General features: G+C 45.0%; 2 protein-coding genes and 1 long non-coding RNA gene across 3 annotated transcripts; 2 read left to right on the top strand and 1 right to left on the bottom strand.

Annotated features, from left to right (window-relative positions):
• The first annotated feature begins 14294 nt into the window (after positions 1–14294).
• DLX5 (distal-less homeobox 5) lies at positions 14295–18926 on the top strand. The gene is made up of 3 exons (XM_012647622.1): positions 14295–15122; positions 16960–17144; positions 18242–18926. Exons 1-3 carry the CDS (start codon positions 14768–14770, stop codon positions 18569–18571), a joined length of 870 nt encoding a protein of 289 aa, XP_012503076.1. The 5' UTR covers positions 14295–14767; the 3' UTR covers positions 18572–18926.
• Positions 18927–25462: 6536 nt separating this feature from the next.
• On the top strand, positions 25463–69752 carry LOC105813071. Its single transcript, XR_001137642.1, has 3 exons — positions 25463–25598; positions 27147–27269; positions 69348–69752. It is a non-coding gene; the product is annotated as an uncharacterized LOC105813071 (long non-coding RNA).
• On the bottom strand, positions 29383–33899 carry DLX6 (distal-less homeobox 6). Its single transcript, XM_012647653.1, has 3 exons — positions 33067–33899; positions 31600–31793; positions 29383–29736 (listed from the first exon to the last, which is right to left on the bottom strand). The coding sequence occupies exons 1-3, from the start codon at positions 33485–33487 to the stop codon at positions 29485–29487; spliced, it is 867 nt and encodes a 288-aa protein (XP_012503107.1). The 5' UTR covers positions 33488–33899; the 3' UTR covers positions 29383–29484.
• Positions 69753–70939: the final 1187 nt, after the last annotated feature.

Here is a 70939-nt window from a genome sequence, read left to right as displayed (position 1 = left end):
TAATTTGTTATGGCAGCAATAGAAAACTAATAGACCAGGTAAAGGTAAATAAGGAGAAGTCAATAAGATACAGATTACGGTGAGGCAGAGGCACACAAAACTCTCATCACTTCATTCATTAATAGCTCTAAATGGTGATGTGTGCCCTGATGAATGGGAGAAATGGCAAATGAAACGGCTCTGGAATATAGCGCAATTTCCCAGAGAAGAGAAGCCTGTGGGAAAACTTAAATATTCATAAAAGAGTCTTGGGAACCTAAGGGAAAGAAAAAAGAGATACTTAAAGACAGAGGTCCATTTAGGTAAATTTCACCTATTTTGCAATTTTTCTTAAGGTTGGGCATGGGAATTAAAAAGCACTACTCGGCCGGGCGCGGTGGCTCACGCCTGTAATCCTAGCTCTCTGGGAGGCCGAGGCGGGTGGATTGTTTGAGCTCAGGAGTTCGAAACCAGCCTGAGCAAGAGCAAGACCCCGTCTCTACTAAAAATAGAAAGAAATTAATTGGACAACTAAGAATATATAGAAAAAATTAGCCGGGCATGGTGGCGCATGCCTGTAGTCCCAGCTACTCTGGAGGCTGAGGCAGGAGGATCGCTTGAGCCCAGGAGTTTGAGGTTGCTGTGAGCCAGGCTGACGCCACGGCACTCACTCTAGCCCGGGCAACAAAAGCGAGATTCTGTCTCAAAAAAAAAGAAGCACTACTCTATAGCCTCTGCTCTTATGGTAAGTTTTGGGGGTTTTTTTGCTTTTTTAGTTTTGTTTTTTGCTTTCTGTTTGCCAATTGTGATTATTTCCTAGTAGAAAAGAAATAAAAAGGAGAAAGACTCATTTACTAAGTTTATATTTCATAGATTATAATAATTATAAATAATATAAAAGCATAAAAATCAGGAATAGATTCATTTATAATTGCATCTTGAAGTGTAATATTTTGTTATCAGATAAAAAAACATGTCCTGCTTGTATAATCTAAGAAAGTTACTTAATTTCTCTAAGTCACAGTTTATTCATTTTTAAACCCAGGTATTCCTTCCGACAGAGAGCTATACCAGGTTATTTCTTGAAGTCCTTTGCAGATCTAAAATCTATGATTCAGGGACTGCTTACTTTTCCCAACACATTTATAGGTATCCTTATTGCAGACCATCATACTTTGAGGTTAGGGAACAATCAAGTCAGAATTGCAATCTAATATAATCAAAACCTGTCTAGCTGCCTGCACCATAGACATCAAGGATAGCAAAGAGGGTTTATCTGAAGCATTATCTCGTATCAGTTGATCGAGGCTAACTTGACTACTATAGTAAGAAGGATTCTGAGGCCAATTCCAGGCTAAGTAAACCTTGTGCTTTAATCTTGCAATTCAAGTGAGATGACCATCAGAGGTGTAGGAAGGCAGGGTATAGCTATGTGAACCACCTATTGACCAACTCTGCAATGTGAATTAAGGATGAGTAGGAACATAAAGATCTACCATTGACATTGCTTGCTATATCCTGGAGGAGACATTTGAACTGATCCTTGAAATGGGTAAACAAAGTTTTGATAGAGAAGAAGGAAAAGGGAAGATTTTGGGGAGGTGAACAGGGATTTGTTAAAAATCACAAACTGGCTCTCTTAAAGTCCATCCCAACTTATTTCTAGTTGCCTCCATGTACAGCAAGCTTCTCTGCAACTAAGATTCTGCAATGCAGAATAAATGGCCTTGTATCCAACCTAGAAAGAAGAAGTGAAGGAGAGGCCATTTTCATACCCCTTTGGCTTTTACTGCTAGTGATAGGGTATGGGAAATATGAATTTTTGTGGTTTCCCCCCAATTGCATTCTAGTGTTTTTTCTCCAGCATCTTTGGCTGAGAGGCAGTTGCAGCAGCAGTGATGGCAGCAACTTCTGATCCCTGGGTCATTGTTATAGCAGTGGGTTTTGAACTGAATCTTTCTGGTAGTGTTAGGTCTATCTTGATGTTCTTTGGTCCTTGGTTCCCAGTTGTCAAGAGTGACTACTGGTACCGAGTTGAGCTGATGACAGAGTGATCACAAATACAAAGCAATCCCACACAGTTTATTAGAGAAAAAAAGAAACTACACAAAGTGAAAATACGTTTCAGAGAGCTGATGGGTCAGTCTCCACAAGTAGAGAAAGATGTTGAGGATTCTCAGGTGGTTTCCTTTTATTGGCCTGGTCCAGGGGCGGGCTTACAGGAGGTGTGGGATAGTATGAAATGATTATCAGGTGTTCTGCATTTTCCTGCAGTCCCTTCCCTTGATTGGTCCCTGGCTTCTCCGCCCATAAGAACCACCCTCCTGGCCTACACCCACCACCTGCAGATTTCATCCCTACCTAACATTAGCACCCTCCCTGGTGTTATAAGTGACATCCCCAGAGGCTCAGTGTAGACTATCCCTCCAGCCCTTCTGACATTTTGTAAGCACCTAGTCTCCTGTATTTAATAGCCTGATGCCTAAAACATGTAGAATGGCTTCTGCTTCCCACACTGAACCCTGGATATAGGGAGGGGATAAATAGTCAAAGATGTAGAGGTGGAAAAGTGTTTGGTCTGATCAGGGAACAAGGAGGAAGTCAACTTGACTGAAGAAATGAGATTGTTTTAGGAGCTCAAAGGAGATGGATATACTAGATTGTTAGGGTTAGAGCAGATTCTGGAAGGCTTTTGTGCCACGACATGAAGCTCAGACTTCATAGGGCACAGCTATCATTGGTGAGGTGGCCAGAGTGGAGCATGAAGAGACTGAAGGTAGGAAGACCAACTAGAAGCTGTTGCAATAGCAGGGCATTAGTTGACCTGCGAATGAGCTGGTCAGGCTGGGAGTGACGAGGAAAGAGTAAATTCCAAAGTATAAGGAAAGAATAAAAGTTGTGCCTAAGACATAAAAGATGCAATATTCCTGACTTCAAAAGCTCATTTGATTAAAAATACTAGTTTGTCACAAAATAGATATGGCTATAAATAGGCCCATATAAAGGAACATATGTATAATTCCAGGTGTTAAGACTTCATTCAATTAAAGTGAAAATTTGCATTCCTCTCATTTGGTTATTTCCTTTTGCAGCTAGGAAGGGAAAATTGGGTAAAACAATATTAGTCCAAGTTAGACAAACAGGTTCTGATCCATCCATGGGCTCCATTCGCTGACACGGCTCTCTTTTACTGCTGAATCATTGCAGAGAATGTCAAAGGGAAAATAAGAAGCTCTGAGACTGGAATATTGCCCTATCCAAGCAGTGTAAACCTAGCAGAAGGGCCAAGAGTGAAGAAATGTCCCCTGAGAAGTCCCACTCTCAAGCCACCAAAGTTTCTGCCACAGTTCCCAGGCCAGTCAAGACCTCTAAAGTTACAGGAAGTGTTCTTTTTCATTGAGGCCCCAGCACTGAGCCAAGAGTTTTCCATATGCCATCTCATCTTACCCTCAATATCTTTACAATACATATTTACTTCATAATTGCACAAAGAAGAAAACTGAGGCTCAAAAGTTTACAAAATTTTGACCAAGTCATGCAACTAATTTATTTCATCTCCTTAAGATTGGAAATCAGGGCGAATTACAGAATTTAGAAGGAGACACTCAGTACACCCTCTCCACCCAGATAGCACTGAGCCTCCCAAGTCTGAGATGTCATTAGTAAGGCATTTTTTGTGAGATCTTTTAGAAAAAGCATGAAGAAAATACCAAGGCTTTTCAATGATCAAGCTTTCTATAGTCCTAAAGTTGTTTCTATAACATCCTTTGATCATATCATTTTCTAATGAGTGAGTAAAAGTTAAGTGATTTTTTCTCAGACCAAATCAATTCCATTTTGTTAAGATGGAGCCTTTAAATAATTCCAGATAATACTTATCTTCCCAAACTCTCACAAAACATAGAAGAATGGATTCTCATTACTTGCCATGATAAACATGTAAATGGAAAGTAGGAAAAGTGGAATTCTCAAATTAAGTGGAATTTCCTCGCATCTCTGGCCTTTTAAGACAGTAATTAGTTAGTATAAATCATTATACCCAACTTTATTAGGCTTAAAAAAGCCAAAGAAGTTAAGAAAAGTTCAGCCACTGCCCGGTCCTGTAATGCTGTCTAAATCACTCCCTTTATTATCCTACTTGGTAAAAAAAAGAATAGTAAGTTTCACTGGATCCCAGGAGCATTGGGCAGACTAATTAATAGCTATAAAATGCTTTCAAATGCAGAATGCTATATCTGTATGTGCTAACTTTTTTTCAGTAATCATGTTAATACCCTATTCATTTCACTGGTAATTGTATAGCGCCATCATAATGTAATGATGTGCGCCATACAAAAGTCAGGTGAGATGATCTAATGATGTCAAGATGAAATGCTGTCAGTGTAAGTCTATAAAGATAGTATAACACTGTCAAAAATGAAAGGAAATTATGGCATTGTAAGTTCTACTACCATTAAAAGATGTTAGAAGGAAAGGGTTCCACAATCTGGGGCAATGTCTGTTATGACAGATCTGCTCAAGCAACTTAAAAGACAAACTGGCATTCTTCATCTAATTTTCTTTATCCAAAGAGTTTTTATTAAAATTTTCTGTTAATTTCCTACATGAACGTCTTCAAGCCCAGAATAGGACTATGCTTCTCAAAAGCAATTTGTGTTTGAAACATTCATTGTTCTTTGGGTCTATGGTCCAACGTTAATTGCACCAGAGTCATTTCTCTTGCAAGGGCAGGGAGTACATTTAAAAAGTTTTGTGAAAGGTAATAGTCCTAAAGTTCCACTCTTTGAAGAAATCTTGGCAGTAACAGAGATCTTTGTTATACATGGCATACCTCACAGCAGAAATGAAATAACATTTGTCCTCTAGATACCGGATTTTGAAAAGCTTTAGGAAGGTCCAAGCTGAAAAGAAAATAAAACCTTTCCATATACTTTTGTGCATTTGGAAGCCTCCAGTATCAATTCTCTGAAGTTTTCTATTATGTGGGGGATTCAGATTTAGTGATCTAAAAAACATAGAACCGCAATTCTGCCAAAGCTATTAAAAAGATAACAATCAAAATGAAGTAAGGAATATAGAGGAAAAATATAGGAAAAGTTAAACAAGGAATTGAACTTTGTTGTACTCAGGGACTCCTCCGGCTCAGGCGGTACCTTTGTGTAGGTTAGAAATAGATGCACCTCTGTCAGGGCAGATGCGGTCCCCCTCCTGGGCACATGGCTGGGCAAGTACGATGCAGGCTGGATTTCGGCTCCCATTTCCCCTTCATCACAGCACACTTATGCAGTGCACAGCCTGCATGACCACAGGTGGTGGCCCTGACCATTCCTAACCTGCTGGGTATAAGCCGTGTAGGTCAACTCTAAGGCACCTAGAAAATCTCTGCTTTGCCAGGCTACTGGACAGGACTTTCAAGGTGGCCTCCAGAAGGAGTTTGGGGAGTGAGTGTTAGAAATATACCACAAAACCAAGGTTTGGCCAGGACCATTCCAGATTAATCCTATTGTCCTAGTATAGTTTTTTACGATCCCTTTTCACTTTTAAAAATGTCCTGGTTTGGGCCTTGGGCCAGGCGAGGTGGCTCACACCTGTAATCCCAGCACTGTGGGAAGCAGAGGTGGGAGGATTGCTTGAACTCAGGAGTTCAAGACCAGCCTAAGCAAGAGTGAGACCCCGTGTCTACTAAAAATAGAAAAATTAGCCAAGGTTGCTGTGAGCTAGGCTGATGCCATGGCACTCTACCCAGGGCGACAGAGTGAGACTGTCTATAAATAAGTACACAAACTCTTAAAAAAAAGTCCCAGTTTGGATGATAAATTATATGGTCATCGTACACATAACTTTGATAAGAAACAGTGTGAAAATGTTGTCAGAATAGTCTATAAACAGATGTGTGAGATACATATGTGAATGAAAAGAGGAAGGAAAAGAAACAATGTAGGCAAATGGTGGGACAAGACCTCCTGCTCAATTCTATGTGTGTTTGTCATCAGTTCCAGAAGCAATTGCTCATTGACATTTAACATCAGTTATGAAATTAAGCTTTATGTTAGAGCAACGTCCCCCTGAATTTTCCTTGCTCCAATACTAAAGACCCTCTACTCCAGAGACACAGAATATCTCAACTCAATTTCCTAAGATGTGTGTGCTAATATCCAATAATAAGATTCTAAAGAAAAATGAGACTCAATAAAGGGAAAGAAAACTGTTGGTGTAAACAAACCATTAAAACTAAAACAGACACAATTTACTGTATGTGTCTTTAGGACTAAGAATACAAAGAAAAGGAAAGTAGCAACAGAAATGTTATTCTGGTATTAAAGCCTCAATTCTTTGCTTTTATTTTCCACAGGATATAGGATTTCTGGTTTTAGAGACTTCCCATGAAATAAATGTATTAGCCACAGGATCATAATTAAGTTTCTTAACCTCTCTGTCTTATGTTCCTCAATATAAAACAGGAGAAAGATGGCACTTCCTTACAGGCTGTTACAAAAATTAAATTAAATAATACACACAAAACATTTAACACATAGAAACTGCCTAATTAATGTAGCCATTTTTTATATTAAAAGAGTAGCAAGTTTGCTTCAGTCTATGACCAACTCTTTTTGTGTGTGTATACATAGAGCATTCTAACCATGGGAAATTTTGACTACTCTTAGGTAACAACACAGTTTTATATAGTGTATGTCAAATAGAAGTTAGGAAATCAGGTCTCTCCATGCCTTACTTGTTTGTCAAGAATATTATGAGAGTGAACATTAAATTATATGAGAACCCTCTGGGGTTTAAAAAAAGTTTAACACTCTAAGCAAATGCAAGGTATTATTATTGAAAATGGATTCTTTGGGTCTCAGTGTATTAATCTGTCAAATAGGTATTCAAGGAATAACCTTTATGCAAAACAAACATAATGGAAGGTGGATATCCATTCCCAAAGAGCTAACCAAATACAAAACCCCTACCTCCCTCTGGCCCAACCAACTGGAGAGCAGGTAAGGTGGCCATTTGTCTTTCATGGACACAAGAGAGCTGAGCCAGGCATCTTCCTTTTTCAGGAGCACACTGACCTACAGGGACTGGAGCAGAAGGTTTGGCAAGCCCAATGTTTAGCCTCCATGCCCGTGGAGAAAGTAAGAATTGCAAGGATGGCAACAGGGAGGAAAGACAGACTCAGTCAGACAAGGGGAGATGGCAGCCCCACCTTGAGCCAGCAATTCCATGCCTGGATATTTCTAGGTATGGTGTGGGCCAGAGGGGACACACTCTTGGCAATGTTCACATCAGTCCTCAAAGGCAGGTACTTTACTCCCAACAGCAGTGGCTGGCAGGCAGTGCCACCACATCACTGCTCAAACCCACCAATAAAGGGTGAAGTAGGAATGCCAATATGGAATATGAGCAAGTTCAAGTTAAATGAAAGACAAATATATAAAAGTTGAGGACCACCCATAACAGCCTCACACAGCTACTTCTCAAGGCTACTGTGAAAGTAGAAGTGAATTATATGTGAAATCCCTTTGGGAAAACTCATTTAAAGGTCTATAAAATTTGCAAAAGGCATGCCAAATGTTCACCATAAGACTGTGAAGAGGAATGGAGCCCAATAACATTAGAAACATTTAGAGAACATTTTTCCTAAACTGTAATATTTAGGGCCAGGTTGTATTTTAATGACCCTAGTAAAAGAAAGTCACAAAGAAGTGAACAATCATTAGCACCTACTGTTCCATTCATTCCAACTTCTCTGAGAAGTGTTCGCCAAAAGACAATCCTTGGGTGGACTGGTGATTTTTCCTAAATATCATCCCAGTGATTATTCTAATTCAGGGAGAGCAGGGGAGTTCTCTTTCTCTCTTTTTGCTTTCTATTCTTCTGCCTATTTCTCTTCTAATCTCTCCTATTCTTATAGGTAAGTAATAATTACTTTTACTAAAAATTTTAATTATTAGATACTTTCCTTTCTATTAAAAGTATTATCGCTGAAGCAAAGATGATCTCCTCTTTGGTTCATCTATTTTTCTCAATGCTAAAAAATTCTCCCTATCTTCTCCAAGTTTGTTATGCAGTTTAATTGCCAGTGACCTAGCACAATTACTCTACAATATGACCCTAAATGTTTCTGAAAGTGTAGATGGCAAGTGTAAAAAAAGCTGTAAAGCAGTACACCCTTGAAGCAGTTAGAGACTCAACAAAGAAGGCAATGAAAAGATGTAGGGAAAGAAGGTGCATCCAATAATACATTCTTAATTTCTTCATGTATGAATACACCTACTCTTGCCTGTATCTGTTATTTGTTTATTTGATTTCTTGATTTCCACCTTCACTATTTTTTTTTCAGGAAAGTATTTAACACAATGTCTTTTTATATTCTGTTGCTAGTGAAGTCCAGAGTATCATAAGAAGAATCTTTCCCTTCTATAGCTCCAAGGATTCCTGGAACTTGTAAAAAAAATTTCAGACATCCCTAAACCTCATTTTAGACTAACAGTAGCACATGCAGACACATAGTAGGTTGCCTGCAAAGTAAGGTTTGTTGAAAAGTTTTAACAGCAACCAAAGTTGATTTCCTAGGTAACCAACTGAAATGCATACATCAATTGATTGGGAGGGCTGTGAGAATGCAGAAACCATTGGGCACATGCAGTTACATGCCCTAAATTACAAACCAGGATGTAGCAATAAATTATATGAATGTATATATTTATTATACTTTGCTACACGCACCATCCAAGAGCCTGCTGTGTTGAAAGAGTGAAATAAAACTGAAGACTTAATGTTAAAAAAGTATTTAATAAAATTTTGCTTAACTGTCCATGAGCTATATAAGTTGAGTATTACTAAGATTCTGGCTGCAAGTAATTGATCTTTTCTGCCCACAATTTTAAAAAGTGACTCCATTGCTGTCTCAGCTACACTTCACTTGGAAAGCTATTGACTTTTCCTTTCTGTTGCCTTAATTTTCTTCTGCAAGAGCACAGAGGGATTCAAGTCCAGGTGGGCACTGTGCCTTTGACTGATTGTGCTGTGTAACACAGCAGGGAAACCTCTTATCTCAGGCTGGCGTTGCCTGTTTAAGAATTTTTTTTCTTTATAAAAGGTATAAGGTAGTAAATACAGCTGTAGAAAAGGTTTTGTATTTTCTTGCCATTTGTTTTAATCTATTAAAATGATATAATTAAGGCAGAGTGCAAAAATGCCTATAAAATTGTGCTATCTGCCTTTGTGCATATATGTTGTAGGCCAAGTTTTACCCAGTTCACAATGTTTGAATAACCTGAATGGATTTCACTTTAGAATTGGTTTTCTACATCTTTGCACGCGGTGTTGTCAGATCATAAAATACAGTGGCTTAGGATCAATGAACTTTAAAATTCTAAATTGATCTTGGAATTAGGATGTTATTTAAGATGTCTTAAGCTTCACTTGTGATATTTCCTTGCCAGAGCTGGATCATTGCTCTGAATTCCTGTCTGCCAATTACTTTTCTTTTAACTCCACAAGGGGTATTTTTTTAATTGGAATATTTATATATCTTTAAGAAGAATAAAGGTTTTGTAAATAGGATCACAGCCAAACCTTCCTTTCAAGAAGATGAAATCTGAGTTTAGGATGGAGAATATGCCTCAATTTCAATTTGCAAAGACATATAATAATATAATCCCATTTACTTCCTACTTAGATGAACTTGAAGTGTTTTCAGCTGTGGTATATTAAATTCGCCTCATAGAGAATAGATTTGAGTGGATACTTAAGGCCTTTTCCTAGCTAGTTATGTTTAAGTTAAATGAATAAACATATTTTAATGTCTTAATTACAAAAACAAAACGTGTAGAAATCTATGATCTGCCCTATCATTTGGAAATAAACTGAAAAATCCTATTAGGTTGGAATTAAGTGGAAAATAGTTTTCCCCTCTGGGGATTTTTAATTTATTCAGAATATTTATATAATTGCCTACTAGTGAATCCTTTGAGATTACTTTGTTGGAGAAGCTCCTTAACTCCAAACACATTTTTCTGGAGGGCAAGGGGATATTATAATTAATTTCAGCATGGAAGGAAGTCTTCTTATTATTATTTATTCTTTCCATCACCTCCTCACGCCCGTTTCTCATCTTCTTCTTCCCTGGATGAGCTCATTTTCAATTCACATGGACTTTGAAGCATTTTGGATTAGGCCTAGTTAGTTCAGCCTCATAAGGGGATGGGAAGAACTTTGAACGTAGATGGGAAATTAAACAGTTTAGCTATCTGAGAAGATGAACCACCTCTGAATGTCAATTCCAAGTCAGGGTGCCGGGCTCTCTGTTGGGAGACAAAGGCCATTCAGCTACACTGCCAAAAACCAATGACTGACAACTTGTTATAGTTGTGAAAGCCTTCACTACTTTTGCAATCATCTTTCCTGTTTTTTTTTTTATCTCACCTGAATTCATGGAAATATGTCTTTTCTATACAAACATCATATTGAATATTTCAGGGCTGTTACCTTAAGTTATTAAATGGCTTTAGTGCCCTAGCTCAAAGATAACTGCAGCTCCATTGTAAATAAAATGATTACCTTCACAAAATGTATGATTTAACCAGCTTTGTTTGGGATAAAAAGTGCTTTATGGACCATGATCAATAAAGACATAATAATAGTGAACTGTCCTAAGAGCATTTTTCACTGGACAGATTTTTAAAAAGTAATGGATAAAGCATTGCAAATAAAAAGAAAAATAAACCTCAGTCCAAGAACAGGACTTTTGTAAGACTGGTATTCTACTGACAGAAATTCTAAAGTCAAAAAGCATTGTTTATATCAGGTGTTCATTGAGTACAAGCATCATATTATGGGGTCTTTTATTTACCAGAATTATGTGCATCCAATTGGTGTGTACAATGTATGTTTTAAATAAATGAAATTTTTCATACTGAAAAGATCTTAAGTTCATAAATTAAATATTTTCAAGTACATTGAATTGTCTGAACTTCAAGCCCAAAGGAAATGGATTCTACTTATGGCATGCCTAGGAGTAAATAGATTTCCAGATAGGCTAAAAGGGGAAAACTGGGTTAATGCTGCTATCAAAATTATCTGTCTTCCCTTCCATCACAGTCTCCCAACACACACAGTGGCACTATCTTTCCAGTTTATAGCAGGTAATGACCAGAAGTCTCCAGAGCACCTCATCTAGCCAGAGGAGGGCCTGCTTCCTCAGAACTGTCTAGGGAAGAAGGGGTTACTATCGATGTCTTCTGGTAGCCCCAGGTGGGGAGACTGAACAGAGCGTTACACCCAAGAATCCAGAGGGGATGGGGGAGGTGGCCCCAGGCTGAGACCCAGAAAACGGAGAGCTGATGGAAAGGGAGAGGAATAGTATGAATGTGCAAGGAGCAAAGGAAAGGAAGGAAAGGGCATGAGAGTGGAAAGATCTATTGGAAGTAGAGAGAATGAAAGCCACCTGGTAGTGGACTGGAACAGGGAGGACCAGCCGGCATTGTCCGCCGGTGACTGAGCTTGGGAAGTTTGCCGTTTGCGCGCTGTTCCTTGAGGACACTGGGTGGCGCTCGGGGTAAAGACTTGCACTTCTGCTTAGGGTTTCCCCCAACCCACACTCCCTCCTCAACCCCTTTGCAGATTTCGGCTACTATAAGATGAAATTACTCACATTCTTCCTGCGTGTCTCAGTGGGGAGGGCACTGCTAAAAGAGTTTGATGCCGTAGGGCCACTTCACGTCTGGGTCTGTCGGTGGGTTTTGAGAGGCAACAGCAACCCGCCCGCTGGCCTTAGGAGAAAGCTCGAGGCCTTGGTGTCAGAACTACCTCACAGCACCAGCAAAAGTTGTAGCCCCGGAGCACCGATGCCCGGCGCGTGTGCGCCCTGAGCATGGGTCGGAAGCCGCAGCCAGGCCCGCAGCGGAGCCGGCAGTGCACAGATTCACAATGACTACATTGTGAAATGAAATGAAACTGTACTGTGCACAGACCCCGGCTGCTTTTAACTCAGCGCTCCCGCTCCCTCTCCGCTGCCTTTAAGGAAAGGGTGTGGGAGGGGAGTGGGGTCAACCCAGAAAAGCTGAACAAAGTCAAGAAAGTTTGAGGCTCTGGACCTCCGGAGACACACCAAGATTTGGCCTCACCCAGAAGCAGATTTTGCACTAGTGGCTCAAGTCTGTGTGAGGGCCAATGTCATAACGCTTTAGAAATTGAAACAAAGAAGTTACATTCTTCAGTCCCGCCCCACTTCTTTCTGTCTTTTATAAAATGTGGGAGACTATGTCTTTTTTGACCTCGGGGCGTATGTGTGGGGTGGAGGAATGAAATTTAGCAAGGTCTAGAGCTAACTTAACATTTTAACATTATGTTCAACCGGATCCCGAACTTCTAAATATTACCCAAATTCAGAAGCTTCCAGTCCCATCCTGGTTGGAATCTACCTTCTCAGCAAGGAGTAAAGGGTATCGCTAGCCCTGTTTAGCATAACCGCATTGACTTTATTTCCCTCCATGTTGAAACTCTTAAATCTGTATTAAACCAAAAGGGTCGGGCATGGGGGACCAGAGGAAGGGCGGCCTGGCTCCCTGACCCCTTGCCATTGCTGGGAGGCGCTTTGCACTGTCCCTGGCTTTGATTTGAGGAAACAATTCGTGTAATTAAATGGCAGGACAGATGTCATGTGACTCGATGGGTGCCGAGAACTTCTCCTGAGCAGAAACCCGGACCACAACCCCATGGGGTCAGCAGTGTTTCCCTGCCGCTTCGCAGCTCCTCACAGCCTAAATCTAGACGGTGAACAGCCGCGCGGAAATGGACGGCGCGCGGGTCAGGGCCGGCGGGCAGCTGCGGCTGTTTACCCCGGAGTCTACCTCAGCGGAGAAGTTCAGGACAGCGCAGGCCGCAGGCACGCGACTCGGGCCAGGGAGAGAAGGATGGTCTGGGACGCCAGCTTCGCTGTGCGCGCCCAGCGCTGAAGTCTCCCCCAAAGGAAGGGCGACAATAGCTGTGGTTTTATGGCGCCCAGACGGCAGAGGCAGAGAGTTGGTGCACGTGCGGCTATGTCGCTTGGAGTTCCGGAGCGGGCTGGCATTACGTTCCAGACACCCCAGATCTCCCTGCCAGCCTGTTTGGGCCAAGGAGCTTCACAGCCAATATAAGGCTAAACTAACACTAGAGACAACTAACGCAGACGCTTTCTTCTTCTGTCGGGGGAAGAAAGGGAGGGAGGCCAGATAGTCCCACCGTGGATATTCGATGGAGCTCCCAGGTTCTCAGTCTTGGACTCCCCCCCCCCCAGGAGAAGATGCTGGAAATCCCCAAATCAGGATCCAGCTCCCAGATTCACCTATTTGAGGAAAGAGGAAATGGGGAGCGGGAGAGACTCATGTTAAATTTCTAAGCTCCTAGCTGGATCACCAGTAGCACATCATGAAAAAGCAAACTTTAGACTGCGTATACCGAGAGTATGATTCTTGACTCCTATCTCCCTCTTCATGTGAGCTAAGATGTTTACAGGCAGGAAATAAAGAGGAGAGGATACAGGAACCCGGGCCTGGGGAATGGAGGGGCTGGGCCTTGGGTGCCACATCCATGCAGTCAGGAGGGGGAAATCAATGGGCATCTTCCGCCTTCCCAGAAAGGCTTTGATCCTCGTCTCCTTTTTCATCTAGGTGTTCCCATTTGTCCCTGGAGGCATGACAGATCATAGGAGGATCAGTTCACTTTTGCAGGAGTTTTTGGCCACTGAACACACTTAAAGACCCTATTCCAATGGCTCCAAACAGATGAGCATATTAAACAAGTAGGAGTGCTGGCTCTTCAGGGAAGCCAGCAATGATGATTTAGGTGTAATTCAGTTATTTGTGCTTAAGACAGTGATTTTTTAAAGTCGTCGTAAGGACTTTAGGAGCAGGAATTCTCTCTACCATTAACAGCTGAATGGGCAGTGTGCATTCTTGGGCATCCCTAGCCAACCCGTGTCTGAGAGATATCTTCTGCAAAGGAAGTTGTCTTTTTTTCCAAATCACAAATTTTCAACACATGTAAATTATAAGTGCTTCCCAACACTCCACTAAAAAAATACTGTTCTCTGTTCCTTCTTGCCTTCACCCTACATCCCTCCCGAGTCCCCATGTCATTATCAGTGTTCAATTCTACAGGCGCCCTTGGTGCAGCCCATGGGGGCGGAGAGATGGGGAGCAAGGAAAAACAGTCACCGACCTCATCCCCAAACATGCATTTTTGAAGCTGCTGATTAGAACACATTGTCTCCAGACATCACAGAGCTGGGTGCTTGGGCTTCCGCGTCCTCTTTGGCATTCACTAAAAACAGATTGACTGAGACCCTCCTCCCCCTACAAGCAAAAACACACGTACACACGCGCGCACACACACACATACATACACACTCCCCCCCACTCCATTCCCCCTCCCCCCCTTTTTAAGCAATGCTTTGTTGTGCTAAAACTAGTTGGACGAGTTAGGGTGTTGCTGCTGCTCCCGAGGCCCTGGCCAATGGAACCCGATCCACCCCGCTGTGCGTAAGCGCGCAATTAAGGATTTAACCAAGGCTGTGCTGCGCCTCAGCCAGCAGTCAGCCGGCCCGAGACAGAGACTCCACGACTCCCAGCCTCCTCCTCGCCGCGGCCACCGCCTCCTTCTCTCCTCCTCCTCCTCTTCCTCCTCCTCCCTCGCTCCCACAGCCATGTCTGCTTAGACCAGAGCAGCCCCACAGCCAACTCAGGCAGCTGCCGCCGCCACAGCAGCAAGCACAACCCGCTGCCGCCGCCGCCAGTGAGCGATGACAGGAGTGTTTGACAGAAGGGTCCCCAGCATCCGATCCGGCGACTTCCAAGCTCCGTTCCAGACGTCCGCAGCCATGCACCATCCGTCTCAGGAATCTCCAACTTTGCCTGAGTCGTCAGCCACCGATTCCGACTACTACAGTCCCACGGGGGGTGCCCCGCACGGCTACTGCTCTCCTACCTCGGCTTCCTATGGCAAAGCGCTCAACCCCTACCAGTATCAGTACCACGGCGTGAACGGCTCCGCCGGGAGCTACCCAGCCAAAGCTTACGCCGACTACAGCTACGCCAGCTCCTACCACCAGTACGGCGGCGCCTACAACCGCGTCCCGAGCGCCACCAGCCAGCCAGGTACTCGGGCGAGGGGCGGGAGGCATATGCAAGGGGGACCAGGACTCCAGGGTGCGAGGTGGAGTGGTAGATTGGGACCACGCCGTCCACTGCAGTGGGGGCGCACCTGGCAGAAGGGAGTAGGGGCCCGGATCCTGCAACCAAGAGAGGTTCTCGGGCCAGAATTTTAGAGATTCTTAGGGGAAGAACCCTGCGGGGGTTCGAACTAGCGTCTCTTTCCTCAGGCACTTTCTAGAGCCCCTCAGTCGCTGGATTCCCAGCTTTCCTGGCCTGGAAGCCAGCTAGGCTGCAAAGAGGGTAGGTGTGGAGAGAAGAATGAATCAAGCGGCCCCAGTGGCGTTTGCGTAATAAAGGAGGTTAGCTGTTGGACATTTTGGTAAGCGTGCTGGGTTGGTGCGAGTGGGAGTGGAAGCCTGCCTCAAAGACTCAGTCGAGATTAGTCTGGGAGCCGCCACGACCTAGCCTGGTGCCGGTGCCAGAGGCGCGCCAGGTAGGGATGGGGGCTTGGGGAGCTGTAGCCCGCCAGAGAAGAGCGCTCCGAGAGCTTTGCGGTTTATCCAAGGCATTTCCAAAAACAAAAAGCCATTTAAAGTTGGAGGAGGGTTGTTGAGGGGTCACGTTGTGGGAGGGATTTTTTTCTCCTCTCTCCATAGGTGCCTAAAATTTATCTTTCTCCTTCTCCCCACCTCCTCCTTTTTAGTTATCTTGAAACTTAGAGAGCTTAAGAGGGTTAGTGAGCTTTGGCGGTATAAGAGAGGCATGAGGTCTCCATGGAGAGGTTTTACTGGTTAGGTCTGATCTCTTCCCACCAGCACATTAATAATCCTGCTAATATTAGCATCCCCTCCTCTGGCAGACCACAGCACTCATCCTCCACCCTTCCTCTCCGAGGAGCTTCACACACACACACACACAATATGTGGCACTTTGGGGGGAAGGGGACTTGTGGCCCCAGGGCACGTTTGTAAAACAAGCGTTTAGAAAGTCTCCACCCCATCCACCCACCCCGTACTCAAGACAGTGAGAAATTCGTCCTGATTTGCCGCCCCTTTCCTACGAAAACACCCCACCACCACCGATTCCTTTTCAATGTGTGACTCTTGCTGAACTTTAAAAGAGAGCCCAGGGGTTAGATGTATTCGTTTCTTTCACTGTCTGTGCATTTCGTGCATAAGTGAAAGATTTTTTTTTTTTTTTTTGGCCAAGAACATATTAAGTCTATTTGCAAAAGAAACCAGACACATCTGTGCCCTCGCAGATCTGCAGTGAGATTATGGGGGCTGCATAATCGGCTCTCTGTCTGCGGTGGCCCCGACCGCTTGCTGCTGAAGTGAAGGAGCATAGTTTGCTTGTGGGTCTTTGAACTTTGGAGACCTCGGTTAGCGTCTTCCCTGCCCATGCGTCTGGTCTCTGCGGGCGCCCGAACAGACGCCGACAGAAGCGGGGTCACGGCCTGCCCACCACCCCGGAATCCCTGGAAGGGGGTGGTTGTTCTCGTCCCAGAAACTCGGGGGAGTGCAGGGTGGGCATAAAAACAAGTCTAGGGTAAGTAGGAACCACTGCAAGGGCTGAATCCCGGAAGCCGAAAAGGAAACTGTGCTGTACAGAGCGCTTTGCACAAACGTACCTGAATGAACAGAGTAGGAATTCAGAGACCAGCCCGCTTTTCCATGATTTGGGGGAGGGGAATATTTCTCTGGGTCTTGAAAAGCAAAGGTGATAATATGGAGGAGTGAAGACAGCATGATAAAAAACTCAAGGACTATATTTGAAGTCGTTCTGCAAAAGGGCCATTGTCTGGGGACAAGCTCTAACCGAGTCTGTTTTGATTATTTAGAGAAAGAAGTGGCCGAGCCCGAGGTGAGGATGGTGAATGGCAAACCAAAGAAAGTTCGTAAACCCAGGACTATTTATTCCAGCTTTCAGCTGGCCGCATTACAGAGAAGGTTTCAGAAGACTCAGTACCTCGCCCTGCCTGAACGCGCCGAGCTGGCCGCCTCGCTGGGACTGACACAAACACAGGTAAATCCGGCCGCGGCCGTGCACGGGACCCGCCTAGGCTGCAAGCCTGGCTGGGCCGCGCAGTGTGGTCCCGACACGTTGGAGCCGATTCGTTAATACCCAGGAGAAACTAACAGACAGAAAGACACCAGCCCCTGCGCCTTCCATGAGTCAGGCGTTGTGTGGCCGTCATGGGACGGCGGAGATGGGATTGATCGTTGGTCTGGAGATGTCCCCGCATCGGCCTCCGGGGGCGGGATGCCAATATCTTAGGTTGGAAACAAGGACGGGGTGGGGGGCATTTCTATGATGGTTTCGCCCCCAAGCTTATCTGGTTCTCTTCACAATGCGGAGCCTCCCTGGGGTGAACTGGGCCTGGTGGCCTCGCGGTGGTCTCAGGCCAGCAAAGGCTGAGAACGTCGCCTCAGGCGGGAGAAACTGAAGGGTCCAGCTCTGGGCCTGCGGGAGTTTCAGGCCTCAGCAGCCTGAGGGTCGCGAGGTGGGGGGCGCTGTTGTACGGGCAATCCTCCCGGATTGTCCGGTTCCCTTTACTCCTCTAACCCAGCTGGGGCCTATGGTAGCATAAAGAATGTCGAGTAGCCGTCCGCAGCTGCAGGCGGATTCTGGCCTGACAGTGCTGAGGAAGAAGTGAGCCGAGTCGGGCGGGAGGTTGAGGATCGCTCCCTCCACACGTGCGAGGGTAGCGAGCCCCCCCCCCCCGCCCCTTCCCCTCCAGGCTCCGGCCATTGTTTTGGAAACCATCGTCGCGCCGCGTTCCGAGCCCGGCGCAAGCCTACACGTGCGCGCACGCCGCCGGGGACACTCGGGCGCACACCCGCCGCGCTCGCGCCCCCTCCCCCAGCCCGAACAAAAGACAAAAGCCTCGGGGTCGTGCCCTTGCAGTGGCCGGTGCGCGCTGAGACTGGCAGGGCGCCCGCTGAGGCCAGTGCTCCACCGTTTGCCTCAGGCCCAGCTTCTTGGCCGTAGGCCCCAAGCGGCGGGGAGACTCCAGGGCCAGGCCGCCTGGGGGCCCGAAGATGCCTCCAGGAGCCGCCCTGGGGAAGGCGCGGGCGACTTCTGAGTGCCCCGGTAACGTGTGCCTTTGTTCCCCCACCCAGGTGAAAATCTGGTTTCAGAACAAAAGATCCAAGATCAAGAAGATCATGAAAAACGGGGAGATGCCCCCGGAGCACAGTCCCAGCTCCAGCGACCCAATGGCGTGTAACTCGCCGCAGTCTCCCGCGGTGTGGGAGCCCCAGGGCTCGTCCCGCTCGCTCAGCCACCACCCTCATGCCCACCCTCCGGCCTCCAACCAGTCCCCCGCTTCCAGCTACCTGGAGAACTCCGCTTCCTGGTATCCAAGCGCAGCCAGCTCAATCAATTCCCACCTGCCACCGCCCGGCTCCTTACAGCACCCGCTGGCGCTGGCCTCCGGGACACTTTATTAGATGGGCAGCTCTCTCTTGCTCTCTTCTTTGGGACTACTGTGTTTTGCTGTTTTAGAATATCATAAAGAAAGGAATTCATATGGGGAAGTTTGGAAAACGGAAACAGAAAAGATTCATGTGTAAAGCTTTTTTTGCATGTAAGTTATTGCATTTCAAAGGACCCTCTCCTCCCCTCCCCCTTTTTTACAGACGAACTTTTTTTGCGCAACTGTGGACACTATCAATGGTGCCTTGAAATCTATGACCTCAACTTTTCAAAAGACTTTTTTCAATGTTATTTTAACCATGTAAATAAGTGTAGATAGAGGAATTAAACTGTATATTCTGGATAAATAAAATTATTTCGACCATGAAAGCACAATGTTTCTGAAAAGTAATAGTTTCCCCCCCTGAAAACTGGCTAGTGAAGTTCTATGAAGGCAATTAAATGAAGAAGCTCTTCAGAGGTCTAACGAGGCAAAAGAAAACAGAAGTCGGGAGCTACATGCATGCAGACTGTATATGTGTCTATGTTGGATGCTGTACTTTATGTCTATATACGTATGTGGCATGCTTATAGTACTGCCATATCATATGTATATTTAGGTGGTTTTTGGCCTAGCCACAAAAAAAACCTTTAGATAAGTTTAAGTTTAAACTCAAATTGTTTCAGGTAGAAAGTAATACTGGAATCAAAAGACATACCTCCCACCATGTATGTGAATGAGAAGGCAACAGAAATCCCTCGGTAACTTCTCTAAATTCTTAGCTAAAAGCAATTATGGAGAACTGCCCCCCCCACCTCACTCTCTATGTAGTGCTAGAGCAATTAGACAAATTACCCTTCAAAGGGAGCTTCCAGAGATGAGAAAACGAAAAGAAACAAAAGGAAAAAAATCTCTCCCTCCTCACTCCTATTACATTTTTTTAAAAAATCTGAAATGTTTGGGGCATGGCAAATAGCAGAGCCTTGAACTCCTTGAGAGTATGATTATACATTCGTCTGAGCTCTTTTAGAGAGATGAAAACATCCTAGAGATTGAGAACAATGATGGATCTAAATCAGTAGGCCAAGCAGGACATGTTGGGGGGGGGGTGGCACGGAATTCTTTCTCCCTTCAAGAGAGGGAATTGCCAAGAGAGGGAACTTCAGGGTGGGGGAAAGGAAGGAATGAAAGCATTGTGTTGCTGTGTTGATTTCATTTTGCATAAGATAATATTCTTAATTTAAATGTTTTTCTTTTATCCTCTTTACTACTGTATAGTTTTTTCAGGAAGGCGCTTCCTCTGCTTTGTTTTTACAGAAACAGTGGCAAAGCAAGTTCCAAATGATACAAAAATCGAATCTGTTTTTTGGGGGAAGAATTCCTCCTTCTTGAAACCTTCTTTGGGGCAGAGAAGGACTTGCAGTCACAGTGCCCTCTGTCCCTTCCTTCTCCTTGCACTCCTGAATGTGATTATCAATGGTGTGACCAGAGCTACAGCCTGGTTTAAAGCTGTGCCCCTAGGCCTGAATTGTAGGCGTCTTTTCTGGTTGTCTGTCCTTTGGTCCACCTGACTCTATTTTCTTAGGATACCAAGGGAAATCTTGTGTTGGAAATTACGAGATGTGTGTGAAATATTTTACAGCCAGGAAGTCAGCAGCAGTAAATGTGGCAAAAAAGCCTTCTTGAGGGGGGGCGATTAGAGCATAAAAAATTATATCCTGTCATCTGAGGATTTCTGAGAAGGCTCTTCCAGGGTTGGGAGACTAAACCTGAAAAGGAACGCTGTGCGCCCTGAGGGGAATTTACCTGTGTGTGTGTGTGTGTCTCCCTCTCTCTCTCTCTTTCTCCCTCTCTGCCCTCCCTTCTTCTCTTGCCTTCCCTCCCTGAGGCCCCTCCTCTTCTCTCTGCACCTATCTTATATCGCCTCGATTTTTTCCTTCTCTTCCTCCCTCCTTCCTTTCTTTCCAGGAGGGATACCAGGCACGCCAGTTTGGAACGCCTTGGGCCTTAGAGGATTCAATGGTTTGAACGATCTTTAGACCTACCCTGCCTGGCCCCAGGGCAGAACACTTCGGTGATCTGGGCTGTGGACGCCTCCTGCTCCCCCACCGCGCAGTTTTCCCCTCTGCCCATTCCGCTCCAGCTGTCCTTTCTCCGAAGAAGCGCTGGCTAGGGACTGGGGCGGAGGGGGGCCAAATGGTGCCCCAATTTGTTCTCTGCGTTAGCAGAGAATAGGGGGATTGTGAAAGAAATGGAGGTATCTACTTCCTGCTTTACTCTCTTTCTAGAAGGGATTTCGAGAGTTTCCATTATATAGAAAGACGGCATTTTATTTCTAGCAACACCGGCTGGGAGAAACCCGCGTCCGCGGTTTGCAAACGCCTGGCTTTCCCTGCGCCGCCGCGTCTCCTTGCCCAGGGGTGCGTGTTTGGGAAGAGGGGGTGCAACCACTGTACGCCTCTAACATTTCCCACCGACTGGCCGCCTGAGAGTGGCAAGAATGAGCTTGGAACATGTTTTTTCCATTTCTGCACATGAAGAGAGCAGATATTTTTTCAGCTGCCCCCGTCATCTCCCCACCCCCATTGCGGGTGGGAAAAAAAGGGGGATCCCTTCATAACCCCCAATCAGCAGGCGCGGCCGAGCTGAGCGAAGAGCGGATTCTGACTCTTCCAGAGAAAGACGAGGGAAGCTCTTTTTTAATGACCACTCCCCCACCCCTAGCTTTGACGCTGCCTGTTGTTAAGGACACTAAAACCTCATTGCGAGGTGGCCAGGCCCGATGCCGCGCGGACACACACTTGGTTTCGAGATTCCTTTCCTTGTGCTAACCTCACTTCTTCCACTCGCAATGGTCTCTTCTCTCGCGCGGTTTTTTTTTTTTTTTTAACTTGATCTGGGAGCCATGGACAAAAATATTCTGGTAAACCAGTCTGCAGCGGGCTTTCCCTGGCACCATGGGGATTCTCCCCGGGGAATTTAACTCCCTGCTGTCCCGCGCCCAAGGATGTAAAAATAACAGATCCTCAGCAAAGTCTAAAAATATCTATGTAATGTTTCTCTCCCTCACCCTCCCTTCTACCTTTCCTCTTCTTCTCCATTGTTGATTCCTACATCTAAACGTCTACTCCCGGACCGGCCGACCCCACTCTCCGGGACTTCGCACTGGCCGTCCCTTCTGCCTGCCCCTTCCGGTGCCTAGCTTTCAGTCTAGTGCTCCCAAGATGAATCAAGCCCATCTCAAGATATTTTTCCCCCCGTGGGTCTCTTCACACACACACAAATCCCGAAATACTCCAACCCCTCACGCCCATCTTCAGAGCTCCTCACAAAGTCCAGGAGGCCTGGGGCATGCGGGCAGGGCCAGCGCCATTCTCAGTGCCCTGCCCACCTCCTAGGCCCTCCTGTAAGAGATCAGTTAAATTGGCCTTTGTTTGAGGCTCTGGTTGGGCTAGGCGGATTTCTGCCCCTTGCTTCCCCCACCCCCTTTTTCCTGGCGGCCACCTCCATGTGGGACAAGGGGCGGCCTGGGGATCCGAGCGAAGCCGCATTCCTGTGGGTGCCAGGCGGCTCCAGGGCTGAGCCACAGGGCCTGAGACACACACACAGAGGAACCCGCAGACCTCGCTGCCCTTGATCTCGCTCTCTCGCTTGCTCTCTCTCCCTCCCGTCGGGGCACCCACCCGGGAGCCTGTCCACCCACACTCGGATCCACCCAGAACTCGGCCCCGGGTAGCAGCGCGATGACCCACACAAAGACACACGCGCACACAGCCCCTCCCGGTGACACAGGCCAGGCCAGGATCTCCCCGCCCATGCCAGTCTTCTCTCTCCCGCCCCTTATCCCACAATCCCAGACGCGCCGGCTGGCCTCCTCTGGCTCCTTTGATCCCACCGGACGCCCCACGGCTCGCGGCGTCCTGGCCGCGCCGTCCTGGGAGTCACCCACAGCGCGCCAAAGCCAGACCGCTCTCACCTCCTCCCAGCTCGCCCTATAGCTCACTCGGGCCTTGACACCGCTCAGTCTCCTTAGCCCCAGCCTGAAGCATACGGGATGCCTGCTGGAACACTGCCCTCTCCTCCCCACCGCCCCTCCTCAGCGCGCTTCCTTGTATTCGGGGAGAGGGACCTTTAGGGCTACCCACCCACCCCATCCCCTCCCCATCCCTGCAACCCCTTGGATCGCGCGCCTCCCACTGGCCACTGGGATCTTGCCAACCGTGAGTTCTCCAGCCCTCCCCGGAGGCACACCCTGAGGGCAGACGCCCTTGGGCACCTCTGGGAAGCGCGCCACGCCGGCGGATCCGCCTGCGGTCACCCCTCTCCTCCACCCTTTAGCACCCCCACGCACAGTAGCTGGGTGGAGGCTCCAGCGGCTTCGGAGCTTGGGGAGGGGGCGCTGCGGCTTGCTCTTGCCGATTCGCGTTTCCAGGTTGCCCGCGGTATTTGCACATAGTACTTAGTTTTTTCAACCCTGGCCCAGTCACAGCGAACTCTGGGCCTCAAAAATAGCCCAGATAGCGGTGGCACATGTGGGATTTGTTAAATATTTTTTATGCAGCCCAGTCTCTTTCCCCCACCCTCAGCGTTTTCTTTTGCATCTGACAGGCTTTAGATTCCTCAGTGGTGCAGGGCAAAAAGTACACATTGTATCTACTGCCAGTGTGTGTGTGTGTGTGTGTGTGTGTGTGTGTGTGTGTGTGTGTGTGTTGGGTGGCGAGAGGAGGGGAAGAGGGGGAGAGCCTTCCCTTTCAATCATCCAGAGCTGCCGGCAGTAATGTAATAACCTGTTTTATAGGTCGAGCTCTAACCGTGAAGATAGGAACTGGGGGAATTTACATGAATGTCTCTTTAAAGGAGATGAGAGTCCTGTTTTGCAGCAATTAAATGTTTCTGCTCTTTTGTTCGCTTGAACTTATTTACTTCTGATTTATGGGGATCTGAAGGAGTCACTTTGCCAAAAGCGTATGTATTATTGAGTCTGTTCCACATCCTAAACCAAGATTTATATAAAACCGTGAAATACCACACATTACGACCTTTCACCACAGGAAGGAAAAAAATGGCTTCATAACACCATTCTACACACACACACACACACACACACACACAAACACACACACACACCCCTCCCTCCTTCCCAGTTTCAGTAAGGTTTCTCTGTGGAATCTTCACCATAGGTAATCCAGTGTTTTGTTTTGTTTTGTTTTTTAAAGAAGTGGGTGGGGGTGAAGGGTGGTAAATACTTCCCAAGCTACGATTTATATTAAAGCTTTTGTTGTTGTTGTTTTCCTGGCTAGGCTAGAAGACAGAAATCTGCCACTGGGAGCTTATTGTCATCCAAGGACTATTTCTGCCACTTGCCATTTGCAAGGTGGGGGAAGAGGGGCGGAGGAAGAAGCTGGATATGGACTCAACTTTCATCTATAAACAGGGGTCACTAAACAGGGGACATTTCATTATTGCCCTTAAATTCCCAGGAGCTAGGAAGCCAGCTTGCCACCCTGCGGGGTGGCCCTGGCTGGGCAGCTCCTGGGTCTGTGAAATGGTGGGAGGAGGGGAGAATCAACACACACTGGCCTGGAGGCTGGAAAAGATGCCCAGGAAATTCTCCGTGCTCATGGCGGGAAAATTGAGCTCCTGGGGATATAAGAGCTTTAGGTATCCTTGACTGGGAGGTCTCCACCATGAACCAGAACTGGACTCCAAAAGCCTCCACCAGGGCAGGGTTCATCCTCCTGGAAGCGACAGCTTGAACCCCCAGAGCGATTTGACTCTGGGACCAGCACAGTTCCCCAGTCTCTCTCCAGCCTCTCTTGCCCTAACTCTCACAGCCCCCCCCCCTCTTTGGTCCTCCCATATTTTAAGGAGACCGACCTTGCTCCTTCTGGCATATCAGTGATGTGTAGCAAAAGCAGCAGCTGGACTGGTTTATATGGGGAGGGGGTGTTAATTAAGAAAAGATAATGATGGGATTAAAACCAAAAGCTAGCCAAGCCGACTGGTGAAGACATCTTCCCAGCCAGCTATGTTTAATTAGCAGCAATTAATACATTCTCTGCTAATATCCTGTAGGATTCTTAATGATTTAGTTTACCATGAAAGAGAATGGAGATAGAGCACAGGAACACTTACAAGTACCCAGGGCATTTTGCTCTGATAAAGAGAGAAGTTGCAAATTCGTTTAAGAAAACGTTCATAAACCAGTGACTGGCATACTCTGAGGTCACTTTTGTGGAAACACTGGTGAAACTGACAAATATTTTTTTGCTTTGGGGGAGGAGCACTCTTTTTTTGAAGCAGAGAAATGCTTTGGGAAAAAAGAAAAAAAGATAGAAGGTTGAAAAAAAAAAGAAAAAGAAAAATTATTTCAGACTCCAGGCAGCAGCAGACGCAGCGGCCCTTGCAAACACATCAGCCCTGCACTATTGAAGATTTGGACACGTAATGCTTCAGACCACTGATTTGCTATTTTCTTAATTCCCGCTCTTCTTTTTCCATATGAATCAAACAATCTTTTGTCCTTCAGGGTTTGATTTGATCGCTACTGTTCACATTTCACTTTTGTATTTTCCTTTTCCTATACCATTACTCATTGAGTGCCCTGTGAAATTACAATCGTACATTTTCAACTCAGCAACCCATTTGCAGTGCAAAAATAGGGTCTAAATAATGGCTGAATTAGCCCTACTGGACAGTTTCAGATGTAACACTCTGTAATAATTATATTGCAGGCTGGATTAGGATGCTATTATCATAATCTGGACGTTTACAATTATCTGTAATTTGCAAAGATGCGCCAGGTCTTGATTACAGCAGTTTTTTTTTTTTTTTTTGTATCACGCTAACCATCACTAAACAGTGACAGTAATAACAGCTAATTTTGCTGGCAATATAAGAGGTGCTGGGGTGTGCAAACAATTTCACACCTGGATGTGCTCACTCAACCAAGAATATAGAGAAAGAGCTTCTGCCCTGAGACTCAGAAAAATATTCTCCTCTGCTTCGGTTCAGTATAGATTTCTAGACCCTGATCATTGCTTAAGAGATATGCACTGGGGGTAAGTTTTTATTTCTTGCATACTTCAAGGCACAGCTCATATTTCTTTTCTTACACTTTCCAAGCTATATGTGTTGCTGTTGTAATTTATCATGGACTACAACTTTTCTTTATAGATTTTTCAATTCTGACCTTTATCCCCCTTTAACAGTAAAAACGTGGTTGTTCTGGCGAGTAAAAGATTCGGGTGAGAATGGGATACTTAAGACTCGATTTGTCTTTCTTGCTTTCTATGTTGTTGATGTATTTGGTGCAACTTGTGACTGGAAACTGCAAAAAGGACCAGGTTTCTATAAGATATAGAGGGAGCCAGCTTGGGATAACCCAAGCTAAAATCTATAAAATTGTTACTCACTGCTCATCTAGGTGAATCCATTGAGGTCTTTACATGTGAACATGACTTTAGGTTTTGAGGCATCAAGAGATGGAAGAGAGCTGGAGACCGGGCTCCTTTAGAATCACAGGTATTCGGACATTTGCAAAGGCAGGTGTAGTCTGAATCTGTCGCCTGTGCAGCCCTTTCTAACTGGCCTCTGAAACCCTTCAAGGCTGCTTTTCAGGGCCTCAAGCTGGTGTGTGGGGCGGTGTGGGTAGGGGTAGGGTGCACGGATCTTGGAGCTATTGCCTGAGGAGCCCAAGCGCTGTGACCTTGGGGTTGGAAGGGCATGACTGGCTGAGGCACAGAACCGAGCCGCGGAGCTAAAAAAACAGTCTGATTTAGGAATGCACCAAGACTACAGCAAGAAGCGGTGCTGTTCTATCTATAGATGATGCTGTTTCCTGACATTGTAGACGTTGTAAGCCACTGGAGATGTTAAGTGCAAGAGCCTGAGAAATCTTAGGCTTCCCCACCCCAGTGCAAAAAGGCCTTTCTCCCATGGCAGAAGCCTTTTGACTAAGTTGTGTCTAAAGATAATAAAATGCTTATTGGTGCTAAAGAGAAATCTTCCCCTTCACCGCCGCCCCCAATCCCCCCCTATTGTTCTCTCTCTCTCTTCTAAATGGGAAATATGGTCAGAACTAGGCTCTAGAACTCGAACTCTACAACCTCTGGAGAAGTTTGAACGTGGGGAAGCGTAGTAGACACCACTACTAGGCGATGCCTTTTGCCCACGCCCCTCCTACCAATCCCTCCTCGGGAATAGGCTTACTATGGGGTCAATACATTCTAACCAGTGACAATATTAACCCTTGAGGTTCAGAGGATCCAGAGGAAGCCCAGTTCCAAGTACAGTTTGGAGGGACTCCCTGGCAGAATTTTTTGTTTAATTAATCTCATGTTAAGAGATAAAAAGATCGATACAGATGCATCATGACAACACCTCCATTATGTTAACATGCATTTGCTGGGTTTCAAAATTCCATGCACTCACAGTGGTTTGGCATGTATGTGGTGAATTTTTTTTAAAGAAAAATTAGTGTTGGTTTCAATGTATGGTAGCTTTCTAACGTAATTTGAATAATTCAGCAAAGCCCCACTACCAGCTGTACTTCTGCAGCCTCTTCCATTCTTTTCAGCATTATAATTTTGGTTAATTTTCAATTTTAGGTCCTACGTCTCTGCAATTTGTGTATGAATAACAGAATAATTTCCCTCTTTTGTTTCGCCTTTCCTGTTCCTGAATCTAAATAAAGATGGCTTTTTAGTATTAAAAGTGGAAGAAAATTACAGGTAATTATCTTTGACGGTAAAAACGCTGTAATCAGCGGGCTACATGAAAAATTACTCTAATTATGGCTGCATTTAAGAGAATGGAAAAAAACCTTCTTGTGGATAAAAACCTTAAATTGTCCCCAATGTCTGCTTCAAATTGGATGGCACTGCAGCTGGAGGCTTTGTTCAGAATTGATCCTGGGGAGCTACGAACCCAAAGTTTCACAGTAGGAAGGGGGAAAAAAGAAAAGAAAACATTTTTCCTAATGTAACAATGCGAATGCTAGAAAATGACAAGACTGATCAGTTTTAAACCATTCTGAAGACTGACTGAGAGTGGAAGTTGCTCAACAAAAAAAGGAGCGAGTATATTGGTAAGTAGTCTTTGCTTTGTGTCTAATTATAGTGACTGTCCTTTTGCACGACTGTATGTCGCTGTCATTATATGGAGCACTCTGAGTATCTCTATTGACTTCTGATAAATGGCTCAGTGGTTTCAAGGTTCATAATTTGAAGGATGCCCAGGTCTGTAGCCATTAATTCTCGCAGTATGGGGCTTCCTGCTTGTATGACGAAAGGACTTTTCATTTTCATTATTTCTGTGCTTTCCCCAAGATCGGAAGGATGTATTTCATCCAGGATAGTGCTTTTCCTACCTAGCTAGCTGGCAATGGGTTTTAAACATTAAGTAGGCATAATTGTGCACTTTACTTTCTGGTTTTTTTTTCTTTTATTCTTTCCTCTTTTTGTTAAAAAAAAAAAAAAAACTGCTTCCAAACAAAGACAAATTATTTCAGCTGGGAAAAGGGAAAGGAGAATACTCAGTTTCAGCACTAGAAACTACTGGATGTCTAGAGATTAACCCGAGGATAGGTCATTCTAATGTTTAAAAAAATACATAAATGTGTAGAGATTACAATAAAAACTGAATACGTAAAGAAAGCTGAGGAAATATCCGTGGTTAATGTTAAAGTACTTAAGACAAAGGCTAGTGGTGCAAACTGACATGTTTGCAGGCACTTGGTATTTATATATAGGACTTCCCATATTAGGAAATAGGAATTCTTTTAAGAGTGATAGAAAATATAATGGGAGGGAGGGGAAGGGAGGCAGAGGGAGGGAGGGAGGAGAGAGATAGAGACACACAGAAATATACAGGACACTCTCAGCGTTTTGTGGCTTTTACTCCATATATGAAAGAAGACAAAAACATACAAAGTATATGTACAACTAAAATTCAACAATATATACAGAAATGTTTCTTGATATAAATGTCCCTATTAGCTTAGTGAATGCCACCAATTCACCTAGTAAAGGTGTCAAAGCAATAGAATGGTGATTTTGGTTGTTTCCTCTGTCTTTCCTGATTCCAGTTCAGGGTTTGGGGATGGGGTGGAGAAAGAGCATTTTTTTTGTTTGCTTTGTTTTGTTTGTTTTTTAAATCAATCATCATTCTTGGTCATTGCATTTTGATAAAACATGCAGTGTTCCCTTTGAGGCAATGTTCTAATCTTACAGCCGTTTTTTCCTTTTTTCTTTAGAGAAAGGCTGTTATGTGAGGGTTTTTCTTTTTTTCTTTTCGTTTTTTCCTTTCTTTTTTTTTTTTATCAGTCTGGGATTGGTAAATAAAAATTCAGGAGTCCAAAATGCTTCTCTTTCATCGTGTAATGTCTTAAGCTTATTAAATAAGTAAAAACGCTGCCATGTTTGTGCAGATTCTTCTGGTGGGGGGAAAATGTCTGTAAAAAAAAGTCATTTTGATGGATACTCCCAAAGAGAAGAGGAGGCTCAGAGCCTGGATCCCAAGGGGTAAGGGAAAATATCCTTACAGTAAGGGGTTTCAGGAGTGATGGCATAGAAACCAATCTCCCCCTCTCTCTCTGAGATGTAGGATCAATTACTGAGGTTGCTCAAGGGAGAAGGCAAATGAGGAGAAGAAAGGAAAGGAAGAAAGAAAAGAAAGGTAGAAAGGAAAAGGAAGGAAAGAAAGAATGGAAGAGAGGGAAGAAGGGGTGAAAAGAATGGAGGGAGAGAGGGCAAGGGCAGGGGAGGGAAGACAGAAAGAAAGAGAGAAGAAGAGAGAGAGAGGGAGAAACGAGTGCCCAGCCGGCTTCTCCCCACACATAAGAGTTCTCTCGAGCCTGCTCCTTCAGCTCGGTTTGGCAGACGCAAGCAGGTCCCAGATCCTTCTTGCCTTATTCAGACGTTTCCCTAGGGTGTTCCCTTGGACAACTCACATCATCTGTGGTCTCTGCATCGTGTCCTGGTGTGGAGAGGAGTACCAGTGCGAATAGCCAGGCATGTAGCTGTTGGGGGGCATACTGACGCCCTTGGCTGAGGCGGAAACGTCCCACACTGGAGGCAGCGCCGGGGAGCGAGGCGACAGGGCTGCCGAGCCTGGGAGGGGGTCACTCTCATGAGGGTTACTGCCCTGCTTCAGCAGTTTCTTAAACTTAGAGCGTTTGTTCTGAAACCATATCTTCACCTGCAAGAAATGCAGCAATCATTAGGCCTGATAAACATGGCACTGGTATATCTAGTGTCACTCAAGGCTTTGGAAGCAATATTTTTAAAAAAATAAATAAAAACAAAAAAACAACCACTGCAAGAGCCAACAAGCCAAGTCCCCACCTTCCTCCACCTCTTTCTAGCCTCTTCTACTCCCCCTTCTTCCAACCTACTAGGTATCTTCTCTGGATACCTAAAGTAATTCTTGAGTTGGATGCTAGCCTGGGTTTAAAACAACAGCATAAGTAAGAATAAAATAAGAAAGAGTGAATGAGATGATTGGGTTCAAAGTCTAAAGAAGGATTTTTAAAAGGAATACTTTTTGGATCAAAGCCATACAATTGAATGCTTCTCCTCTGATAGTCTGTGTTTTTATATTTGTCAACCCCAAAAGCTGGTATCTCCATGCATGTACAGGGAGCAAATGACTGTAAAGAGATTAGAGCCTATACATTTAAAACTAAATACCTTGAACATATCTATGCATTTATTGCACGGGCCATAGACTATGCATGGAGCATCTTTCTCCAGACATATTATATCCCCATGATCCTGCAGGGATTAAGGATTGCACCTCCCTCATTCCCTACTTTGTGTGTTGTTTGGTCAAATTGTGGTCAACAATCATCACATGATTGTTAGCATAGTAACTAAAAGTCAAACGGCTTCTGAAAAACTAAATGTGAATCAGAAAACTGAGATGGAGCATATCTAGACCAACATTCTGGATTTACTTTATTTGAGGAAGGAAATTCTATGGTGAAGCTTCCTTTACCTTTAAAAAGAATATGTGTCATTAAGTAGCTGGAATCCCTTCATATCAAACTCCAAAGATTTTCAGTGGCAATATGGCAAGAGAAAACAGGCAAACTGGAAAGAAGAGCTTAAGGAGCATCTGTCTTAAGGCACTACACAATCAGTCCCCAGCAATAGTCTCATAAAACCTGAAATCCCCTTGCTAAAGATTACTTACCTCAGATGAGGCCTACCACCCCATGCAGCTAAGTTTATCAACAAGGACAAAAACTGCAGGTGATTGTAACCTGGCTTTATGACCAGGGTCCTAACATACTCACCTAGGATTCTTCCTGTGAAATCTGAAATGCCCCATGCATCTTTCAAATTGGTAGGACAGGAGAAGTTAAGTAAATGTACTTAACTGTGGCTTCATCTGCTATAATTTGGGCAATACTTCTCTCTAATCTCCAACTCTGCCACTGCACCCAAGTCCTGTGCTCCAGGGACATAGCTCGGACTGCACCAGCCACATCACCTAGGATGACTTAACCACTAAGTTTAGGGAAATCTTCTGAAAAACCCACCTCACTGATCCTAGGATGACTAGTTTACACGTTGGTGCCTTTACTAAACTCCATTGAAGCCTATGCCTTACCTGCTTTTTTTTTTCTCTATTTCACTTCTTAATTTTTCTATGTCAATGAGTTAAAATCTTTGTTAGCTCCCAGGACCTACAAAAAGATCCTTAAGAAAGGTGAACCTTATTCTGCCTCCTGGTTTGTACACCTTTTTGTTCTCTTTCATGTCATTCTGCTCAGGAATAGGATTCAATTGAATTATGAGTTTGGTCACCAAAAGATGCTAGGCTGGGGTGGGGTCGCCGAGGGCTGGGAGGATGTGCAAATCCAATCCAGTTTGCAATACAGGTCATTCATTCCAAACTGTGTTGTCCCAGGAAAGTGCAAGACTGGAGCAAAGGTATTTGTCATTAAGCTCCTTCCATCCTTGGTTGACTAGGCCAAGAATTCCTCCTGATGTGCTCCCTGCCGGATCTGCAAGCGGGGCCAGCATTTCAGGGATACTCGGGCTTCTCGGGAATTACCTGTGTTTGTGTCAGTCCTAAGGAAGCTGCCAGTTCGGCTCTCTCGGGAAGGGCCAGGTATTGAGTCTGCTGAAAGCGATGGTTTAAAGCCTGGAGCTGCAGGCTGGAATAAATGGTCCGAGGCTTCCGAATCTTTTTCCCTTTTCCATTGAACCTGATTTCCCCGTTTTCAATCACTGTAGTTTTTTGTTGATCTGCAAGCAAATGACACAGAGGAGCGGTCACCCGTGAGGCCACTGCTGCCGTCTCCCTGCACGTGGCCTGGCCTGCACCAGGTCTCCCCAAAGCCCAGTAAGGGTTTCCTCGAAGTGTCCCCACAACGCCCTGACCTCTCTGGGTCCATGGCGCCCGTGTGCTCCCAGTAGCTGCATAAGCTTTTCCCTGACCCTGTCTCTGGCCCTAACAATGCGCTGTGGCTGGGCCGGGGCGGGAGCGCCCGAGGCCCTCAGGCAAAAAGCGGCTCTCTGCCGCAGCGGAGGCGGCGCCGGCGGCTCTCTGGGGCGCGCCTCTTGGCTCTGCGAGGCTGCAGCTCTCTGGGCCGAACGGGGGCCCTCGGCCTGGCTTCACAGTGCCTGAAGCTGTGCTTAAACTACCCAGGGGTTTACGGGGCCAGTTGACTTGATGTCACCAGCTCCAAGCCTGGTGCATCAGGCCCCCTCGGCGTGTTCGAAATGATTCTGCTGGGAGGGACCAAAACCCCGAACAAAACACAACCAATCGCTCAGACCAGCCTGCGAGCAGGCTGCGCCTCTCACGGCAACTCTGTCACCCTCGGGTGATGAGAACCATCAGCCTGAGATTTTCTGCTTAGCCTCCACGAACAAAGGAGCAGCCAACATTGTATCGAAAACTCAGAGGGAGGGGGCCAGGTCAGAGATGGGGGTGGAGAACACCTCAAAGCCCACAGCAAAGAGCCCAATTGTCACTAGTTTAACCAGAGCCACAGGCCACGCCAGCTTCCCACCGAGTCACTGAGGCGCATTGGGCGCCCCACGCAAAGTAGGCCACTGCCTGCCCAGCGTGGGCTAGGAAGCAAAACACGCTCCCCAGTTCCGGCCCAGAAATGTACCCAGTCCTGGCAGACGTCGGTTACTGCCCGGAGGGAGCGAGCTATGGAAAAGAGCGCACAGACCCAGTGGGCTGGAGAGCGCAGTGAGGACCAACTTGTCGAGCGAAGCCAGCGGCGAGCCAGGGGCGCAGCCCAAGCTGCGCGTCGGAGGCGAGGGAACAAGGAGGGCCGCGCCGCAAGGAAGCCGGGGGTCCGCGGCGGCGGGAAGGGGCCAGGCTGGGAGAGGCCGGCAGGCAGGCGCCAGGAGAGCGGGCGCACGCGGGGCCCGGCCGAGGGCGCGCCGGGCCGCCTGGGGGAGGGGACCGGCGGAGGCCCGGGCGTTGAGGAAGTGAGCGGGGCGGGCGGGGTGGGGGACAGTCGGGAGGCGGGAGAAGCGAGCTGCCCAAGCGGCCTCTCACCTGTGTCGTCCCCTCGCGTCTGGGCGGCCGCGCTGCTGTTGTGGTAGGACTGGAGGTAAGGGCTGTGCTGCGAGTGGCTCATGTAGGGGTAGGCGGCGAGCGAGCGGTGGTTGTAGGAGTTGCCTCCGCCCGACGCGTAGGGCGAGCCGTGGTGGTGGTGCTGGTGGTGGTGGTGGTGGTGCGAGCCGGCCGCCGCCGCCGCTGCCGCGGAGTGCAGGCAGTGCAGAGGGTAGTGCGCGCCTGCCATGGCCGGGGAGCTCTGCTGCGAGTGCGGCTGCGGCGGCGGCGGCGGCGGCGGCTGCTGTTGCTGCTGCTGCTGCTGCTGCTGTTGCTGCTGTTGCTGCTGCCCGAACTCCATGAAGGCGGATTTGGACGAGTCCTGGCCTTCCAAGCCGTCAGCCATCGTAGTCATGGTCATCATCAAAACTTTGGGGGCTGGAGAAAGCCTTCTCCCGGGTTTCCTCCACCCTCCCCCACTTGGCTCGCGCCGCTCTCCCCTCTGCAGCCACCTTAGCTCTTTGGATCCTTGCAAAAAAAATTTTTTTTAAATTTTTTAAAGAGGGGGCGGAGGTGGTTCTCCCTCTCCCTCGCTCTTCTCTAATATATATATTTTTAATATAAAGAGATATAGTGAGCGGGGCCTTGTTAACTCAAAGGGAGGAGGAAGGGGGAGGGATGGGAGAGGAGAGGGGGAGGGGGGAATCTGCTCTCCCCCCCGCTTTCCCCCCTTGGATTTTTTGGGGGCTGGTGCAGTTTAAGGCAGAGATTTTAAGGTGGATTCTGCGAAAGTTGCGCGTCTGCTTTCAGACTTGATGCAGACGCCACGAGTCGAATGGTTTGTCTCCAAAGGGCAGCGCCTCCCCATTGGTCAGTCGCCCCCTGACGTCACAGGCGCACGGCTTCTACTGGCGTGTGCGCCGCTCGCTGAGTTCTTCGCCTACCTTCCGCAACTCCAATCCCAGCCCAGAGCTGCACCCGGGGGCCGCGCCGCGCGGTACCCAGGGCCGCGGGGAGGGAGGCGCCTCCGCCCGGCCGGCCGCCGACGCTTCCCGCTGCAGCTTGTGCCCCAAATCCCGGAGTCCCAGTTCCCAGTGTCTCAGCTCTGGAACAGCCTGGCTGGGGGGCTGCTCTATCTCAGTCCCTTGCACCCTTGCGGGCTGCTTGTGCTCAGAAGCAGTGCCTCCTGCATTTAAATCCAGGCCCCCTCTCTTGACCTTCCCTCCCACCCCAGTCCCACTACACACTCCCGAGGGAGCTCCCTGTCACCGTGGATTTTTCTAGACGTACTTTATAGAAATCACAGAGGGGAGAACCCCCCCCCGCCCGCCACATATACACACCTGGGCTCCACCCCATGGGGGGGTAAAGAAAAAGAAAAATCGGACCCTGTTCTGGCGAGGTTCCTGCCGTTTCAGGCCATATTTCCTATATATTAGACCAGAAGGAGGAGGGGGGGTGTCTTTTTTCTTTTTTCCCAGAACGCAGCAGCCTGTTCTGAAAACGAATCGTTGGAGGACTGACAGTAATGCATTTTTTCCTATTGAAAACAGAAGCTACTGTAATGCTTTCAAATATATGCAAATGATACATGCGGTTAGTGGTTTGGCAAATCTTGATTACAATATAAACTACTCAAGTAAAAGTGCCTTCGTCCTAAATTTGTCTCTCGATTACAATTCCAATTGATTTTATTTTATTGTCAACATTGTTAATGATAAAAATAGAGTCGTTTTACAGTTATTTTTACTTTCTGGAAGGAGGCAATTAGAGTTCTAATCAGGAATACACAAAAATCTCCCATGATTAACTGCAGTACTTTGTTCAAATTGCTGCTATAAAATTCAGAACAATTTGCCTGTAATGATTATGGACTGGGTTTATTTTGGGAGGTGGAATAAAAGTGGATATAGCATAAATTATCCTCTAATTATACACCAGTGTCGCCTCAATTATCCTCTTATCAAAATGGTTGTCTAACTGCCGCATTTAGTTTCAATTCTCTCCTTTTTTTCTATAAAAAGAACTTCATACCTTGTTATTATTAATCCATTTATTATTTGCAAGGGGATTTATATCCGCACATCCAGGTGGTAGAACCACTTCTCTTTCAAAGATGGACTGGGGAAAGACATTAAGTTCGGAGCAGCCCAAGGCTGTGGATCTACCCGTTCTCGCTCCGATCTCCAGACCCACTCAGGTCCAGGCGGCCGAGCAGAGACAGCGGAACCTCGGCACGCAGTTCAGGCCCCCAGCCACCAGGTAGGAGGGCCGGACATACGACCATGCTTCCAGGAGGGCAGGCCGGGCCGCGCCGAGATCCCGGGTCCGGGGATTGCGGGAAGGCGCCGGGAGCCTGTACTGCTGGAGGACTGAGACTGGGTGGGCGAGACCTGCAGACCCCCTATGTCGCGCACCAACTTTCGGTCTGCGCAGAGACCTAAGCTACGAGCCTTTGGCCACACGGAGAAATGTACAATCTGACAACCCTGTGTCGCCCTGTCGGAGGTTGAGGGGATGAGTCTGTCTCCCTTTGGGAAAACTACCGGGAACTTCTTTGCACCCTACTTCGCCTGGACCCCGTAAGTTATGGGACCCAAGGAAACCTAGAAATGGAGAAATAGTGCTGCTTGTCCGTGTAACTACAGAAAAGGGTGGCTGCAGACGGAGCTGCTCCGAATCTACGCAGTGCGGGAAGCTCGCTGCCAGCGGCTCATGCTAATTGATTTTCCCAGCTCCCAGCCGGGGGTCTTCAGGCATCGCCAGGCCAGTTTGTCTTTTTCTTTTTCTTTCTTTCTTTCCTTCCTTCATTTTATTTATCAGAAGACCTGAACCTCGAAGCCCGCAGGTTTTCTCCAGAGTTCCCAGGTCAGCGGCGTTTGCTCTCCTCTCCCCCTCCTTTTCCCAGCCCGCCGCGCTTAACTTCTTGAGTCTGGGGAGCCGGTTCAGTAACTCTGAATTCATTTTTAAGCAGCGTGCCTTGTTCCTCTCCTTTTAACAAGAGATTCATTTTAACACGCGAACCAGTAACCCGATCTATGCGTTTACAAATCAGCAGCGAATTAAAACAACAAAAAAGCTTCAAGGAAAATGAAAGGTGGGCTGGGTAAGGGGGTGGGGGACAGAAGGGGAGATCAGGCAAAGAGAGAAGATTCCTCACCCTGCCCGCCCCACCACCCCAGCGCGCTCTCGGTGCACCGGGGCTGCGCGCCGAGACTGTTCGTGATGTCCTCAAAGCCAGCAGGTAGACGTGGCAGTTTTATTGCTTTATACCCTGCAGCTCGCTGTTAACGCGGTGAAGGCGTTTCGCCCCCTGTGCTTGTCTATGTTTCTCCCTTTATGCTCGCAGGTGCACTGCCTTCCTCGCCAGCTGCCCGCAACTCTGGCCGCACCCCGAGCAAGGTGGGTCGTGGCGGGCCAGGGAAGGTCCCTGCACTTGAGCACCAGATGCAGGGTGTAGCAGCCTCTATTTGCAAAGGGATTTTTTTTTTTTCTTGTTTGTTTGATGCCTGAGGAAGCCGGGCGGGCTGGGATTGTCTTGAGTTGTAGCCTCGGGGCTCTCAACCCTCCCTCCTTATGTAGTGGATAGAAGCCCTTCACTCTGTTCCAGTGCAGCTGCACCGAGGTGGCAGTTGTTGCGGGTGTTAAAGGTTCTGCTGAGACCTACTGAGTCTGAGAGAGAGAGAGAGTCAGGGGCTGGGGCGTGGAGCCATCCAGGGGGCCCTCCTGGCATTATAGCAGGAGGTCTCTGTGTGCGCTTGCAGGATAGAATCTACAATGCAGGCCTGACCATCCGACTTTCCTGCCAGTCCTGAAAATAGAGAGCTAGAGCTAGTGTGTCCCCACACAACGCGCCAAGGTGGCGCGCCGCGAGTGCCTGCCACGTGTGGCTTCTGCCAAAAGGAATTGCTCGTAGAGTTCCCGGTGCAGAGGCAGTTTGCGGTGGGGCCCGCTCCGAGCGGTCATTTCTCACCAATTAAACTCGGCTGATCGCCTTCCCAGTCCTCTCCTAAGTTTCTTCGGCGGCTGTAAAGAGCCGAAGAGAGGTGATTGGAGTCACCCTTAGTTTGCCTAGTCCAGCCCGCATCTCTAGCTCTTCTGCAATAGGTTTAAAAACTCGGGTCCTCCAGGGCCTTGCTGGAAGGCACACACCTCAGGGGCTCCAGGCTCCGGCGCCAGGTTCGGCGCCAGCGGAGTCCTGGCTCCTACCTCTTTGTCTCGCCCGCAGGGGAACCCGGACCAACCTTTGCGGGTGGGAGGAGGAGGGCAGGCAAGACCCGGGAAGCCTTTATCATTCAAAATAAAAGTAAAATCGGCAATCTGGAGTCGGAGGCCTAAGGCTCTTTTAGGGCTCGTAGTAGGTAAGGGTCACATTCACTAGAAGTTTTAAGAGGCAGGATTTGAGGCTTAAACTGCTTTTCGCTTTTTAAGGTGTTGAGGTGTTGGAATTTGTATTGCGAGTGTCACTGTTAGAGAGAAATGCTTGCATATTGCCAACACAAGACCTCTTGGGTCCAACGAAGGCCACTGTTGGAGGAATGGGCTCTTAGAGTTGGAGAATCCCTGGCTGTTTAAGGTCTGGACTGGTGTTTGCACACTCTTGAGGCTGGGAATGCATTGGGTGTCCAAGGTGGTTTTGCAGCCTCCTCTGGCTGTAGTACATTTAAGCCAGGCAGGGCCTGGCTGGGTTTGGTTGCTAAGTTGGGCTCAGTTATCACGTTAATTCTAAAGAAATTAGACCTGGATAAATAGCCTTTGAATTCAGAGAAATAACTCGGTATTGATTTACACAGCCATGGGATTGTGGATAAAATCCCTTCACTCTGTTCCAGTGAACCCCCATCTCAATGGGAGACATTGGTGGAAAAAAAATTCCTGCTAGTCTTTTCCTCATCCAATGTACTGTAAAATTCTGTTTGCGCACGTGTGTAAGGAAAGAGTGTCTGATATCCTGAAAACCAGAACACCTTTTTCCCCTCCCCCAACACACGCACACCTGTGAAAGCTCTGGGGCACATGGGAGCTGTGTGTTTCCCTTTCTTAGCCCAGGCCAGTGATGGTATCTTCAGCAGTAGCCAAAAGTATCAGACTATGCAAGAAAACACTGGGAGTTAGGTGTTATTTTCTCTAGTGATAAAGCTGTAATAATGTTCATATTAACACCCTCCTCTCCCAGATTCCCCCAAATCCAGCTAAGAAGCAGACTATTTACTTCACGCCCAGAAAGAGCCTCATTGAAGTTTGGGGACAACATTTCACTCATCTCTCCAGTCCTTGGTCCCAAGTACAGGAAGCTAGGAAACTCCAACATAGTATTTGCCCCCTCACTCCCAGAGGGCTTCACAGAGTTTTTCAAGACTGTCCAATTTGAAGAATATTAACTATGCATGCCCCAATCTAGAGGCTTCTGCTCCAGGCATTTTTAAAACCTAGAATCCAGTGGAGTTGTGAGAATGAAGCCAACCTGGTCCTCAGAATCAATACCATTTGGCTCCTACCTGACTCCACTTCCAGGTTGGTGAGCACCCAAGGCTTTTTTAATAGAGGGAGCAAATATATTGGGCCCAGAATTGATTCAGGGAAAGAACAGCACATGTTTCTACCTTCCCTAATTTTGGGATTGCATACGAAGTCTGTCTGCCTGTTTCCCCTGCTCTCCTCTCTCTTTCTTTTTTAGCAAGCATAGGACTCTACTCTCTAATATATAAACAGTCTTCTTTCTCCAAGCCCAGAAAAAAAAGAACATCACAATATTTAAACACTTAGATTAAATCAAGATAAATGCTAATGTTTGACTTTTTAATCTGGAGGCTACACCAAGGCTGAGCCCCCTTGCTGGGAAATATATCAGGGCAAAGGGAGAAAGAAAAGGGTGTTAGAAGTGACTTTTAATCAAGCCCGTCTTTGGAAAATAGGACCCCCTGACCATTGGAGGATAAATGCAGCCCTAGAGTGGTAGGAAACAAGTATCAACAGGAAGCAGCAGACTATTTTTAGGCATAATAAGGAGTTAATATAGCTGCCCAAGCATCTTCCTAAATGCCTCGAAGCATCTTCTGTTTAATTCTTTCATCCCTTCATCAGCAGTAACAATAACAAAGTCGCAGCAAATGCTTCAACATTAAGGGAGAGCCAGGCTTGGGACAACTCTTCAGGAAAACCAGGGATGGAAAACATCCTCTTGCTATCATATGAACTCTTAGATGGTTCTCTGGTTACAACAGAAAAATAAATGAAAACCATTTTGGGAGGGTGAGGGAGGGAGAGAATTGTCCTGTATCTGACTATCCTTGTGATGTAAATGAACTGGTGGTTTTCATATTCATACGTGTTCATAGGCACTTCTTATCTTCTTTATTTTAGAACATCTCAATAAATGAGAAGGTAATTTATTAGTTTTTGAGCAAAGCTATTCTTAGAGGGCAACAGATGTGGGAACCCTTAGAAGTAGCTAGGGTTGTTTTTGTTTTTCTTAAACCCATTCTTCCAACGGTGCTCTTTCTCTTTTGTTCAGTAAAAGACCCCTTTTTACACAAATCTAGAAGGAAGACATCCCCCCGTCCTACACTCTAATGAAATAGTTTATTGTATTTTTTTTTTCTTGCAGGTTTCACTAATATTGTGCAGAGAGCAAAAATACTCCTCATCCCTTTCACTCTGCAGGCAGGGCCCTTCCCCCTCAGAGCTGAAAGGCTTGAGTTCTCTCAGTACACATTGAGAGGTTGTGTCCGTTTGTCTGGCTCATATTTGGGTTCACCATCTTTTCTACTACATACTTTGTGGAGAGGGAAGGAGAGAGCGGAAAAAGAGCAGCAGGTATAAAAAGAAAGGGAGTTAGAGAGAGAAAGAACATAGAGGGGGCAAAAGAGAATGAATGTGAATCTGCTTTGTTTTGAGAGTGCCTGTCTTTAAATGTTCTTCCCCATCCTGTTGGCTGGGTGTTATTGCCCCACAATGTTGCACAACAAGTAAACAAAACTGCGCCCATAAAAGCGGTCTTGTGCCGTGTATGTTTCCTCCAGCAGCTGGTGCGGGGTAGGGGCTAGACCTCCAAACCAACACTTCATCTCCTAGTCTTCTACCTCTTTCTCCTTTCCTCCCCGTTGCTTAGCCTGCATTTCCCTCCAACAGCCAGGGCATCACGTTGGCCGCTCTAACAGCTGCTAAGTCGAAGCAGGACGACCCTCCAAAAAACTACAAAAGAGGTCACCTTCCCCAGACAAAACGATCCACTTTAAGAACGAGGCTTGGGAGTCTCAAACGTCTCGGACCCAAGAGTTAAGCGACGGTAGAGTTTCAGGATGTCACTCCAGTAGTCCCAAACAGACAGGCAGGCGTCCCAGCCTCTCCATGACGCTGAGGTGAAGGAAGGGGCGAGGGGCTGGAGCCTGGAGGGTGGGCAGCAGCAGAGGGCCACAGGAACGCCCGAGCCCGCAGCTGGCTCCCCCGCGCCGCCGTCTGCGGGGAACTAGGGGCCCGATAATGGAATTCAGGAGGCAGAGATCTTCCGAGAGCCAGCCACTGTCTTGTACAGATTTGTAGAGAAACCCTCACTGTAATTAAAACCGTACAGTCAGATTAATTCAATGTGTTGCTCGGCAGCGTTTTTAATAGTAAAAATCCGCTTTAAAATTGAATTAGGGTCGAAGAAAATTTCTGTGAGACTCGCCGGATTTGCCAGCTTTCATTGAAGCCAGCCTGGGCTGGACTTAGCCGGTGGCTGCACAGTGTCGCTCCCTCCTCCCCGTCTCCCGCTCCTGACTGGGAAGAGGTGGAGGTGGGGGTGGGGAGGGCTGATCAACACTAGGTGCCAGTTTGGGCACTAGGATGGGCGCAAGGCCTGGGGTTAACCCTTCTGATCTCAGGGTTTGGGGCTATGCACAGATTTTTGACACCCAGGACTTCTCCTTCCTTGCCACCCTCTTTGTGAAGTTCACGTCTCAAGAGAGGTAGGGGGGCGGGTAGGGAAAGAATAGAGCCCTCCTGTATCTTGAAGCAATTTCCCATTGTGTGTTCCCGCGTGTGCAGGAGGGTTGAAGTCCTCTCTGGCCGCTTGAATGACAGGAGAAAGTTGTGGTTCTCTCAACGCCCCCACCTCCCTTCTTGAAAATCTTCCCAAAATTAAGAGCAATATTTCAAGCGCGCTGTCAAAATGTCTTCCAAGCTTTGATTTGGCCCATCCCCGTTTTCCTCCCCTCCCCACCCCGCATCCTTTGCATTTCTCGTGGTTGTGAAATAAAAGTTGGTATTGTTGTGTTTTTCCCCTTTAAGGTCAGACACCTTGGAGCTGAAAACTTGCTCCAAAGTTCCTGCAAGAAGTGGCGGCTGAGCGCTACTGGGGAGGCCCTCACTGGAGACGGGCTTGGGGGTGGGGTGCATAGAATGGAGGGCTGGACTCGGCTCTTTCCCGAAGTCAACCAGGTTTTCAGGGGCCCAGAACGAGTCCTAGGCTCCCCCTTCCCCACGGATCCGGCCACTGCGGCTGGCTCCTTGGCTGCTGAATTCACGCGCGCGCACACACATACACTCACACACACGCGCACACACACACAGTCACACAACCTGGGACGCAAATTCCCCAACAAGTTAGTCACATCATCAGGCCTGGGAAAACAAAAACCGCTGTGGGTCCCTGTTCCTCCGGCAACAGCGCGCAGACGCTTTAATTGCCGCAAATTGTCACTCTGTCCCCTTTTTATTTTCTCGCTCCTTCGTTTATTTTTAGTACACTTCAAATGCCTACACACTTCCCTAGTAAGGAGAGAGCGGAGCAATTATTGCCTTTGCCTTCAGGGCCTGCTTTGCCAATCACTGAATGGGGATGGAGTAAACAGGGCGAAAAGCGAGGCGCGTTATTGGTCTTGCTTTTTTCAGGTGGAGGGCGGTAAATAACTCTCCCTACTGCGCCACCCTCTCCTAGTTTCTTGAGTCCCAATTATCTGGAAGAAAGGAGATGTGCCCCCCTCCCCCTCACACCCCACCCCATGTGCACCAAGTTTTACTCAAATCCAGCAAATCCCATCAGAATTGGCGGTTCCTCAGAGAGCAGTTAGGAATTCTACAGGGACACAGCCGTTAATTCTGTATTGAATAGAAAGGTGCATCGTGCACAGGCACCTTCCCTGCCCCCATGCAGGAAAATAAAGTCCTTTTTGTCTGAGGGCTGCCGGGGAGATAGATGCCCAGGTCAGGTGATAGGGTGCCCCAGGGGCCCCTTCTCCGTCAAGGCAAACTTTCAGATTGGTTTGGAGCAGTTCGGAAATTCTGTTAGGACTGCTATTGGCTATTGATTGACATTGCTGTCGTTCTAAATATTAGCCAGGAATTCTCAATGGAGAACTTTAAATTTAGAGATGTGTTGTCTTGAATGCAGCTAGGTCCATTCTGCACCCCGCCATCTCTTTTCTGTTTTTCATGGGACAAGTACAGCAGTCCAGGATGGAGAGGGAGGCAGGTGTCTGCAGCATCAGCTGAGGGGGGTATCCGGCGCCCTGCAGATGGATCCGAAACAAATCAGTGCAGGGATTAACTTGTCTGTCTACTAAATTGTCTCCAACTGCAAAAGCGGCGTGGGCCACGTCTGCCCGGACTGGTTTAAGTTGCTTGCTAGTTCTGGACGCTCGGTCTCACCCCTGCCCGGGCTGGGGCTGGCGGGCCGGTACGGGAGCTGTCGGGCGCCTGGGGCCGGCTGGCTGGACTTTTTAAAGGAACGCAGCGAGCATGAACTGCTCCATTCTCACACACGCACTCCCTCCTATTTCTTTTTTATGAAAACATTTACAAGGAACCTAATTTCAGATCGTGGAAGTAAATTTCATGCTAGGATATATTTTACAAAACATGCAATCTTTCGAGGCCGGAAGACGTTTAATTAAAACCACACTTTGACAAGTTGAGTTTCAAAGCGAAGTCACACCAGTGCGGAAGGCTAATTCATATTCAAGATGCAGCCTGTAATTCAAGTCGTTTGAAAACGCCAGCCAGCCAGGCAACGTGAGGCTCGCCCGGCTTGCTACCTGCCCAAGGGCCCGCGGACTCCAAAGAGTCCAGAGCTTGGGCCAGAGCCCCCCACGCTCAGGTGCCCTCCTGCGGACTGGCTAGAGTTAGCTGCCTGGCCTTGAGAGAGATAGAGGAAAGCTCTGTCTAGCACCTTTAGTGTCCTTAGAATAACTTCTGCAAGGCGATCAGGGGACCCTACGCACACAGGATCCACATGGAGTGCAGGAGGGGGCAGAGGGAAGATAAGGTACCTCCTGGAGGATCCGTGGGACTGATGAGGGTCCCAAGTCCCCTAGCTGCCTTGTTGCCTCATGGCTGAACTATGCTAGAGGAAAGGGAATCCCCCAAGCTACGCCCATTCCTGAAGACCCAAAACATGAGGGGGTGTGTGTCCACCCCACCTGATTTGTGGCACAGCCCTCAGAGTCCTCAAGGAAGAGGCAGTGTTTGTTCCAAAGTCTCTTCACTGTGGACTGCATTTTTGCAATAATGGTCCTCAATGATTCCCTTCTTTAATCTCCTTTGCTGTTTCCTCATAATTTGACCAGTCTCAACTTAAATCAGAGGGGCATAGCTCTGCATGGGAATAAAATGCTCCCAGCTCAGTTTTTTTTTTTTTTTAAACCAACTAGCCCTGCTGGCTCAGGATGCTAATGACCAGCCATATCAGCTACGGATGAGAAGGAGCCAGTAGGTACCTTGAGGTGGGCACAAATGTGAGACAAAGAGATTTTGCAGGGCAGTCTGAGTTGGAGCTGACAGTGCCTGTGAACAGCAGCTTCAGAGACTGAAGCTGGGGCTAATGCTGGTTACCTGGTCATGGTCCTGAGCCCAGTATCCCTCTCCAGCCACTCAGCCTGCTGCCCTTTTCTTCTCTCAGAAATGACAATGAGTTGTCATCAAAGTTAGCCTTATGGATGATCCGAAACTTGCCTAAGAAAGAAACCAGAACATGAATTTGAGACTTATATTGGTTCAATTTTACCCAAAATACTCAAGAAGAAAAGCCTCTTTACTTATCCCAGCCACACCCAAGACAGGGAAGGAAAATTTTGCTTCAATTGGGGGTTGTGAAAAATTATTGATTGGCCGATGGACTTTTTTTTTTTTTTAGGTCTATGTTTCCTTTCAAACACACTATTATTATCCTCTTCCTTAAAGCACAAAGATAAGTCTATTATAAGAAAAAGCCTAAAGTCCTAAGTGTTCCAGAAGTATTTTAAACAACATGGCTGTCTCATGTTTGAAGCCTTATATGATTGAAGTCAACAGTCTTAATTTTATTGGGCCAGTTTAGGAGAAAGCTTAACTTTTGCAAAGATAATCTTAAAACACCATTATGAGAAAGTTTGTTGTTCTATACAAAGACTACCTACCAGCTGACATTTCTGAAAGTTCAGTAGGTATCTCCTTTTTTCAAGAATAGACATGGCTATTGGAAGCTATATTCTTAAACAATATGCCACTTAATACTTACTGGTCAGATAATATTGATGTTAGATGAACAGATAAGACTTTGAAGTCACTCTTTACTGTCTTGTGTTTGGAGAGCTAGCGTGAGGCTCTGGTTCACACTCTCAAAAAAAAAAAAAAAAAGCCATGTTATAATAATAGGCCTAGAGGGTAAGAAAGACCTAGAGACAAACAGAAGCACTGCTGGGGTGATTTTAAGCATCACATCCCTCGTGCTGAGCACTAAAATGCATGTACCTGACCAAATGCATTTGAAGCCTAATCCTACACTGGAGACTTTTGAATTACACAAAAGGGAAGAGGAGCTGCAAACAATAATCCCCACCTGTTTTGTTTCAGTAACAAGAACAAGCAGTTTTCTTGTCACGGGGTATGAGCACTCTTAGACAGGGGCGCTGGAGGCCCATTTGTGGGCAGTAATTCTGGCTGGGATATATGGCCGGAAGAGTACAAGGTTGCTGGCAATGGTCAGAATGGTGCTGCATCGAGGGTGGGCAGCACCCTTGGTGTGCAGAAGGGGCAGGGGGGTAATATTTCCCAGCTGGCCCACCCCTTTTGTAGCCCCAGAGAATCCACGTCATCTTTCCAGCCTCAGAGCTTGGGTGGAGGCAAGAGAGGGCCAGACGTGGTGGAGATTCATGGCACTTCTCTACCTTCCTTTTTCCTATGCCTTTCTATAATTAGCCCCATTTCACAGATGCGGGGAGCTGACATATGGACCTCACCCTGACGACCACTTTGGTGTCTGGGAAACAGAAAGGGATGGCAGGTGTTCTGGCTTCTTATCTCCCTGGCAACCATGTGTGGCTGGGGATGGTGTGGAGAAAGAGCTGGGTTTGGTGGTGTTTTCCCAAGCCGTACAGGTAATGTTTCTCCTTTTGAGGCTGATTTGGTCAGGGAAGTAGGTATGATTTTCACGTGACAGGCTCAGAGAGATTCAGTCTTGGCCCAGGGCTCAGGGGTCTAAAGGCGGCAGTCCCAGGATTCCTTGACTTCCCGCCAGTGATCTTGAAACAGTTTCCTCTCTCATGCCTTCTACCTTTCTCTTAAATTCTGAATATTTTAACCCTTGCTTGTAGTAAACTTATTGGTAGTTCTAAAATGTGTCTATTCTCCCATGTGTCTAGGCGAGAATCAATACTAAAACACTCTTTTTATTTTGAAAGTGGGTTTTAAAGGCCTATTGTTAGGGGATCCGAGACATCAATGTGACCCGGAGGCGCAGTAAGAGCGGGATTCTATTGGCGGCGCGGCGCTGCCCGGGCTGCGCGGGAGCGGGCTCACGTGTGTCTCTCTCATCATGCAAATCCGACGGCTCGGGCATGCGCACTGAGCCCTCGGGCACCCGCCTCGTCTCGTAGTAGGGACTAAGACTTCCAGATGCGCAATAATTGGGTTTCCTCATTAAACAAAGGTTTCCCCATCATCCCCCTCCTCCCACCGTTCTCAGCCACCGGAGCTCCTCGCCAAACCGAGCTGCTTACCCATCTCCCCCGCCCCTCCCCCTCCTACCCCCAGTCTCTGCTCTCCAGACTTCGGGACACCACTCGCTCCTATTTCATCTTAGGGTCCCCACGTTTTAGGGTCCTCTGCATTCCTCACCATCATTCTTTTTTCTTTTTATCTCCTTTAAAGAATATTAAAATCTATTTTTCTCTTCGTTTTAGGTCCCCTCCCTTATCTCTCCCTCCCAACGAGATAAAAAAATTCCCTACCCATCCATCAGAGGGGAAGAGGGTGTCAACACCGCCGCTCCCGTTTCCACTCGGCTTCGACCCCTGCTTTGGCCCTTCCCTGCCGTGTCGGTTTCACGCCAAAGCGCTGGACTCGGATGGTCCAAGAACTCGACGGGCACTAGAGCCCGTCACCCGCCAAGCTCAGCCCCCGCATCCCCAGGCCATCGGCCCAGGCCGCTAAGAAGCCCACCCCGGTGTGTGGGGTGCTGTTCTTCCGCTAGCAGCCCCCACCACGCGGAGAAGCGCACGACTCCGGGAACGCCTCCAGGGTTGTCCCCTAAGCTCCCCCAGGACCCCCTGTGGTGGCATGGGGACCTCAGGGATCCATCTCCTCGGAGCGGGAGAATGGCCTTTTGCGGAAAGGGATCTCAGTAGGTGAGAAATAGCCACCATTACGTTCAACGCCTCCCGCGGGAAAGCTCGGTGGCAGCGCTGAGTTCAGCATGATCCGCGAGCGGCGTCGCGGCGAGGACCGCGCCCACACGCGCTCTCCGAACCGCAGTTAGCTCGTTCTCTCTGGTAGAAGCAGGTATCGCTCCTCCGGCTTTCAATTACTCTCAGCTTACCTGTAGGGCGAACGGATTTGTATTTCCCCCCCAGAAACCTCCTGCCCTGATACCTCCAAATTCCCCCTTCCCCCTATCCAACCTTAACCAGGAGAAGGGCGAGATAGGGGTTTGATTCTCTGATATGACACAGATAATTGTTGCATCATGTAACTTCCTACATCTTGGTTTTAATTTTCAGTGAACCAAACAAAGATATTTGCAATTTTAAAATAAGCACTCGATTTAATAAATGGGAACATTGTGCAGGGAAGACTATGCTCCCCCCTACTCCCTTCAGAAGACGTTATTAGCTCTGACAGCATGCCGCTCAGGTTTGCAGAAAGGATTTTGTAAAGGGATGACAGACAGGAAGGCCAGCAATCATGGGCTCCTTGGGCTGAAGCTTTTTTTCCCTTTCTTTCTTTTTCTTTTTTTCTTTTTTTTTTTTTTATCAGAATGTTCTGTTCGATGCCATTTATCCTTGATGATAGAAAATTGCGCTGTTGCCAGGACGCTGCTGCTGCCGCTGAAATAGAGGGCAGGAGCCACATTTCCATTTTCCGGCTTGAAAGCTATTCAAATGAATTTGCAGAGGGGGGGAAATCTACGATAAACAAATGAGAATAAATCGAGTTCCCCTTTCTATTCTTTCCTTTAAATGGGTAGCTCTTCATTTCCGATATAAAGATTTTTGTTCATCAGTGTTTGGGAATACCTGGAAGATAGTGTAAGCCAACGCACAATTTATTTTGATGCTCTTAAAGTGACTAACCACATAAACATTTAAAAAGAAGTGTATGTCTAAATATATATAAAGTATAAGAATTATATATACATAGATCACGTACATACATATCTTCACACAATTCCAAACTACAATGGAAGATAAACTCTTTCAGCAGCGTTTCAATTGAGTAAAATTTGCAAGCGGTGCTGGCTGTTGATAGTTATGGACTTCTGACTAGTTGTGTATATATAAGTATTGCTAGATGGCATAATTTTTAGAGCCCTCACCACATGCTATGTATTTAAGGACACTATATAATTTAATTACTCTGTAGATCTTAATTAAAAAGAACTCTCCTCTCCAAAAAAATATAGATACATAGATAAAAGTCACCTTCTTTTATGTTTTCCTTTCAAGTTAATTTTCCAAATTTACCTTTAGAGTTTTGTTTCTAAGTTAGGAAACACAAGTCAAAAGAGTTGGTATGCTGTACCTCTAAAAGACACGAAATAAAGGGAGGCTGAAGCCTACGCTTCCCTTTTTTAAAATTTAGATTCTTTGCTAGTTTAAGAAAATCATATTTGGAACGCAAGGGATCTAAAACATGACATTTTAAAAATGAGCACTTCAAAAATACAACTCATAAGACTCTCTGTGTATATATAAGGTATTATATATTATAATATTTTATGTATAAAATGGAACAGTAGCAATGTCTTGAAAGAACCCATAAAGCTTTTAGGGCCCCCACTGTGTTTTAATAATTAAATAACTTTTATTGAATTCTAATTCTAATATTTTGTTTCAAAGTCATGGAGGCAGGAAATTTTCAGTAATATAAAACCCTTTAAAATATAGGAACTAATTGTGTTTGAAATTTCAGCTCGTACTTTAAACTTAAAAAAAAAACAAAACCCGACAACATTTTAAAACTTCACATTTTTTAAACGAATCATGGGTCAACTACTATGTTTTTAGCTACACGTCTGTTTCTGAGAGATAGGCCACCGCTGGGCAAACCAGGGCTGCACAGAGAATAATAGTATAAAATCAGAAAGAGAAAGGTAGACGGTGAGTTGCTATTGATGTTCCGAACTTTTCCAATAGAATTTTCGGGTGTACTTCTTCCAGGCAGCCAAGATTCCTAGTTACTGATTACCGAGGAATCCTTGTTCTGCTGAAAATTTCCTTTTTAAGAAATTAGCATAATAATGAGAAAATAATTAACACCCTCAGATGAAGCTAAAAAAGCAAGGAAACAGCCCAAGTAAAGCCCAATTTCCTCGTGTTTGTTGTAAAAATAATTGGGGGTGAGCTTAAAGTGTTTGGGCACTGAGATTCCCTCTCCCTTATGCTTGGCCCCAGTGGTAATTGTATTCTGGACCAAAAGCTTCACCGTCTGGCTCCTTTTCCAGTTGAGGCAACTCACAAGGTTCTTGGGCGAATTTCCCCCGCAGGTACAAGCTTGGGGCAGGCAGCAGGAGTCCGGCGCCGCCAGGACGCCGAGGCGAAGGCGTAAGCGCTCGGGCGGGGCTGCTGGGGCTCAGGTACTTGGGACCCCCCGCCCCCTTCTCTACTGCTGCACCCCTTGCCCTGAAAGAGCCTGACTCCAAGCTCCCCGCCCCCCTCCTGCTTCGCGTGGGACCGGCGTAAATGACGTTACGCAAAAGTAGGTGGAACCTCTTTGAGTGCCAAGGCAGGGGTATGCGCGGGCAAGACCCCAGTACCCCGGCGTGGGGTCGTGGCGAGCCCTTTCCCCATGTTCTACTTTGCAGCGTCTTCATTTCAGGTCATTCCTGGGCTTCGGCTGCGTAGTGTGGATGGGTTTGGAGTGTGGCCTCCAGACAGGGGCGGGAGGGGGAGAGGGAGCAGGCGGTGAGAGAAGAGATAAGGGTTTCCAGTGCTAACTTAAAGGAACTTGGAAGAGGGAACATAAAGGTGTCCGCAGTAATTGTGTACCTTGCGAAAAAGCAGGCTCATCTGGTTGAATGGGCTGTAGGTGTTGGGACTTCTTGTTACACTTCTTCTTTGTGTGGCTGGGCATGCAGAGTTGTGGAAAAGTTGAGCTTTGGGTGGAATTGTATAAGCCAAGAGTGGCGACCGTGGAGTCACATTCCCGGGCTGAGAGAACCTCTGCCCCACCCCTGTGATCCTGTTCTCCCAGGGAGTACTGAGTCCATATAAAACTGCATTTGTTCTACACCGTGGCTCGCCCTCTTCTAGGTAATGCCCCTAAAATCACAGTCAAGTTTGGAGGAGGGGAGCTTCCCTCCCTCTCCTCCAAGAAGTGTGTACACTAAACATTAAAAATGAAAGCGATTTTTCTTCACCTTCTGAGATCCCAGGAATATGGGACTTGTTTTTTTCTTTAACAGAAGAACAAGTAATTCTGAAAGGCTGTAGAAACACTCACCCTTTAGGAGTTCCAGTATCCAGGAATGTCACTTGCAGTGGAAACACAACAGCTTAACATTTTGATATTTTAAAAGATTTTTCCCTCTTTTAAGTCCTCCTTGTAAATGCCTGGTTGTACAACCCGAAAGTGCTTTCTTGTGAAAACATGCGGCAGGGTTTCCTTCCCTTTTCATGTGTGCTAGCAGCTGCAAAACATTCCAAATGAGCTAGAAGGTCATTATGGAGACTAGTAATAAGATGACATTCAGTGCTGGCCTCATCAACCAGCCAAAAGCCTTGTCCCAGAAAATGAGAAAAGAGAAAGCAACTGTGCTTACAAATACAAAAATACTCTAAATTCTGTATTGCCTCCCAAATACCAAATAACTTTTCATAGTTAGCTGGCCATTGTGCTATGAACCCACCCCACTCGAGCTCAGTTTCCCCTGTGTTCAAGGGCTGCATTTGCACTTATTTCTTAAGTCTCCAGAGCTTTGAGATGTGCGGTGCAAATAGTAAAGAATCACATTAATCCTGCTTTGATCTTGGAAGGGAGATCATAGCAGAAATCAGGTCACCACACAGATAGGTGCCACTGTGAAAATGAGCCCTTTTTTTCCCTCCTCCTACCCCCTTTTAGATATCTCCTTTAGCTTCAGGATATCCATTGCCAATTGGCAAACTGGAAAGTTGTCAATATGAACTGTGAATAACTTGTGATTTAAAAGCAGGACAATTAAGCTTCTTAGAGCCATTTTTTGTCTTATAGATCTAGATACAGGAGTTAATGTACTCACCATGTCAACCTGGTTATTTACATAAATACATGGACCATGTTCCAAATACATGCCCCCAACACAACCTCCACAGGAACTTAATTGCCTGAAAAAAAAAGTTGTATTTCCTCTGCTGTCTTTTACCCCCGAGTCCTATAAGCATAGAATAATGGTAGTTAATCTGCTTAGATAATTTAAGACTTAAAGATTAGAAGGCCTATATTGACAATTTCAAAATTCAAGTCTGAGTGCTTTGGCTAAGCAAAGCTTAGGAGATGACAGATGTGATAAAAGAACTGCCAAAAACTAGACTTTATTAAAACTAAAAAGTGTGATGTTTTTGTGGCTTTGAAAGAAATGATTGTTAGAATGCTCACTCAATTCAAATGTGTCCCTAAACAAACAACTACAGGGGTATTTTATTTTATGCAACCTGATATTTATACATACAATATATTTCTCTCTTGCATATACACATACGGATAAATTTTATAGTGCTTTTCAGTCTACCTCCTATATATATAAATATAGTTAATCAGTTAGTATAGTTAATATAGCTGAGCTACATATGCAACACAAGTGATGTGTGTATAATCACAAGCATTTGTGCTATATACACATCGTCATTTCCCAATTTGCTGTCATAGCATCAACATTATATCGCAGGAGGCTCCTTATGAAGCTTTAGCTGCCACCCAGCTTTCCCCAGAATTTGTAGAATGGGAGGAACATATGCAGGTATCTGAATTTGTTAAAAATGCTATTCTGTTTCAAATTATCCCTATTAAATTTGATTTTTCATTTAACCTCAATGGGCCAGTCTTGATGACAGCCCAAATCACACTGACACCAAGGCTACCCAAATGCTTTTACATGTAGGACAAAGTACATTAAACTGCTTTGCATCAAATAAATCCTTCTAAAGTGATTTTTACAACACTGGTTTGGGATCATAGCTTGGGAGGAGGACTAAAGTGGAAAGAAGGAGTTCAGGGAGAAAGAAGGAAAGGAGAGAAAGTAGGTAAAGAAGAGAGTAATGAATAATTATTTAGCCAGAGAAATCTTTTGTGACCATAAATTGTGTCTTGTGAATTGTTGAGGATATTTTCAGTTTCAATGTCTGCTCTCACCTTAGTGGTCTTTTTTTTTCCTTGATCCATTCTTCTAAATCCACTACCATTAAAAACAGGTTCTACAGAATTTGTTGTAGAAGCTACAAAAATATTTCTTTATATGATATTGGGGACATTTTATCGAATACAGATACATAAAACATTGCACTAAGCATTCTAGGAATGCTCATTTTGATGATATTTAGTTGAAAAAATGTATTGTGTTCATATGAGCTGATTTGTGCATTGTCTTTCTTGTTACTTACCCTGGCTCTACAGTTCACTTTATAAGCAAACTTCACCCATATTTTGAAGTCAAAATTACTTTCTCTCTGGAAAAGCAACAAATGTTGGTTACTTTTTGGTCCTTAAAGATAGCAATAAACATTCCACCTTAATTACATTTAGAGTTTTGTTAAAAATTATAATCTTTTCAATCTACTCTCTTTCTTTTACCAGTATCCCAAGAGCCTAGCATGTCACAAGTGTGTAAGGAGAGAGAATAGACCTCCTTGTCTTTTTAATTAAAGTTTATACAGCTTGTAGAAAGTAGTAATTTTCTAGAAAATTAGATCATTTTAGATCACTATAGTTCCACTTTTCTCTCTTTATCATGGTTCTAAGCAAATCTTGCCCTTTAAAAACCGTCAATTATAAAGCAAAGTTTGCTGGAGAGGTATTCTGAATTTAGAGTATTTAGGTTTAGAAATCTGACCCTGCCTCTATGAGAGTAGGTATAAATTTTGGATCCTACCATGCATGCACGGTGTGACAACCCACGTTGGTTTCTGTATGGCGTATCAGAGTGACACATGACAGTTCTCATTCCTACTTGTTGGAAACAGTATTATTGTTACCTCTCTCTTCATTCTGGGTGTTATGATTCACATGCACAAAAGGTCCTTCTTAAATCACTGTTCCTTTTCTAAACAAGGTGGAAACCGAATTTAACCAGGAAGTAATCATGGTATTGAGCCAAAGGATTGAAAAAAAAAATTGACAGAAAAATGGGAGTCATTTTTCATAAAAAGATGTTGTGCTTACTTATTAAGATTCACCTAAAATTTATAGTGGCTCCCCCTCGCCTGTAGAGGAAGCACAAGCTCCCATGTGGCACACCTGGGGAGGCAGTAGAGTCTAATGGTGAGCATGGGCTTTAGAGCCAGATCGCTGGATAATCTCGAATGAGTTATTTTACTTCTCAGAGCCTCAGTTTACTTCCAGTACAATTGGAATAATAATAAAACTGAGTTATTTATTTATTTTTAGAGAAAAGGTCTCACTCTGTCACCCCAGCTAGAGTGTAGTCGTGTGATTGTACCTCACTGCAACCTCAAATTCCTGGGCTCAAGTGATCCTCCTGCCTCAGTCTCCTTAACAGCTAACACCACAGGCATGTGCCACCAGGCCCAGCTAATTTTTAAAATTTTCTGTAGAGACAGGGTCTTGCTGTGTTGCTCAGACTGGAACTCCTGGCTTCAAGGGATCCTCCCACCTTGGCCTCCCAAAGTGCTAGGATTACAAGTATGAACAACTGTGCCAGACCCTAGAACTGATTTGAATGGCGATGGTAGAATTAAATGAGATAAATGCCTGTAAAATGCTTAACAAGGTGCTTTGTGAAAAGTAAATGTTCAAAGAACGCTAGTTAATGCCTAACATTAATATTAATAGAATGCTTAACGAGGCCTTTTAGTTTCTGCTTCTGCCCATTGCCCACCTGGCTAACTTCTCACCCTCCAACTCAGCTCAAGTGACACCACCCCTGGGAAATCTTTTCTGATGTTTGAAATTAGATGACTGTCTTTATGCATCTATAGTACACACTCCTAATTTCTTTTATAGCGTTTTGCAGGTTTTATTGTAATTGTTGCTTTATTTATCTGTCTCCTTATTTAGACTATAAGTTGTAGTAAGCACAATGTAATATTTATACTTCTCAAAGCAATTGAGCCTGATGGATAGTAAACAATCAATATATGTATGTTGAATGAATAAATATTCACTTTTTTCTTGCTATTTTGCTTGCATTTATAAATAAGTTGTAATTGGATGGATTCTTCTACCTTTAGTTTTCTCTACTTAGCATTTCTCAAGGAGAATGCTAAGAGGAACCTACTATTCCCATGAGTTATAATGAAGAATTTTGACTGTGAGTCCTGTAATGAATTGTTGGCATATTCAGGACAAACTATCTTTGGTAAGTTTCTTATTTTAATTGGAGAACTCAGGGACAAATTAGGTTACCGGTCCAATCCTTACACATTTGACTGTACTATTCAATGAAGGCTTATACATACTCCTTAGATGGTGATTTGGATTATCTATGTGAGTATTAATAGTTAGGTTTCAACTACCACAGTGCCCTGGCCAAGTAGACTTCCAATGAATCCAATTATGTCATTGGTTTAAAGGTCATATGTAAATGACATATTATAGTTAATAGGAATTGCAAGGATCAGAAACATTTCAAAAGATCATTTAGATTTGTTTCACTGGTATTTTGGGTTCATACAACTCTTGCACAGAAATACAGGGAAACCTTCACTATGGCAGGCAAACTTGAAGGAAGACCAGTATGAACTATGATATGTCAGAATTATAGAATATTATATTAAAAATGTACTGTATAGAATATATTTACACAACCCAGGGACTAATACTCTGTGGCTGAGACTCATAACTGGATCTGCTTTAATGAATGGGCCAGAATTCTTTGTAATTATTTCATTAATCGTCAGAAACAGTTGTTACTCGAGTGTTTGAAAGCAGTTTGTTTTCTTAAGAAGATTAATCACCCCCCGCAAAGTGTATTTAATTAGATCTGTAAACTGTTCCACCAAAGAAAAAGTTTAAGCCAATTCCCCATCTTGGAATTATCAAATGTTTTGAAGGCACAGGTCTAAATTGACTAGATTTTCCTGGGATAACAATAAATACACAATTTAAATGATAATAATGATGATTCCTGCTGTTCCACTCATGTAAACCATAATTAATGTTTGTAACCTTTCTCCTAGCCCCCTCGAAAATATAATGGAGCAATACAAAATTACAAAAAAAAAAAAAAGAAAGAAAGAAAGAAAGAAATTCAACTCCATTGTGAGAACAATAGAATTTTCATTGATGATGAAGGGTTCTCAAACTGAAAAACAAAGTAAATATTTTGATTTGGTTTCAGGTCCAGAGAATGAGCCTCACAGAAAGCTATAAAGGGGATTGGGAAAGGTCATGCAGTCTATTTTCTTGCATCCAACTAAGGCACTGTGAAACCATCATAGAGCCAGTACTGCTCGATGTCTAAGACAATGCTAACCCCACACTCCACGAAGCATTTCAGTTGCCTGCTCAGCAAAAGGAGATCAATGAATGGGAAGATATGGAGAGGCAAGAATTGTATATTGCATGGGGCATAATATGATATGAGATATGGAATCCTAAGATTAGGAAATGGAAAATTACTAGTAAGGGACATGGTAAGGTTTGCCACATGAATGAATCTTTCCATTTCTACCATTTCTTTTGAGGCACTTCCTATTTATTTATGCCCCACATATTTCCATGAAAGATTTGAAGTGGCTTTAATAACTGACATACAAGACAAAACAAATATTTTACTTTGCCCACTCTCATTTTAGATTCAAGCTATGGAGTTGCTCACAGCAGGCTGACCAAGAAATTTCTGCCAATGGAACTAATCATTAACTGGTTTTATTATTAACACAATGACATGCATAAACAAATCCTTGCTTTCTTTTTCTATGTAGATAATACTGGTCCAGGAAAAGACAACCTCTTTTCCTCCTTTCAAATATCAAAATCAGTTTTTGGCATGTAAATACAGCCTAACTAGTTCATCTATCAACCATATTTAAAAGATATTCAAACAAGAGTCTACAACGTCTCTCCGAAGCCTATTCTTTGTGGTTACTGAAAGGATAGTGTGAAAACTTTATTGTTTCAGATTAGACCTCCCAAGCCTGACTGTGAATTTTTATGCCTGAGTACCTAAAAAACTCCAAGAAAAACACAGCTCAAACCACCACATTTTGCTCGCTTTCAGGTTCAAATCCTATAAAACCACCACATTTTGTATGGTTTCCACCCCAAACCATAAGTTGGCATGGGATCTCACTAGATGCTCTGCTCAGGTCTAATTGAAATGTTTACCCACCTTGACAACATTTTTGGCTAACTTGTCACTTACTTGGAATGCAGGTGAAACTCGCTGAGTTCTCAGCAATAGTTTCTTCATTTTATTACTTTACCCCACCCCTGCCACCCAACTAGGGACAAGGAGCCATTTCTTTGTCCTCACTCAATCATTGTTACTCCCTCTGTGACATTCTACAGATGCTTGCCTTGCCTTGGGCCTTTCTAACTCTTTTCTTCCCCTCAAAACTTACCTCTTGTATGTATCATTCCCTCAGGTTGTGCATTCTGAAGCTAATCAGGCAAATCAGTTTTTGCTAAGGTATTAACACATTTCAAAATTCTTGGGAAATGCATAAGGCACTAGATTGTAAGTTCGGTATGGGCAGGCTGACATGGTCTCCTGCTGACAATTTAAACATCCCTATGACCACTGTATCTTTATCTTCTAGTAACCCCCACATATCAAGTACTCAATAAGCATTCTTGAAGATGAATAAATGAAAGTAGTAGGGAATATTTATCTTTGAATCTTTTGTTTCTCCCTAAATTACATCATGTAGGGAGCTGGCTCACTGTATAGGCCTATTTATATGATCTCACACCTCTGAGTCTTATTTTTTTTTTGAGATAGGGTCTTGCTTTATCCCCCAGGCTGGAGTGCCATGGTGCAATCATAACTCACTGTAATCTCAAATTCCAGGCTCACGAGATCCTCCCACCTCAGCCTCTCATATAGCTGGGACTACAGGCACATGCCACCAAGATCACCTAATTTTTAAATTTTTTTTGTAGAGATGGGGGTCTCACTATGTTGCCCAGGCTGGTCTCAAACTCTTGGCTTTAACAGATCCTCCCGTCTTGGCCTCCCACAGTACTGGGATTATATGTGTGAGCCACTGAGTCCAGCCTGAGTCTTGCTTTTTTTGTTTGTTTTTGTTTTTTTTGTTTTTTGTTTTTTTTGAGACAGAGTCTCACTCTGTTGCCTGGAGTAGAGTGCCATGGTGTCAGCCTAGCTCACAGCAACCTCAAACTCCTGGGCTCAAGCAATCCTTCTGCCTCAGCCTCCCAAGTAGCTGGGACTACAGACATGTGCCACCATGCCTGGCTAATTTTTTTCTATATAGATTTTTAGTTGTCCAAATAATTTCTTTCTGTTTTTAGTAGAGACGGGGTCTCGCTCTTGCTCAGGCTGGTCTCGAACTCCTGACCTTGAGCGATCCACCTGCCTCGGCCTCCCAGAGCGCTAGGATTACAGGCGTGAGCCACCGCGCCTGGCCTCTGAGTCTTGCTTTTGATGGAGGTTGAGAAAGACATAGTCTTTGTCTTTCTTTATTCTGTTGTTTTCTTGTGGCCATTTTTCTAGAAGAGAACCCTTCCTCAGAGGAGCCTGTAGGATAGAAGGGGGTGAGGGAGGGAACACCTGCTGTCATCTCATAGCTCACGAAGGTAAGAGGAATCTAGACAGTTGGGTTGGGGAGTCTTGAGAGAATGTGGATGCTCACTGGTTACGTGCTGCTTTCATTCTTTCCCCACCAGAAGTGGGGGCTCCCTTGATAACTACAAATAGGAGACTCTTGAGAGTCCGAGGGTGCCCGGAGGGGGAGTCATAACATCAGTTTGGTTCATAACAGTCCTAATGCCCCAAAAGTCATCATCATGAGGATTCTTAAGGCCTCTGTGGAAAGGGGGAAAACTGTCTCAACATGTTTATTTTGTAATTGTGTTAAATTATCAATTACATTTATTATCGCAACTGCTGTAAAATCATAAGGGTGCGTGCACTTGAAGGGCCAGAAGCCATTGGACATAAAGGCAGTGTTGCGTTCATCTTCATGTATTGCATGTATTGTTTTGTTCAAGAAGTTCCAGAACATTCCTAATACTTTATTATGTTTCTCCTCGACATGGGGCAGTCAGTATCACTTGAAAAAATGAGACCTGGAAAATTAAGAACTTGGTGGGTAAAGTGCTTATAGTTTGAGGACCTCCTGCATACATCATATGTGGTTGTCTATTTATTTAGAGCTGTGACTGAAGTTCACGGTAGGTATATTAATACTTGTATGCATTGGCTGCCCCTGAAAGACAAGGGAAATACTTTAACCTTGAGATGAATCAGTTCTGAGCCAGACTGAACCCAGAATGTACACTCCCATCCACAAACTCCCTCAATTTTTGTTTTGTAAGTGGATTATCTCTGCCACTCATTTATCTGATTTCTAAAATCTACTTCTGGCCTCGGGCACATCGACAGATCGAGGAAAACTATGTACTGTCTTGCTACTGGATTCTGTTCCTCTAACAAAACAAGGTCAAAGTGCCTTGAAGGTCCATCTAGGAAGAGTGCTTTCAAAAGTGGGGGATTTTGGTTTTCTATACGTGATGGTTAAAAACGCAGGGTTTGGAGTCAGTTTTACCTGGAATGGAATTCTGGATCTGTCTCTTTAATAGCTGGAAGCAAGTTATTTTACCCTTACTAAGCTCATTTTCTAGCATGGAAAGGGGAGGTAATTATATTATCTACTGCATAGGATTGTTATTAGAAATTAGAATTAAACGACCTATTGTGTGGTGAGTCTAACCATACCTAGTAAGTGCTCAACAAATGACAGTCATTATAGTTCAAAGTCTAGAGCAGATTTGTTTTTTAAACAGAATCTCAGAATGTTTCTGTCCAATGAATTCACTTGTGTGGCCTGGTTCCTGCTTGTGGGCCATCATGGGAACTGTGGCAGTAATGTCCCTGCACCTGGCTGGCCACATTCCTGGCCCCTCCCTTGAATGTCCAGCTTCTGGTTTAACTAGAAGTTGGGAGGCAGGGTTAGGACACTTTTGCACCCTCTGACATAGCCAGGGTTGGGGCCTGTTGGAAGTAAGTGAGGCCTCCTTGGTGCCAACCCAAATTGCCTCTGACCTTGCCACTGTCCTCCTACCCAACTTTCTGGGGGCTGTTTTGGGGGCAGTGCATTGCCAGCACTGCAGAGGTGGTGGCTGGGCCCACTGCTTGGGGCTCTGCTGGGTTCTGGCCCTGCCCCCAAACTTCTAGTGCTCTTCTGGCTCAACCAGAAGTTCAGGTGTGAGGTGTCCTGGTGGTGTGTATTGGCCTGGGAGAAGGGTGGGGTGCAGTGGAGAACAGCACTTGAGCAATTTATCTAGAGGCCAGGGAAGTTTTGTTTTGTTTTGTTTTGTTTTGGTGAGCGGAAATTTACTTCATGCCGCTTGTCCCTTTTACCTACTTTGAGCTTTCTGTGCCTTCAATTCTAGCAGGAACATAAAGGCTACTGCAGATGGGTGGTGGAAGGAGGCGATGAGAGGAAGAAGGAAGAACTTGAGATGAGCCCCTCCCTTCAACATTCCCTCTCCTCCTAGCTCTTCTTCCTTTTAGTCTTTCTTGAATGTGCATTTATTTCTAGACATTACAGAAGGGAAAAGCTGAGAATAAAAGATTTGGGAGCTTCAGAATTCTTGTATTTTCATCTTTACTCACCCTTCCAACACTGTCTTCTATTCTTTTTGCTAGTCTTCTTTTTTAGAGCACAGGAAAGGGGAGCTTTTAAATTAATACTCAAAACATGGGAAAAAGAACTTCAGAAGAAAATAAAAGAGGGGAAGATGAGGCTAGTAAAGTAAGGAAGATGGAGAGGAGGAGGAGGAGGAGGAGGAAGGGTCAGTCCCTAAATCCCAAGTTACCAAGAAAAGATCTCAAGTTAATATGGAGCAGGTAAGGCTTCTTGTCTTCGTTAAACTTCAGAAAAAGATTTACTGAAACTTGATAAAAATGGAAAGAAAAATCCTGGGGAGGGGGGGAATCCTTTAAACGTTAGTGATGATATTGAACAACTCAAAGTGTTGAAGAAATCTGGCTACATGCCTGCAGATGACCCACTCAGATAGACCAAAAGGATTAGAATTCTCTCTTGATATTGGTACTAATTATTGGTATCTGGCTAATTACTATTGACAATTTTAAATTTTAGATCCAATTCTTTTGGTGACAGCTGTGATATATTTTATATATAAGATAAAAATTGCATCTGTAGGCTCACTGTCATAGGCTCATTTTTTATTTATCATTAACTTAGCTTAAATTTACTTATTTAATTTTTAGAATATTTGAAACATCCACTAATTCTAGGCAAGTCATTGCAAATAGAAAGATGATCCCTATATGTATAGAAGCTATAAACTAAGGAGGAGATTCCCAAACTATGAAAAAGCCAACTGACTTAAATCATAACTGCTAAAAGGAGCCAGTGTTTTCCTTTCACAGGATTATGTTATGTATATGGATTTGTAGAATTGACTTTCTAAATGCTTCTGCAATGGGAGAAGATTCCGCTTTGAAAGAATCCCAGGTGAGGGGCATGAGGGGCAGCCACCCCCCAGCCAGGCAGTAACCACAGTCCTCTTTGTGTCTTCAGGGCTGGCCCAGAGCTGGGCGCATAGAGGCTCCAGTGCTTCTGAAGCCAAACCGAACTGTGGTGGAAAATAGTGAAGGGGAAATTCAGAGGAAGTTATTTATTTGTTTGTTTGCTTATTTTAGCATCCTTATTGCCTCGATGGCAATCTGATTTAGAAACCTGTTCCGATTTTTCTCCTGAGACTAAGTGCCCAGAATATTTTAAGAAAAAAAAAGTTCGCCCCTGTTTGCTGAGCAGTTATTACGTGTCAGGCCCTTAAATAGCCTGAGTACTTGGGACTTTTCACAGGGAGATTACTTAATGCTCACCCAGCCCAGTGATGTGGGCGTCCTGACTCTGCTGCAAAGAGCGTCTCCCTCATTGGCAGGGCTCAGTGCATCCTAAACAATAGCAGCAACAGCTGTGAGAGGAATCCAAGGACCAATTTGTTGAAATAAAGCCAAACAGGGCTTTACCATCTGGGAGATATATCTAAGATGGGTTTATTAGATGTAGGATGATTTTTCTTACAGCCTAAGGGCTTTCTGGAGGGAACCTGAAATCTTTTCACTATGCTCACATCATTGCCAGATGTGGCGATGGGGAAATAGACCTTGTTGTGTGTGTGTGTCTGTGTGTCTGCATGCATATGTGTGTGTGTGCATGTAACTGGCAAATTCTGGCTCGTATACTGAGTTTTAGTTTATTACACACTCATATTCTTATGCAGAAATTTCTTCTTGAGCCTTTTAAATATGCAGCAAGACTCTTCCTCCATCCCCTTTCATATCTGAATAAATTCAAGTTCACCAGTATGTAAAACCAATGGTGGTAAAATAATGACAAAACACGGCTAGTCCATAAAGACCTTATTAGAGTTGTGTACTCTAATAGTAGGATGTAATGGAGTGTTCCACGAAAACTTAAAAATTCATAATGATTATTGACACCATTAATCAGAATTTGCCATGTGAATGGCTCGGGGATCTGTTGTATTAAGCTGTCATATGGTTGCAATCATACCTTTTTAACTGCCATCAGAGGTAACTGTCAGCAACACCATATCTTCTCTCCAGTCTATTACGGCCTCAGTTCCCCAGGGTTCCATCCTGAGTCCAGGGCGATTTGTATGGTACACTAATGACCCGCTGATCGTCTGCACAAAAGCAAAATCATACGCTGTTCAGGCAACACAGAGATTCTACACAAAAGCAAAGGACTGTCTGGTGTCAAAATAATACCATACTCTAACTTTGATAAAGGTTTTTTAACCGACTCCAAGGTACTATTTGGTGCTAAAGCGTGTGGCAGAAATAATGTTTATTCAAATAACTAACAAAGTGGCAGCAGGTAAATTTCAGGAGTGTGTGTGCAAAGGATGCTATTTAGATAGCTATTTCTGTTTAGATATTTGGTACTAATTTTGAAAGATACAGAAACTAGCCAAATATCTTTGTTTTGGTTGGATATTTATTGGTTATTATTAACATACATTTTAAATAATATGTCACTAAAGGGTTTTATTAATAGTTTTTGAAAATATGTGGTGAACGCTATATTGATCTATCTACCTGTTTGTCTATTGATCTATCTCTATAGTCAGCCTCAATGAGCAAGTTTGGGGCTGTAGGGGCCAGTTGAAGCCACGTCAATACTCTACGTGGATGTGTCCCACAGCATCTCCCTTCCAACCTGAGGACCCAGGAGAGAACTTGAGCTAGCGCTGGAAAACTTTCTAAAATCCTACCCTGCCCCTCTTTTGCCCTTCCTGCTCCCATACTCCACTGGCTCTGCAGTCTGGCGTGTGTGTGTGTGTGTGTGTGTGTGTGTGTGTGTGTGTGTGTGTGTGTGTCTAATGGGCTGATTTTTCTCTAGGGGACTTGTCACTGAGTCATTTATCTGTCTAGTGATAGAGAAGAATTCCTGCTGAGACTCTGACCCAGATTTCAAAGCTTTCTTCTAAGACTTGTTTGCTTGTTCTTTTGTTCATTTGTTTATTCTTTCATTCATTCAGTGACTATTTTAAGCCTGTTGTTATATACCAACCACTATGCTAGGCACTGGGATGATAATGATGAACAAGATTCAGTCTCAACTCTTAAGTCCCTTGTAGTCTTTTAGGAGCTAGTGATTGGTCTACTGGCAGTTACCAAATGCTTAATAGACTGTCAAGGATCTGTTGTGGGCTCAATCCTGCAGAGATTTAAAGAGAGTGTGAATCATAACACATTGGCAAAATGAAACCTCCTTCACTAGACTGTGAGGTTGTTTAGGACAAGAACTGAGTCTTGTCCCTGGAATTCGTCAATAGGTCTGAGCACAGGAAGTACATAGAGCATATGTTGTATAAAGTGTTGTTGGATTTTTTGAAATGTCTCAGAAAAGAATCTTCAATGATGAGCCATAAATTGCAGATGTTAAGAGTAGGGGCTTTGGCCTCTACTGAAAATTTGATTTTGTAATCAGTCACAGTCCCACTCCATCAAATTTATTCATCTGTTTCAAAACATATGTGTTCAGCACCTCTGATATGTCAGGGCTTGTGCTAGGTGTTGTGGATTCAAAGGAGAACAAGATAGAAACAGGATTTTTCCTCATGTAGCTCACAGTAGAGGGGATATGGGGACCTCAGAACAAGTAGAGAGGATTTCCATAAAGTGTGTTAAGTTTTTTTTTTTTTTTTTGAGACAGAGTCTCACTCTTTTGCCTGGGCTAGAGTGCCGTGGCGTCATCCTAGCTCACAGCAACCTCAAACTCCTGGGCTCAAGTGATCCTACTGCCTCAGCCTCCCAAGTAGCTGGGACTACAGGCATGCGCCACCATGCCCGGCTAATTTTTTCTGTATATTTTTAGTTGTCTGATTAATTTCTTTCTATTTTTAGTAGAGACGGGGTCTCGCTCTTGCTCAGGCTGGTTTCGAACTCCTGAGCTCAAACAATCCGCCCACCTCGGCCTCCCAGAGTGCTAGGATTACAGGCGTGAGCCACCGCGCCCGGCGTGTGTTAAGTTTTGTGAGAGAGGAGGACTACTGTTGCCTAGAATGCCTAAGGGGAGGGATTAGGAGATCAGGGAGAAGAGTGCTTCAGGCATAAGGGACAAAGAATGCAAAGGCCTGGAGGTGAGACTGAACATGGTGCATTCCAGGGACTTTCATACATTCAGAGTCATTGCATTGTCACCTGCAATGACAGGAGCTTGAGATGCAGCTGGGAAGGTGATCAGGGCCAGATCCTGCAGGGCGTTGCAGGGAATGCTAAGCAGTTTGGACTCCATCTAGGATCAAGGGGAATGTCTTGACAGGATTTGAGCTGGGTAGCCCCATGATGAAATTTGCCTTTTAGAAAGATTGCTTGGGCTACATACTGAATGGAGATTGTAGAGACTATGTGCGATACCAGTGAGGAAGGCTTCTGCAGTCATCCAGATGGACAACGGCTCATAGTCCAACACTGTGGTGTAGTGGAAAAATGCATGCGCTTGAGAATCCAACAAGACTTGGCTCTAACACTTACTATCAATGTGACTTTTAGCAAGTAACCAATTTTATATAGCCTCCACATTTCCTTTTTTCTGCAAAATGGAGTAACTTTACCTATCCAATGTGGGACTTAAGGGGAATACTGTATGCAGGATGCCAGGCATCACACGACACGCTTGTAAATGATAGTCCCTTCCTGTTGCTGTCAATGATGCCGCCTCCTCCAACCTCCTTGTATTTCTTCCCCTTTAATGTACAACTTGATGCTTTTAAATAGGATATTTTGTTACCATTATTGTTGGTGCTTTTTATCTCTGGACCACATGTATGGCCAAGGCTTTTCCATTCTGCCTCTGCCTTCTTTCCTCCTGCAGTTCTCCCAGAAGCTCCAAGCCATTGACAGCAGAGACCTTTGGAAAAGTCCGTTCTGTTGAACACTATATTCTGGTTTGGAGGATGTTACAACCAATGATAACCAAGCTTGGTGAGGACTAAAATCTTCACTCCCTTCCCTGTAGGGACTTTCTGGTAACTACATTCTCCTCCTCATGCCCTCGGAATGTAGCTTTGGTGTTATCTTTGGCTCTTCTCAGGGCTGCTTCTTAAGCATTCGCGGAGAGAGAGTTTTGTATTTTTTTACAGATTAGAGCTTATTTTGACTCTGAGCATATTCCAAAATCCTGTCATATTTTCCTTTCTGACATCTCTAAGACTCATCTTTTCCTGTTGGTCTCCAATCACTAAAACCCTTTCCCACATTTCTGCCCGCTTTCTTCTGCTCCTTATAAATACCCCCATTGTGGTCTCTGCTCTTGAGTTCTGTCTCTGTTAAAGCAATCTCCTTGGTGCCTTCATGACGACATCTTTTTAAAATGCCTGCACTGGTTTCTCTCATCTGCATAAATCTAAACTTTAGGGACCTGCACTGTTCTTCATTGCCTGATTATGTTTTTCTCTGCTGGCTTCCCGTATTTCTTCTTAATTTTTTAATGCCTGACCTCTTTATATGTATGCTTTTTATTCCCCTCATTCACTTTTGTTTTCCTAGGCAGTTTTAAAGCTGTCTCCTCCCCAGCCAAGAACATTTTCTTTCCCTGTTATATGCCAAGCCCAGCCTCAAACAAGTTGTATCCTGATATCCCTCTCTGTTTCTCTTCTCTTCCTCACAGTGGCTACTGTTTCCCTCTTCATGATGATAGCCTTTTTTAAAATCAAATAACGCCATATGTATCTGCCCTGTTGGTATAAGCAGATCTCTCATTTGTCAGGGAAGATCTCTGCTATTAGTTGCTCTTAAGTTCATTCTCGTGCCTCCATTGTTACTCCCCTGGTTTGGGGCTGACACATGCAGTTACTTCCCATATGGTCTCACTGTTTCTGCTCTTTCCTGGCTATTCTACCTCCACATCATCCTCAGAGGTGTCTTCGTGATCTGGTCTGTTTCTCTTCTTCAACAAAACAAAACAAAGCTACACTTTCCCTGGCCTATAGAATGAACTTTACCTTCCTTAGGTGTGCAGCAGGAATCTTCATATCCTGGCCCCTCCTCACTGTTCCTGACTCCCCCTGTTACTTTTCACCCCAAGTCCTCAATGCCAGTCACACAGAACTGCTATGTGTTGAGGTCGAGAGTGGGTTGCTACAGGCCAAATATGGTCTGCAGAATTTTTTGCCATCTTTTAAAAAACAAAAGATTTCATGCAAAAATCCATTTTTCTAGCTTCATCTCAGAAAACATGGCAACACTACACCACACGCGAACCTGACCGTGGAGCATTGGAGATGAATGGTGGTTGTCCCCTCAGGAGAGGCAGCCTCTGTCTCGATTTGCCAGGTCCTGCACTCCCTGTGGTATCCCCAGCATTGAGTCACTGTGTCATTTCCTTTATCATTGCTCTTGTGCTTTGTTTTATCTTCTAGCGTTAGGAGAAAATTGTACCACATCTCTACAGATGAATAAAAGATGAGCGGATTTGTACTTCAAGAAATACTATATGGGGTCACTTTACACTTTTGTTGTCCTGTCCTTTGCAGCATCTGAATTTGGATCTCTGACTAAATGGCTTAGCACTAAGAATCTGTTTTCAAATTCTGGCTCCATGACTTACTAGCTGTGTAGCTTTGGGCAAGTTACTTAAACGTTCTCTACCGCAGTTTCCACATCTATAAATTGCAGATGACAATAGTAAGTACTTCACAGAGTTTTTGTGAAGATGATACAAGATAATCCATGTAGAGAATTTAGCAGAGCATTTGGAACATGGAAAGTGCTCGATAAATCTTAGCAACATTGTTATCACCATTATTATCATTCTGTTTTCTACAAATCTAATGGTGGGAATGTCAGATCCCTGGGGGACATGGTTAAGGACAGAGGGTCATTTGGTTCCTATTAAACCACATCTTCCTAGCTATCAATTTTGCCAATTACTAGCTGTGTACCTGGCCAAGTTATTTAACCTCACCATGCCTTCATATTATTATCTCTAAAATGTTAGCAAGAACAGTATGATGCTACTAGCCACATCTTTGGTTATGAAGTCTCATCTGATATAACCATGTAATGAGACAGCCATGTACTGTGTGTAATGTGTGTCTGCCCCATAATAAGTACACAATAAATAGTAGCTATTATTGTCATCAGCTGCCCTGCCTCTTGCCCAGGGGACATCACCCAATAGTCATGAGGACTCAGGGAGCCAGATGGCCCACCTGCATGTTTTATGTGGTGCCCACACTTCTACATGGGCTTTTCAAAAATTAATATAATTCATACACCATAAAATTTACCCTCAAAGTGTATAATCCAGTGGTTTTTAGTATAGTCACAAAGTTGTACAGTCATTACCACTAATTCCAGAATGTCTTCATCATCTCTAAAAAGAAACTCCATATCCATTAGCGATTGTCCCCTCATACCAACTTCCCCCGCCCTTGGCAACCACTAATCTACTTTCTGTCTCTATGGGTTTGCCTATTCTGGACATTTCATGTAAATGGAATCATATAATATACAGCTAGACAGGGGCTTTTCCCTGTGTGTTTCCTGAAGAATAAAGCTGTGTCCTTTTCTAGAAAACAGATTCCTGCTGAGTAGGAATTATTAAGTAGGAGGATAGCATAGGCCAAGACTGACCTAAGAGGAACCAAACTAAACAGACATGGATTCTAGAGGCCAATTTGAGTAGGTTAGGAGTTTTGAGGAGCTGAAAATCATTAGTATAAAGAAATAACCGAGCTAGATTGCCTTCGATTCTTCATATCCTGGCCCTCAACACACCGTAAGGATCTCAAATGTCCATCTGTGGACTGGCTGAATAGGATTCATGTCATAGCTGGATAAAAGTACAGATTGTGAACTCTTCCCAGGCTCACTGAATCAGAAATCCCTAGGGTGGATTTAGGAATTACAACCGATGATTCTGCCAGGAATTGGGTTTGGGAATCATTGCGTTACATGGGACATGCTTATGTGACACTGCTCTGTGTTGTTGTGTTCCATCCTCACTACACTGCTCTGTAATGTTGATATTCTTTCTAAGTGTATGAAACTGATCTTCTTAATAGATTATTTACAACTAGGGCTTACTTTTCTTTGTTTATCTCAGCCCCTCTCCCCCGCCGAACACAATCTTACACAACGTAGGGGCTCAACACATGTTGGAAGACTGGTTATCTGGAAACCTCAAAGGTATGGCTGGGATATTGCGAGCCACAAAGTCATTAAGGTCAACAGGTCTAAAAGGAGACCTTTCTGGCCCATTCTAAGCATTCCTTGTTTGAGATTTCAAGGCTGGTGTTTGTTATCAGGGTTCTGACTTGTGACCCAGTGGTCAGGAGTCCTTTGGTGTTTGTGTTCAAAAGGATGGCCCTAGAACAGTCCCTTCAGGGGGACCTTCCAGCCCTCTGCATAGTGCTGATAGGTAGAAGGGTGACCAAGTGTAGGTGTGGTTCCTATACCTGGAAGATCAGAGTCCCCCAGGGAGCTTGTTAACATGCAGATTCTTGTGCCTTGCCCCAGATCCACTGAACCAAATTGTTGTCCAGGAAGTGGAAATTACTACCCAGTTACTACCCAAATACTACTCTAGAGTTTGAGGAATAGGATCTTCCTGCTTACATCTGGAGCAAAGACAACATGTTGTGTTTACGGGGATTTACCTAGGCAGGGCTGTGGACTGGGATTTGGGCTTAGACTTAGGCTTAGACCTAGGCTTAGGGCCAGAGGCCCTAACATTTAGTTAGTCCCTGTGACACTGGGTAAGCCACTCACCTTTCACTTCACTTCCTTATAAAGTGAAGGATTGGGACTAGGGAAGGCACTGGGAATGCAGACATGATCATTGCTCTCTGTAGGAGGCTTCTCTATAGGTCCAGATGACAGTTCTAAAGGATCCACCTCTTCTGTGTGCTCTGAGGACAGGACTGTTTTCTCAGACTGGGGTTAGCAGCTGTCCAGTGTCACTGGAGGCGAAGTTGCTGGAGCCCACTCTTTGGCGGTTTGGTGGCTGGTGTAGGATGGTGGTGACATTCAATGAGAAGCATGTGAAGCCCCTCCCCTTCCCTTGCTCATGTGTCCCTCCCTCTCTCTTCTTCCCATATTCCAGTAATTAAGAGTTTCATGTATAGAAGCTCCATTTATAAATCACAAATACTTCACAGGAGTGTTAAAGTCACCAATTGTTAATACTCTAGTATGAAGACTTTCTGTTTAACTGTCATCTGTTACAGTAAAGAAATGAGAGTTGGTGGATAATAGCACATGGATGCTGGGCTCCTGAAGCCTGAGGAAGGGGACAAAGGGGTCCAGCTAGGGAAGGGATGGCAGCCAGAGACAGTCATTGATTTGGCAGTTTTGCCCAGTACCCTCGTAGTGGCGCTATAATACATCACTTTGAAGCTTTTGATAGAAATGTCCTAAAGTAGTGATGTTTCATCTAGACCATCTTTGGGTGAGGTTATTATCATTCTGTCTTATTTTGTTAAAGACTTGGGAAATCAATCATATCGATTGCCCAGGAATTGCATAAGCCTTGGGTTACTGTGCTTCTAACTTTTCATGGTATCTTAAATCCAAGTTTGTCCCTAAATATTCAGCTCTCACTCAGGTCATATAATCACTATTCCATTCAGGTCAGCCCTGTGCAATACTGTAAAGAAGCAGCAATTGTTTTTGGATTCTCTGGGCTCTCTTAGTATATCCCTTCCTAACCTACTTCCTAGCTCTATACATGCAGATTCACTTGTATTAAATTGCCGTGGTAATTTTCCCTTTTTCTTTGGTACAGCAAAATTAATGCAGGAATGGAGAAGCCTTAGGCATACTTTGTGTGTTCCCGTAGTCTCTGCCCCATTGTCTGGGAAACCAGAGACTTCACTTAGACGCCAATGAATCCATCATCAGGCTTTGTTTAAGCTCTGTATTTACCAAGATCCTCACTTGAGCGGTGGCTTAACTTTTTAATCTTTGATTTATCGTTTTACAGTTGCTGAGACAGAGGGAAAACTCACTCCTTTGGAGGAGCACGGCCTTTTCCTATATTGCTTCCCACTGCTGCCATTGAACTCCTTGAACTCGGGACCCTGCAAACCATCATCAACAAGACGTTACGGATGGGCTGTCCACCCCCTGAGAGAAGAGGAATATCAACTGCAGTTTCTCACTAGATTGCCTTCTTCATCTCAAGTAATGACTGTCATCAGGATCAGATTAAAGATGAACCAGCTGGACAACTGCTTGGAGGACTAACCTATAAGGGCACTAAAATATCAGTAGTGTGCTAACTACATCCGTGGAAACACAAGGAGAGGAAAATATATTTACCAGCCCTTCTTCCCAGGGAGAATTCTGTGTGTGATTGGAAGGAATGGTTCAATAAATTCCTTAAGGGTGGAAAGTAGGGAGTGATCAGAATATAGAGGAATATAGGGCTGTTTTATTGCAGGGTTCCTGTTTTTCCTACGAGGATACACAAATTGGATGCTCCATCTGGGTTGTTTATGACTATGGAGGGTAGGCTGAGCACCATGGTAGTCCTCCTGCTTAGTTCTTCCCCATGTGGAGCTCAGCTTTTCCTCTAGTGAAGACTGAACAAGCAGTAGTTTGAGGGAGACACCAATTCATGAGCCTACACATCTCTTCTCTGCACTCTAGAGCTTGACAATAAAGACATTGTCGTAGACATCTATATTCCAGTTCTAGAATGTGAGCCCTTAGGGTATCTTTGTTCATTTGGGGTGAGGGTCATTGCTAACAGAGTAGTTCAAGATAAATGGAACTCGAACTCTTTGCCTATGGGCCTGGTGGTCAGACCCTATGTTGAGTTAATTAGACCATTAGAAACACCAGGTGGAGCTGGGACCTTCAAAAATATTTGGCTGAAGGGTGATATTGTTGGTTATTTGTAGGTGAAGTCATCATAGAACATGCTTGGAATCATGAAATATGGAACTGATAGTCACGTTTAATGACTCAACAAATAGTTAAGTACCTACTGCACACTGTGGAGACTTAGGAGCAAGATAGACACGGTTCCTACCCCCATGGAATTTATACTCTAGCTTTCCCTTAAGTATGAAGAGCAGTGGCTACAGATAACTAATGGCCATAAAGATATTCTTGAGCCAATTTTCCAATCATTAGGGTAATTCCTATTGCTTTAGTCATGCCTAGTGACCATACTCTATAAGCCTGCATTCTATATAGTGAAGGCCACTGACTACTCCACCCTTTGCAACTCATCCCTACTCAGGTAGGGAGAACCTAGGTGACTACTTTCTAAATTTAAAGAATACCTCTTGACAGATAGACATCTTCCATACATATTGTGCTTCATACGTTTTCTATGGCTGGTGACCTCTTTAGAAAGGAAAGGAAAAACACTAATCAGACAAAAAGATGTTGCTGTGAATTCTTACCCTATTGTGAATCCTATCATAAGCAACTTCTCGTCTTTGTTTCTTCCATCATTAGTAAATCTATTTCATATATATATATATATATATATATATATATATATATATATATCTGAGTGCAGAGAATGTTTTATGGAAATATAAATCTATGGCATTTCAAATT

The sequence above is a fragment of the Propithecus coquereli genome, unplaced genomic scaffold (genome assembly GCF_000956105.1).
Source record: "Propithecus coquereli isolate 6110/MARCELLA unplaced genomic scaffold, Pcoq_1.0 Scaffold108, whole genome shotgun sequence".
In the NCBI taxonomy this organism is placed as follows: Eukaryota; Metazoa; Chordata; class Mammalia; order Primates; family Indriidae; genus Propithecus; species Propithecus coquereli.
This window is presented reverse-complemented; position numbering and strand designations above follow the sequence as displayed.

Excerpts from the sequence above, each read along its gene's own strand:
- DLX5 (XM_012647622.1), top strand. The coding sequence starts at position 14,768 with ATGACAGGAGTGTTTGACAGAAGGGTCCCCAGCATCCGATCCGGCGAC. Across the intron at positions 15,123-16,959 it reads GAGCGCCACCAGCCAGCCAG|AGAAAGAAGTGGCCGAGCCC; the intron begins GTACTCGGGCGA and ends TTGATTATTTAG. Across the intron at positions 17,145-18,241 it reads TGGGACTGACACAAACACAG|GTGAAAATCTGGTTTCAGAA; the intron begins GTAAATCCGGCC and ends TCCCCCACCCAG.
- DLX6 (XM_012647653.1), bottom strand. The coding sequence starts at position 33,487 with ATGATGACCATGACTACGATGGCTGACGGCTTGGAAGGCCAGGACTCG. Across the intron at positions 31,794-33,066 it reads GACGCGAGGGGACGACACAG|ATCAACAAAAAACTACAGTG; the intron begins GTGAGAGGCCGC and ends ATTTGCTTGCAG. Across the intron at positions 29,737-31,599 it reads TAGGACTGACACAAACACAG|GTGAAGATATGGTTTCAGAA; the intron begins GTAATTCCCGAG and ends CATTTCTTGCAG.